General features: G+C 50.0%; 2 protein-coding genes across 5 annotated transcripts; one reads left to right on the forward strand and one right to left on the reverse strand.

Moving 5' to 3' along the window:
- Positions 1 to 7,000: 7,000 nt before the first annotated feature.
- PRDM4 (PR/SET domain 4) lies at positions 7,001 to 34,487 on the reverse strand. 4 transcript variants are annotated; one of them, XM_055118257.1, is made up of 11 exons: positions 34,449 to 34,487; positions 30,463 to 30,596; positions 29,737 to 29,922; positions 26,807 to 27,601; positions 17,755 to 17,904; positions 15,754 to 15,878; positions 13,541 to 13,626; positions 12,428 to 12,555; positions 10,445 to 10,759; positions 8,617 to 8,785; positions 7,001 to 8,084 (listed from the first exon to the last, which is right to left on the reverse strand). In XM_055118257.1, exons 2-11 carry the CDS (start codon positions 30,593 to 30,595, stop codon positions 7,775 to 7,777), a joined length of 2,397 nt encoding a protein of 798 aa, XP_054974232.1. In that variant the 5' UTR covers position 30,596; positions 34,449 to 34,487; the 3' UTR covers positions 7,001 to 7,774. The 4 variants fall into 4 exon arrangements, with proteins under 4 accessions (XP_054974232.1, XP_054974230.1, XP_054974231.1 ...); XM_055118255.1 differs by lacking the exon at positions 34,449 to 34,487 and adding an exon at positions 34,129 to 34,294; XM_055118256.1 differs by lacking the exon at positions 34,449 to 34,487 and adding an exon at positions 34,129 to 34,292 and having other exon boundaries at positions 15,760 to 15,878.
- A 13,644-nt stretch (positions 34,488 to 48,131) lies between these two features.
- ASCL4 (achaete-scute family bHLH transcription factor 4) lies at positions 48,132 to 49,774 on the forward strand. The gene has a single exon (XM_055118523.1). The coding sequence runs from the start codon at positions 48,467 to 48,469 to the stop codon at positions 48,959 to 48,961; it is 495 nt and encodes a 164-aa protein (XP_054974498.1). The 5' UTR covers positions 48,132 to 48,466; the 3' UTR covers positions 48,962 to 49,774.
- The last annotated feature ends 21,031 nt before the right edge of the window (positions 49,775 to 70,805 follow it).

Genomic DNA, 70,805 nt, shown 5'->3' on the forward strand with positions numbered 1-70,805 from the left:
TAGCCACGCTGTCATCCCAAAATGCTGACACTTTCGTAAAGCATGAATGTGGAGAAAGGGAGCCAGGTGCACTGTTGGTGAGAATGTGGATCCGGGCAATCACTGGGCAAACAGTCTGGTGATTCCTCAGGAAATTCTGGGGTCAGAGAGTGCAAGTTGCCTGCATGCCTGGCTCCTCCCTAGCACGGAGTTGGTCCTGAGCACTGCCGGGTGTGGTTCGAGACCAGAACAAAATAAAACAAAAACCACCATAACATTTCTATTTATCAAAAGGAAATAACAACCAGCAAAACTAGAACTAACCATAGGAACTTCTCTTTATCAGAAGGAAATGACAATGCTAAATCCAAACGCACCCCTGTGTTCATTGCAACATTGTTTATCATAGCAAAGATAAGAATAAACAAATGCCCGTCAGATGAATGGATAAAGAAAACGTGAGGTAAGGGGCAGGAATGTGGCTTTTAGTATGTGCAAGGCCCTTGTTTTATTCCAATTCCATTGTTCTGTTTTTTGTTTTTGTTTTTGTTTTGCTTTTTGGGTCACACCCGGCGATGCTCAGGGGTTACTCCTGGCTCTGCACTCAGGAATTATGCCTGGCGGTGCTCGGGGGACCATATGGGATGCTGGGAATTGAACCCGGGTCGGTTGTGTGCAAGGCAAATGCCCTATCCGCTGTGCTATCACTCCAGCCCCTCCATTGTTCTATTTTGTTTTTTTTTTTTAATTTTTATTTTTGGGCTGGAGGGATAGCACAGCAGATAGGGCGTTTGCCTTGCATGCGGCTGATTCCTCCACCTCTCTCAGAGAGTCCGGCAAGCTACCGAGAGTATCTCACCTGCACAGCAGAGCCTGGCAAGCTACCTGTGGCGTATTCAATATGCCAAAAACAGTAACAACAAATCTTACAATGGCGACGTTACTGGTACCTGCTCAATAAATCGATGAGCAATGGGATGACAGTGATACAGTGATACAGTGAATTTTTATTTATTTTTTTTTAAATTTATTAGTGAATCACCGTGGGGGTACCGTTACAGACTTACAAACTTTTGTGCTTGCGTTTCAGTCATATAATGATCGAGTACCCATCCCTCCACCAGTGCCCATTTTCCACCACCAACGGTCCCAGCATCCCTCCCACCACCCCCACCCTGCTACCCCCACCCTCCACCCCGCCTCTGTGGCAGGGCATTCCCTTTTGTTCTCTCTCTCCTTTTGGGTGTTGTGGTTTGCAGTAGATATATATATATATATACATATATACATATATATATATACATATATACATATATACATATATTATAAAAAGTTGAATAAGATTTTCTTCTTAAGTAAATTATAACTCAGACCAGAATCCATAAGGTACATTGAAAAATAGTTCAGCAAAACCCTCCACGATATTGAAGCTAAAGGTTTCTTCAAAGATGAAACACCACTGACCAAGCAAGTGGAGGCGAAGATAAACAAACTACCTTAAATTAAGAAGCTTCTGCACCTCAAAAGAAACAGTGACAAGGATACAAAGACAGTCTATATAATGGGAAAGGACATTCACCCAATACCCTTTTGATAAGGGGTTAATATCAAAGGTATACAAGGCACTGGTTGAAGTCTGCAAGGAAAAAAAAAACAATTCCATGAGAAAATGGCGTGATGAAATGAACACAAACTTTCTCAAAGAAGAAATTTGAATGGCCAAAAGGCACATGAAAAAAATATTCTTCATCACTAATGATCAGGGAGATGCAGATCAAAACAACAATGAGATGCCATCTCACACCACAGAGACTGGCACACATCCAAAAGAAGAAAAGCAACTAGTGTTGGCATGTATATGGGGAGAAAGGAACTCTCCTTCACTGTTGGTGAGAATGCCAACTGGTCCAGCCTTTTTTTTTGAAAACAATATGGACATTTCTCAAAAAACTAGAAATTGAGGGGCTGGAGCGATAGCACAGCGGGTAGGGCATTTGCCTTGCACGTGGCCGACCCAGGTTCAATTCCCAGCATCCCATATGGTCCCTCAGCACTGCCAGGAGTGATTCCTGAGTGCAGAGCCAGGAGTAACCCCTGTGCACTGCTGTGTGTGACCCCCCTGCAAAAAAACAACTAGAAATTGAGCTCCCAGTTGATCCAGCAATACCACCTCTGGGAATATACCCTGGGGGCCCCAAAATACACAGCAGAAACACCATCTGCACTCCTATGTTCATTGCAGCACTGTTCACCATAGCCAGAATCTGGAAACAACCTGAGTGCCCAAGAACAGATGAATGGATAAAGAAACTCTGGTATATATACATGATGGAATACTATGCAGCTTTCAGGAAAAATGAAGTCATGAAATTTGCCTATAAATGGATGGAAATGGAGAGTATTATGCTGAGTGAGATAAGGAAAGGAACAGATATGGAATGACTGCATTCATTTGTGGTATATGAAAAATATATATAGTAGAAGATTAATATCCATGGCCATGGAAAACAGGGGTTAGAAGGACTGGTCAATGGTTGGAACTAACCACATGTGTGTGTGTTTGTGTGTGTGTGTGTGTGTGTGAGAGAGAGAGAGACGAGGGTAGGTAAGATAAAGAAGAGACTAGCATGACAATAATAGCTGGGGATGATCATGCTAAACAAGATCTGGTGTTCAAAGTAGGTAAGGCAAGGCTGGAGCAATAGCACAGCAGGTAGGACGTTTGCCTTGCACTTGGACGACCTGGTTCAATTCCCAGCATCCCATATGGTCCCCTGAGCACCGCCAGGGGTGATTCCTGAGTGCAGAGCCAGGAGTAACCCCTGTGTATCACCAGGTGTGACCCAAAAATTTAAAAAAAGTAGGTAAGGATATTCTTGATAATCTTTCAGTATCAATATTGCAAACCACAATGCCCAGAGAGAGAGAGAAAGAGAGAGAGAGAGAGAGAGAGAGAGAGAGAGAGAGAGAGAGAGAGAGAGAGAGAGAGAGAGAGAGAGAGAGAGAGTGCCTGCCACAGAGGCAGGCAGGGGTGGGGGTGGAGGGTGATGGGAGGGAACCTGGGGACACTGGTGCTGGGAAATGTACACTGGTGGAGGGACGGGTGTTGGAACTCTGTATGAGTGAAGCCCAATCATGGACAGCTTTGTCTATGTCACAGTGATTCAATAAAAAGTCTTAAATAATTTTTAAGTAAATTGTAGCTATGTCTATAGAGACAGGAATGTTAACTAGACTTATCGTGGTCATGTCAAGAAGCACTATGCGTACACCTGAAACTAATGTGACAATTATATCTAAAGCGGAGGAAAAACAAAGCGAATGTGAAACAAAGTAAAGATAATGCTCCTTGGGCAAAAGACAAAGACAGTATATTTTCATTGTCCCTGCCACAGCTAAAATATTTTACTGCACTCAAAGTTCTATATCTCGCAGGAGAAATGAGTAGAGACACTACTTGAAGAAATATTTTAAAATTCCCCAGGGAAGGGCTGGAGCGATAGTACAGGTGGTAGGGCATTTGCCTTGCATGCGGCCAACCCATGTTTGATCCCTGGCACTCCTGAATTCCAGAACTCTTCCACTTTTCTCCACTGAGATACAGGTAGAGAAAATCTGAAGGGAAAAAAAAAAAAAGCATTTCCTTGGGCAGAGGTGATATCACAGTCATTAGGGCATTTGCCTTGCATGCGGCTGACCAGGGTTTGATCCCCGGCAACCCATATGGTTCCCAGAGCACTGCTCAGTGATCCCTGAGCTCTGAGGCAGGAGTAAGCCCTGAGCACCACCAGGTGTGGCCCAAATACAAACAACAAAAAATTCCGGGGGTCAGAACAACAGCACAGCAGGTAGGGCATTTGCCTTGCACACGGCCAACCCAGGTTTGATCCCTGGCATTCCGTATGGTTCTCCAAGCCCGCCAGGAGTAATTCCTGAGTACCCTGGTCATGGGCCAAAAACATTAAAAAAAAGGTTTAAAAAAATTCCTAATTTGGGGCTGGAGCGATAGCACAGCAGGTAGGGTGTTTGCCTTGCATGTGGCTGACCCAGGTTCAATTCCCAGCATCCCATATGGTCCCCTGAGCACCACCAGGAGTAATTACTGAGTGCAAAGCCAGGAGTAACCCCTGTGCATCGCTGGGTGTGACCCACAAAGAAAAACATTTCAAATTTAAGAAATCAAACATCCTAATATGAGAGTCTCAAAGAGCATTCCAAAGTAATCTCAATCACAACCCAAGATATATATTTTTAATTGTTTGGGGGCCACACTCTCTGTGCTCAGTCTTGCTCCTGGCTCTGCACTCAGGGATCACTGCTGGCAGGTTCAGGGGACTATATGGGACACTGGGGGGTCCCACCTGGTAAGCTGCGTGCAAAGCAAGCGCCCTACCTGCTGTCCTGTCTCTCCAGCCCACCTGAAGGCATTTTCACTTGGGGGCTTTGCCTCTTTCAGATGCAGCTTCATAGTCAGATGATGTGAATCCATCCACCTGATGGGCTTCGAGCCACTAGCTCACTTTCATTAGACAGTCCAAGTACTCACCAGAAGTGTGCGTATCAGGCTAACTGGCTGAAAAGGCCGAAGGACAGTCTAGCTCCTGTCACTCCTGTAACCCTGGGTGTCCCGAGGACCTCAGTTAGTATGCATGCCTGGAGGTGACGAGCAGCCTGTTCTTTAAGGAAGAACGCAGCATCCAGACACTACATTGTAACATTACAGATACCAGAGCAACAGGACAGCAGGGAGGGCATTTGCCTTACATGTGGTTTGATCCCTGGCGTCCCATCTGGTCCCCTGGGAACCTCCAGAGTAATTCATGAGTGCTGAGCCAGGAGCAACCCCTGAGCATCGCCAGGTGTGGCCCCCCAAAACAAAACAAAAAGAACATTATGAACATAGTATGGACTTTGATCTCAGAGCAATAGCTCACTTTTTGTTTGTTTTGTTTTGGGGGTCACATCTGGGGGTAGTCGGGGCTTACTCCTGGCTCTGTGCTAAAGAATGACCCTGGAAGTGCTTGGGGAGGCTGTGGTAGGTTCCGGGGATGAAACCCAGACTGGGCGCATGCAAGGTTAAGCCCCTTTCCGCTGTACCGTCACTCTGGTCTCTCGAAAGCCTCTATTAAGGCAGAAATCAAAGCGCATCTGAAACAGAAAGCCACTGATGGCACAGTTTATCACTGAGTTGGCAGGCTTCTGTGTGTGTTGACCAACACCTAAGAAGTTATGAAATGGAACTCTATCCTTCATACAACTCTGCTCAAGTTTCGTATAACTTAGTTTCAGGCCGTGAAGCCCGGTCTACTCAGGACTCCAGAGCACGTGCTTAGTAACTACCAGTATCTCCACCTTTTCTTCTTCTCTGGTTTTTGCCCACATCTGGTGGCATTCAGGGAACTAGCCAGTGCCAGGGCTCGGCCCCAGGCCTCCTGCACGCAGAGCACACACTCAGCTCATCGAGCTCTCTCTCTATGGCCCAGTATCTTTTCGGATTTTGTTTTGGGGCCCCTCCCGGTGGTGCTCAGGGATTACTCCTGGCTCTGCACTCCAGGATCACTCCTGGCGGGGCTCAGGAGACCACCAGGGGTGCCAGGGATTGAACGTGGCATGGCCACACCCAAGGCAAACACCTTAGCTGCTGCACGATCTTTCTGGTACCAAGATCTAACTCTACCGGACAGCAGACTGCCCCCCGTACAGTGAGATGACATCACCCTTGTGACAGCAGGCAGGGCTGGGGCTGGCGCCTGCTCCTGCACACCCAGCCCAGCCCAGCCCTGGGGCCTCCCCCGCAGCCCTACATCCCACCAGCTCTGAGAAAGGAACTGACCCTGCACAAGCAACCGCTGAAACCAAGCCTTGTGTGCGTGAGGCCCCATTAATTCCCAGCACCCCAGGGCCCCCCAGCAGGACTGGGGTGAGAGGAAGAAGCTTGGAGCTTTACCGTCAGCCATTTCTTGTGTACGGGGAGGCTGGATGCTGGCGTCCACCACAGCAGGAGTCCCGCAAGCGCTGCTATGAAGGACGCGTCACGCCCAGGGTCCCCAGCTTCCCCAACCATCCACAGCGTTCTGTTCCCACCTCCCTCCGCTGCAGACCTGCCAGGCCTCACAGAGGCTGCGGGCAGGAAGCTGTGCCAAAGCCCCGTTACCCAGAAACACATCCCAGCAGGACCTGAGCCGCCCTACTCGGGAAATGCTTTCTCCACTTGGAAACTTAGAACTATTCAAGCTCGGCTTATTTTTTTTTTAAAACCTCTAATACATTCATCTTCTTCCTCCACAAATGAGATTACCAGAGCAAGCCTGTATTTTTTTAAAAAAGGTTTCTCATTTTTAATTCATTTTTTAATTCTTCCTAGAGGAATACAGATTTGAATGAAATCCATTCATTCCATAAATACATTAGCAGCAAACCTTCCCACCAGTCGTTCCTACACCAGCCAGAGGTGGTGCTTTAGAACAGGAGCGTGTGTCCCACAAAACCCCAACAGACATGGGCTGGCTTCTTGCTGGAAACCAGGTGTGTGTGTGTGTGTGTGTGTGTGTGTGTGTGTGACAGAGGGAGATGAAGTCCCTGCAAACACATCCACTTCCAAATCCCTTAGCATCCTGAAATCCTTCACCACAGACAACTGAGATGGGGGTGGGGTGGGGAAGGCGGGGATGTCTAACCTAGCAACTACAGCGACACGTTAGAGCCAACAATCAGTGGTGTCTTTGACTTTTCATAAGGTGTGCCACATACAGGGGGTCGCCAGCTCCTTCCTTCCTCTGTCAGCCGAGTCCATGTGTGCTTGTTGTCAAGAGAACCTTACTGGCATTGCGTGGGGGACCCTAACCCCAGAGTCCTTTGTCCAGGGGCTGGAGGCTTACAGAGCAGAAGTGTCTACACCTACACAGACCCCTACGGACCTCCCGGCAACGCAGCTTGGCTTCCACCAAAGCCGGTTGGTCAAAAGTGGGCCAAGTATCTCCCCTCTTTTTTTTCTTTTTGGGTCACACCCGGCGATGCACAGGGGTCACACTCCTGGCTCTTGCACTCAGGAATTACTCCTGGCGGTGCTCGGGGGACCATATGGGATGCTGGGAATTGAACCTGGGTTGGCCGCGTGCAAGACAAACGCCCTACCCACTGTGCTATCGCTCCAGCCCCTCCCCTCTCTTTTATCCATCTTGGTCTACTGCCTACACAGGGCCCAAGCTTGGGGACACTTCTGTGTGGGCCTTTAGACATCTGGAATCTGGGGAAGCAAGACTACCCTGCCCCCCCAGGGGGAGTTAGGACAGACAGTGCTTCACATGTGAGCCGCACAGTGCCGAACTCATACTGCTGGCTCCCAAGTATGTTTCGGGTTGAGTCTAAGTCACACTGGTGGGCAAAAGCAAAACACAAAAACACAGAACAGCGATCGGAATGACAGTGAGGCCTGAGGCCGGGACCCAGCTCAGAGTGCCACCAAGTCAAAGGGGCGTGAGGGAAACAGATGAAGCTGCAATAAAGCTGGTGAGTCTGACCCGGCGGCAGATAACCGTGTAAATAAAGAACAGACATCAAAGGCGGTCACTCTCAGAACAGGACACACGCTCTCTCCGCCCCCCCGCCTGTCCTAAAGTGTCTTCACGAGGACACTCCGCTGTAAGTGCTTTATCCACCCCTGTGCAGTCTGCTCTGGCGGCTGGCTGGAAGGAAATGGGAAACCATTTTATATAAAACATCACTGTAGTGGGTAACTGGTTATGTGTGTTGCTCCTTTCGTCTCCTCCATCCAAAGTCAGTCTGCTTCTTGATTTTATTTCCGTGCAGAGAGAGACTCATCTGTGTACACGGCACTGTTGATCCGACAGTCTTCCGTCCCCACGGAGTCTGTTAGTTCTTCTTCCTCAGAGTCCTCCTCCTCCTCTTCCTCTTGTGCCGAGGAACTGGAGGTGGGTCCTTTGCAGGTTTTCAGATGGCGAGTGAGATGATATTTGGTTAGATAAGCCTTTGTACATTTTTCACAGACATAATCCCGTTTTCCTTCATGTGAATTGAGATGTTTCTTTAAGTGATTTGTTCTCAAGAACAGTTTATCACACTTGGGACACTTGATCTGGCGTTCTCTGAAAGAAACAAAAGAAAAGGCATCTGATTTGGGGCTGCCAAATGACAACTGAGAGGCACACTCTTCATTTGTCAGAGACTTTCTGGACCAGTCTAGAATCAGACTTTCTAAGGCCTATCATAGAGAAGCACCACAAACATCTGCAATAACATAGAGGGGCCCGAGCGACAGCACAGCAGGTAGGGCATTTGCCTTGCATGTGTGTGGGTGAGGTGGGTGGGGGCCTGGCCGGGGTCACTGTGTGTGGGTGAGGTGGGTGGGGGCCTGGCCGGGGTCACTCACTGTGTGTGGGCGAGGTGGGGTGGAGGGTCTGGCCGGGGTCACTGTGTGTGGGTGAGGTGAGTGGGGGCCTGGCCGGGGTCACTGTGTGTGGGTGAGGTGGGTGGGGGCCTGGCCGGGGTCACTCACTGTGTGTGGGTGAGGTGGGGTGGGGGCCTGGCCGGGGTCACTGTGTGTGGGTGAGGTGGGTGGGGCCTGGCCGGGGTCACTGTGTGGGTGAGGTGGGTGGGGGCCTGGCTGGGGTCACTCACTGTGTGTGAGTGAGCACGTGCTGCTTGAGGTCCTGGCGCCGCATGAAGAGCTTGTCGCAGTAGTCACACTTGAGGTTCTTCTCGCCCGTGTGGATGACCATGTGGGACTCCAGGTGGGCCTTCTGGGTGAAGGACTTGTCACACAGCGCGCACCTGTAGTTCTTCTGACCTGCACGGGGAGCGAGGCACCGTGAGAACACGCACCGCCTCCGGACCAGAGGGCGCGTGGCCGGGCGCGTGGCCAGGGCTGGGACAGGCAACTGGTCACTGGACGCTCCTTTTCAGGTCTGCCGCCACTCCAAGCAACCAGGTTTATACTCTACAATGGAGGCTCGCAAAGCTGACATGTCTGACCTTTGAGAACCACTAACTGAAATATGCAGTGTCTACGGCTGACACAAAGTATTTTTTTACATCACCTATGGCTATGATTTTTAAATCACTTGCAGTGGCACCAAACCTACCCTGTCAATTCTAATACAATTCTATGGCAAAGACATTTTACGACCTACTTCTTGCAGTTTCTAGCTTTCTTTTTTTTTTGATGGGAAAGACAATTTATTTATTTATTTTGCTTTTTTTTTTTGGTTTTTTTTTTAAATTTATTTATTTTTAATTAGTGAATCACCGTGAGGGTACAGTTACAGATTTATACATTTTCTTGCTTTCTTTTTAAAATGTATCAGCCTCATGGGGCTGGAGCAATAGCATAGCGGGGAGCGAGTTTGCCTTGCACGCGGCCGACCCGGGTTCAATTCCCAGCATCCCATATGGTCCCCTGAGCACCACCAGGAGTAATTCCTAAGTACACAAGCCAGGAGTAACCCCTGTGCATCGCTGGGTGTGACCCAAAAAAATAAATAAAAAGGTAAGGTGGTTGCTTGCTTTGCATGCGGGTAACCTGACACCCCATGGGGTCCTCTGAGCCCCACTAGGAGTGATCCCCAAGTACCTCCAGGTACAGCCCAAAAACCAAACACAAGAAAAATGAAACAGCTACTTCTTAATACGTCTGGAGTGCGGGTAAAGGGTCTGGTCATGAGGCTGGGGAGAGAGCTCAGCAGCTTGATGCCATGTCTTCCATGCCAGGGGCCCGAGTTCAATCCCCCTCACCACGTGTATGGTCCCAGCAGCCCCCAGCACCACCGGAAACACCACCAGGCGTGACCCTCAAATCCCCAGCACTGGCGGGGAGACTCCGACTCCGCAGAGGGTGGGCTTGCACGGAGCTTAGGACACAGAAGCCTGAGACACAGGCGCCAGCGGTGTCCACCGGCTGGGGGAGGGAAGTGGGCCCGTCCTGCAGCAGGCCCCTGGTCAGACCAAACACAGATTCTGTTCTGTCTCGGTTCGGGGGCCACACCTGGCATTGTTCAGCACTTCCTCCCGGCAACGTGCTCAGGAGTCACTCCTGGCGGGCTGGGGGGACCAGATGGGGTGCTGGGGATCAAACTCGGTCCGACTGTGCCAGACAAGTGCCCTTACCTACCCTACTTTCTATCTGGCTCCGTTTCTTTTTCTTTTCCTTTTTTTTTGGGTGTCTTATTTTCTTTTTTGGTATCAATCAAAACCTTAAACTGTAACTGCAGTTTTGCACTTCCCACCTCCCCTTCACACCGTGATGTGAGCACCCGCAGAGCTGAGGGTCTCCGTGCCGGGCAGTGACCACCTGCTACCGCCCAGGGAGGTCCTGCTGACAGCCAGCTCGGCTCACTCGGGGATACGTTTTCCAAGCCTGTCCTTAGGACCGACTGTCTCGCTACCAAGCCTTTCCGACTGTGATGTCTCGCTGTCGAATGTCGCACATTGATGGCTCAGTATAACTCACCCGTGTGGATCTTGAGGTGGGTCCGCAGGTTGCTGGGGTCGCTGAAGGCCTTGCTGCAGAAATCGCACTTATGGGGCTTCATGCCCATGTGGCCCATGAAGTGGACGTGCAGTTTGGATGGGGAGATGAACGCCTGGGGGCACATAGAGCACTTCCACTTCCTCTCCTTGCCATGGCTGGGCCCGTGGCTGCTGCCGTGGCCCTGGCTGGGAAGGTGGCTGTGGATGTGGCTCGTCAGGTGGGCTTTGAACTCCGCGTAGGAATTGCACTCCTTGCCACAGTTGCAGAGGTGCACGTCCGGGTGCTCAGGGACACCTTTGAAGGAAGTGATCAGATCACTCCGTGAGGGACCGGGGAGACAGTACAGGAGTCACCTGCCTTGGACACAGCTGCTTCAGCAACCCTGGCCAGACCCGGCCCAGCATCTACTCTCAAGCACCCCCAGGGACCAGCCCTTAACACAGAGCCAGGAAGCACCCCCAGCCCCCCAAATCACTCACTGTATCCTGATACTTAAGCTTGAAACTTTGTTCTTAATGCTGAATGGTGCTTTTTGTTGATGTTGTTTTTTTGCTTTTTGGGGGATCACACCCGGCAATGCACAGGGGCTACTCCTGGCTTTGCTCAGGAATTACGCCTGGCAGTGCTCGGAGGACCATATGGGATGCCGGTAGTCGAACCCGGGTTGGCCACATGCAAGGCAAATACCTACCTGCTGTGCTATCGCTCCAGCCCTGAATGTTGCTAAGAATTCTCCCTTCCTCCCAAATTTCCAGTTAGCCCACTACTTGTAAAATTTAAATGTCTATCTTTATTCCACCTAAAATCGTATTCCAGGGATACAGAAAGCCCTTGGTAATACTGGAACAGAAGGCACCAATCTTATATTAAAATACTTATCATTTAGCAGAACATACAAACTCGAACGTGTGGACAGGAGGTCTGGCATCTGCCTTGCACACAGTCGACCCAGTTCAATCCCCAGCACTGCGTAAGGTCCCTGAGACACCACCGGAGGTCCCTTAGAAGCAGAGCCAGGAGGAGCCCCTGAGCACCACCAGGTGTGTCCTAAACCTCTCTCCAAGGACATAATCCCCCCCAAATCTCAAATATTACTTGTCAAACTTTGACAGTGCAAAGAAAGTCTATGGAAATTAAACCTGGCCAATGAGATTTTCTTCTACGAACTCAAGTTGCACTCCAGATTCCCTAAATCAATGTTCTAATTCAGAGATTCATATTCATTATCTCTCTTGGGCCAGAGAGTTAAGGTAAGGTGCTTATCGTCAATGTGGCTGACCTGGGTTCAATTCCTCACACCATATACAGTCTCCTAAGCACAGAGCCGGGAGTAAGTCCTGAATACCACCAGCTGTGGGCACCAGAACCAAAATTAAAAAAAAAAAAAAAGAAGACACTCATATTCAGTTTTTAGTTTCTGGGCCAAGCCCAACTGTGCTCACAGTGTACTCAAGGCGAGGCTCAGGGGACAAAAATGCGGCACCAGGGATCAAACTGCACGACTGGACAAGCCCTTCAGCTCCTGTACTAGCTCTCCAGCCTGTTTCTTTTGTCTCCATATTTTTGTCACTTAAAAAACATGATGTCCTTAGGCGCTAGGAGGACTGGTCAGTGGTTGGAATCTACCACAAGTGTATGCAGACAGAGGGTGGGTAAGATAAAAGAAGGGACCAGTGTAACAATAGTAGTTGGAAATGATCATTGAAGCCTGGGTTCAATACCCAACATGGCATGATCCTCTGAGCACCACTGGGAGTGATCCCTGAACACCACCAGGTATGGCTCCCAAACCCAACACACACACACACACACACACACACACACACACACAACTACCCCAGCCTTATATACACATGGGAATGTGGTTTGCTTCAGCTGCCACGTACACGGTCACCCAAGCATTCCCGTGGTCCTTGCTGTCCCCACGCTGGGCACTAACCCCCAAGTCTGACGTGGACTTACCGATCTGCTGCGCGTAATCCCGGCTGTAATAGAAGAGCAGTTCGTTTTCAGGAGGGATGTCTTGTGAAGTGCAGAAATAGATTTTTCCATCATGGGGATAAGCCACCAAGTTCTGCTCCTCCCGGTTCCTAAATTGTTACATTTAATAGATCAAGCGTATGAATTTGACATATGACCTAGACACATAATCCCCCCTAATAGAAAATGCTACATGCAAAGGCACAGACCACTATACTCTGTGGCCATTTGCTTTTTTTTTTTTTTGGGGGGGGGGCTGTTTTTTGTTCTGTTTTGATGTCACACCCAGCAATGCTCAGGGGTCACTCCTGGTTCTGCATTCAGGAATTATTCCTGGCGGTGCTTTGGGGACCATGTGGGATGCTGGGGATCAGACCTGGGTCAGCCACATGCAAAGCAAACGCCCTCCCACCCCGAGAAGCCCCGCCCAGCCCCCAGTGGGGCATTTCCATATTAAAAAACATCCAGGGTCAAAGAGAGAGTAGAGCAGGTAGGGTACCTGCCTTGCACGCAGCTGATACAGGTTCAATCCCGGCAATGCTTACGGCCCCCTGAGCTCTGCCAGAAGTGATCCCTGCACACAGAGCCAAGAGTAAACCCTGGGCACCGCTGAGTGTGGCTCAAAAAAACAAAAACAGCCACCTAAATCAAAACTACCTTCTGCCTAGGGAGTTAGCTCAAAGGGCTGGACACAGGCTCGGCACGAAGGGCCCCATTTTGATTCTCGGCATGCGTAGCCCTCTGGGCACCACTGGGGTCGGCTGGCCCCTAGCACCGTTGGGCCCTAAAACTGCCAGGCTAACTGCTGCCAGGAGTGGCCCCGAGCCCTCGAGCACTGCCTGGGAAACCAGCCCCTGAGGCCCACTAAACTATAATAAACAAAAGACTCCAACTACTTCCTGAGGCAGGAAAAGGTCCAAGGGTCGGCTGGCAGTCTGTGTGCACAGCTGGCATGCAGGAGGAGTGGCCTGACCCTGGCCCAGCAGAGCTCTCTGAGCAGCGTCCCAGGGACAGCCTCAGCATCACAGGGGTGTCCAAAGACACACACATTTCTGATTACTGAGAAGCAAACGAGTCTCCTAAGACTCCTCTCACCTGGCTTTGCGCACAAACATCATCCAGTTACACTCATTTTCGTCAGTCGTGACGATGCAGAATTCTAGAACTCCATTGTGGTAGATCTGCCAACAGAAGGGAAGTGAATGTCCAGGGGCCCAGCTGGGGAGGTCCGAGGTCAGCTCACTGGCTCCGGAGCAGGGACCCCTCCCTCAGTCGGCATGAACACGGACCGCTGCCTTCCCACAGCGGGCGTCCACTCACCCCCCCGGCCCCCTTGCCCAGTGCACAGAGCGGCAGCCTCCTGCATCACTCCCACTAGACGGCTGGAGAAGACAAAGCAGCAGCCCCCGCCCGCTCCCACACCCGCTGCTGCTGGGTGCTGACGGATACTGGGCAGGCTCAGGGGCCAGGAGCCAACAACAGCTTTTTCCTTTCCTGGCGGTGCTGGAGATGGGCCCTGGGCCTCACACACACAGCACAACTGCTCTGTCACTGAGCTGGCCCGGAAACCATCTCTTCTAGTTATTTTTCCAGTGGTCCTGGCACTGCTCACTCACTGTTCTCTTCTGAATACCAAAATCGGATCCCTGGGGACAGATTCCAATCACCGCAAGACTCACTTTCCCCCTTATTTCTTTATTTTTGCTTTTTGGGTTATACCCAACGATACTCAAGGGTTACTCCTGGCTCTACACTCAGGAATTACTCCTGGTGGTGCTCGGGGGGCCATATGGGATGCTGGGAATAGAATCCAGGTCGACCGCATGCAAGGCAAATGTCCTACCTACTGTGCTATTGCTCCAACACCCCTCCCCCCTACTCATTTCAAATGTGCCAGCCTCACTCCGGATCTCTTAACTATGATCCCACGTAAACATTTAGTAGGGGAATAGCTGTCTCTTGCTGGTGTTTATTTTCCTGTGGTGCTAGGGAAACAACAGGAATACCTCCAGATGTGAATCTGCCTTCCTAGCCCCACTACTAGAAAACTACAGAAATAACCTTAGCTTTTAATTCTGTATCATTTCCCATGCTAAACACTTTAGGAATATTCTAACTCTTACAAAATAAGACATTCATTATACATTTTTAGGTTTGGCTTGTTGTTTGTTTTTTTTTTCCTTTCAATTTTTCAGTTTTCTGTGCTGCCAGGGATTGAAGCCAGGGCCTGCACACACGGACTGGCCCAGGAACCACAGCTCTGGCCCAGGGCTTTCAACAAACATCAACCAAACTGGGTGACACTGTCCATGAGGTGACGGCGGTGGGCTGGAGCAACCTGGGGGTGGGGCACTGTGAGTGGCCCCTGGGGTGCTCTGGGGGACACACTTTCTGTTCACTTAGGGAAGAGTTCCCAATGAGTTTGTTTTGTTTTGTTTTGACCTGAAAAGGGGGCAACAGGTCAAATCTGGGAACCTCTGATACACGATCTGTGCCCCCCGCTGACCAAGAAAATAAATTCAGAATCATTGAATTATCTGGCAAAATGGCTATTAAAATCCTGTTATCACCTAGATCCAACAGTTGGTAAGTTTTGTGTATGTTAGTCAACAGAACAGAAAAACTTAAGTGACTGAAAGTTAAATGGCACTAAGTGAATCTCTACTAGCTTTTATTTTTATATCATACGTAATACCTCAACATAATGACATCCAAAGACAGGGGGGAGCTAGAGAGATAGTTTAGCCAGTAGGGTGCTTGCCCTGAACATGGTGAACTTGGTTCCTGGCATCCCATATGGTCCCTTGAGCACCGCCAGGAGTGATAAGAACAGAGCCAAGAGTAACAGTAACCCTTGAGCTTTGCCAGGTATAGCCCCAAAACAAAGACTTCTGTCACCGTCATTGTGACACTGATCAATGATTTGGTCGAGCGGGCCCAGTAACGTCTCCATTCGTCCTAGCCCTGAGATTTTAGCAGCCTCTTTTTACTCATCCTTCCTAACAATGCCACATTAGAGGCTCTTCAGGGTCGGGGGAATGAGACCCATGATTATTACTGTATTTAGCATATGAATACACCACAAGGAGCTTGCCAGGCTGTCCCGGGCACAGAAAAGAAATCAGAAAGACAGTATGGACAGTAGGGTGCTTGCCTTGTACTCGGTTAACCCAAATTGGATCCCCGGCATCCCATGTGGTCCCTTGAGCCCACAGCCAGGAGTAAGCCCTGAGCACCACCAGGTATGGCCCCGAAACAACCCCCAACAAACAAATCCTATTCCAAAGTCACAGAGACGTTTCATTTACACTGACTTTCCAGATATGATTGACTGCCTTATCCGTCCACTCGGCTACTTCCATGGAGTGACTCTGCTGGCCGATGAGAGGCCCAAAGCACGTTCGCACTGGAATGGTCTCTCCCGTCCACACGCCTGTCGATGGAAGGACACCAATGACACAATCAATGACGGAAAAACTTGGTAGGACAGAGAAGAGAAAGGAGCTTTAACCCAGGCAAAGAATTTTACTGTCAGTGAACCTAGTGATGTTCTAGCATCCCTGACATGTAGCTCCATCTTACGGATTATACTGTCAACATGGAAAATGGAACAGGACTCAGAAGAGGCAGTATCAGAAATTCCTGAACCCAGCAGGGTTGAGGGATACAAAAAACCAGACCACTGGTTTCCCTCCAAATGTTGTTCTTAGAGTTAATACACAAAGTAAACAGAGAACATTATTCCAGTATAAAAAGATAAAGCAAGGTCAGGGGCCAGAATGATATCACGGTAAGTCGGGCATTTTCCTTACGTAGGGCCGACCTGGGTTCAATCCCTGACACCCCATAGGGTCTGCAGAGTGCCACCAAGAGTGATCCCTAAGCACAGAGCCAGCAGACAGCCTGGAGCACCGGTGAGTGTGGTCCCCGAACAAACTAAACAAACAAAAAAAAGTAAAGCAAGGGGCCTGGAAGATAGTCCAGTGGTCAGGGATAAATGGTTTGCATGTGCCAGGACCTGAGTTCAAATCCTGGCGCTGCGTGGCCCTCAAGCACTGTCTGGCGAGACCCTGGAGGCCCCTAGCACTGCGGGAAAGGGCCCAATAATTCTTGGCGCTACTGGCCCCAAGCAGCTGCGCTCTGAGGCTCTAGCATGAAGCTGCCCGTCCTGAGAGGCCATGTACCACGGGGAGAGGCCCCCGGAGCACTGCTGGGGAATCTCCCCCAACCTCCTGCTTAACAACAATAAAAAAAAAGCGGGGAGGGGGCGAGGGATAGCTCCAAGGACAAGAAGTGTGGATCAAAAACAGGAAGAAAGAGAAAATAAGTTAAGCAGGGCTGGGGAGACAGCTCAAAGAGCGAGACCGTATGCTATGCATGCAAGAGCCCCAGGTTTGATCTTTGGGCATTCATGGTCTCCAGAAAACCAACGGGGGGTGGAGTCATAGCACAGTAGGGAGGGGGTTTGCCTTGCACGAGGCCGAACTGGGTTCGATTGCCAGTGTCCCATATGGTCCCCGAGCACTGCCAGGAGTCAATTCCTGAATGCAGAGCCAGGAGTAACCCCTGAGCATCACTGGGTGTGACCCAAAAAGCAAAAAACAAACAAACAAACAAACAAACAAACACCACCAGGGATGGCCCAAGAACAAAAAAAAGGAAAGCAACTATCACAAATGAAGACTTTCGCAACTGTCTGTAAACAAAGAACTGTTCCACTGAATCTGTTTAATGCTTGCAGAAGACTTGCGACTAGATTATTGCTGAAATAATGAACCTGGTTTGCTATTTTTCAAAGTAATGGAGGAATTCAGAAACTACAGTCAATTCAATCACCGCTAAATATACTCTCAAAGTATTCTTATCCCTTTTTCCTTAAGGAGTATTAATAACATTACAAGCATTCCCTCTTTTGTGATGAGGTTTCTAATAGTGAGATTTTCACACTTCTATAAAAGAAACTAAATTCCAAGAAGTATTTTGTCATGGTACTTATTCGTGAATAATATAGCTAAGAATAGAAATCTTATTTTGTTGCTGGTTCTGGTTTGGGGGACACACCAGGCACTGCTCAGGAACCACTCCTAGTGGTGCTCGGGGGACCACATGGGATGCTGGGAATCAAACCCAGGTCGGCCACGTGCCAGGCAAACGCCCCACCTGCTATCCTATCGCTCCAGCCCCTGAGGGTCAGGTCTGCAAAGACTCCAACCAGGATTCTCTCCTCGACTCTGTCTTTAAGAAGGGGGATACCCCCCACGAAGTCTTCGACTTGATGCAGATGGAACTTTATGACTCCGGGTTCTTACCAACATCCGCTCCTACGATGGACTGGCGGAGAACGAGCTGCTTCGGGAGAGACAGCCTGGCTCTGCTCTCGATCGGAGTGTCGGGGATGAAGGTCACAGGCCCGTGCTCAGGACAGTCTGACGGGTAGGCTCGGTCACACAGCGTGCACCCTGTGGGCAGGAAATACGAGATGTGAGTGGGCTTAATTGCAAGAGAGACTACACCGCCTCCTGCTTTTAACGTCAATACCAATTCCTGAAATGGGACGGGTCAGAGCAGAACTTAGGTTTGCTCCTCAAGCCCATGCTCTCACTTGAACACGCATCTCCCTTGCTTGTCGTTTCTTTGCTGGCTTTCCCCCTGCCCCACTCCCCCCCATCTGGAGAAGCCTGTGTTCTCTATTGAACACATATTTCCTCTCTTTCTCTCCTCTCACATCTTTCTAAGCAAGATTTGTTCAATAAAAATGATCTTACTTCACTAAGAAAAAAAAAAATAGTACAAATACTCTGATCAAAAGTCCAAGCTTATGTCTCTCTTCAGCAAGACTTGACTTTTCTCTCTGCATCCAAAGGACAAGTTTCTCATAAAAGCTAATCAAAAATATTACATTACTGTCACCATTATTTATTCTGGGGCCATGCCCAGTTGTATGCAGAGGTTACTCCAGAAGGTACTCGGGGGGCCATATATGGTGCCAGCGACTGAACCCGGGGCAGCCGTATGCAAGGCAGGTGTCTCAACTCCCGTATGATCTTTCTGGCCCTGACACTGCATTATTTTAAGAACTACACTTCATACACCTGTCCTAAGAAGATAACACCTTTTGGGGGGCCAGAGCGATAGTCCAGAGGGTATAGCTTTTCCAAAGCAGGCCAATCCAGGTTCAATCCCTAGAATTTCATATGCACCACCAGGAGTAATTCCTGGGTGCAGAGCCAGAAATAACCCCTGAGCACGGCTGAGTGTGCCCCACCTCTGCCTGCTTTCAAAAAGAAAAAAAAAAAAAGAGATTAGTACTTGGGCTAGACATCGGGTAGGGTACTTGCCTTGCATGCAACCCACCTAGGTTTGATCCCTAGCACCCCCTATGGTCCCCTGAGCATTGCCAAAAGTGACCCGAGCATACAGCCAAGAGTAAGACTTAAGCACCGCTGAGTATGGCCCCAAAACAAAAACAAAAAAGGAAGATAACACCTTTACATATGTCATAAAGTCCTGAAGATTCCTTTCTACCAAAGTACACCAGAAAATTAAGTAGAAATGCTACCAGTCATGAAAAGCCAAGACAGAGATGACATTCCAGGGCAGTGGGGTCTGAGGTCAGTGCATCACCACTATTTTTTCTTGCTTCACTATAAACAAACTGAGGAACCAAGTTTTAGGGTGGACTATTATTAAGACTACATAGTCTGCCCTTCAGGAAGACAAGTAGAACCTTGTTATTCTTGCAGACATATCTTTAATCCTTTTTTAAACCGTTCATATGGTCTGTTTACGTGGTCAAAGAGGGCATTAATGTCACAGACTATTGCTGATGCTTACAATCACTTTACTTTTACAAGTCCGAGGACCCTTCTTCATCAGTGTTTGTGCTCTTACTTCCCTTTCACTATTAAGCAGTACTGTTTGCGGGCTGGAGAGAGAATGCAGTGGTAAGATGTTTCCCTTGCAGGCAGCCACCCTGAGTTTGAGTCCTGGCACCTCATATGGTCCCCTGAGCACCACCAGGATTAAAGCCGTGAGCAGTGAGCACTCCTGGGTGTGGCCCAAAAGGAGTCATGTTTACAAAAAAAAAAAAAAGCAAAACCAGAAAGAGTAATGTTTATGACCTTACTAGTCAACCATTAAATTCAAACTTTCCAAATTCTTTCACAAAATAGTTGAAATACACAAACTAGAAAATAACATCTTTCCCATTTGTTTTAAAAAAAAAAAGTCTACTTAAGTGGCGTAAGAGGCAGCAAGTGAGAGCCAAGAGTAAGTCTCCAGCACAGTGAGGTGTGATTCAAAATGATGCAAGAAAGAAAAAAGGTTTTTTGTTTTTGGGATTTACCGGTGACTCGGGGATTACACCTGACTCTGCACTCATATATCATTCCTGGTGGGCTTAGGGAACCATCTGGAATACCAGGGACCAAACCCGGGTGAGCCGCATGCAAGGCAAGGGCCCTACCTGCTGTACGATCTCTTTGCTCCCTTGAATGAGGCACTTTTCAAGTCCTCAGTCAACCACTTGGGCTGGTGGCTGCCATCCTGAATGCACAATTCTGCTCACCGCCCTCCTTGCCGTTCCACAAACGTGCCCAGCATTCTCCTGCCTCCGTGCCTTTGCACTTGCCATTCCACACTTCCACAGGGATCACTCCCTCGCTTCCTTATGTTCAAAGGTCACCTTCCAGGGATGCTTTCTCTGTTCGTTTAAAACTGCAGTCCTGGAGCCGGAGAGATAGTCCAGCAGAAAGGGCACTTGCCTTGTACACAGCCTACCCGGGTTCAAACTTTGGCTTCCCATATGGTCCCCCAAGGCAGCCAAGAATGATTCCTGGGGGGCTGGAGCGATAGCACAGCGGGTAGAGTGTTTGCCTTGCACGCGGTTGACACGGGTTTGATTCCCAGCATCCCATACGGTCCCCTGAGCACCGCCAGGAGTAATTCCTGAGTGCATGAGCCCGGAGTAACCCCTGTGCACCGCCAGGTGTGACCCAAAAAGCAAAGAAAAAAAAAAAAAAAAAAAAAAAGAATGATTCCTGGGTGCAGAGCCAGGAGTAAGACCTGAGCACCAGTGGGTGTGGCCCCCTCCAAAAACCCCCAACAAACCTGCAGTCCTGGCCCAGAGAGATACGACAGTGGGTAGGGCACTTGCCTTGCATGAGACCAAGCTGGAGTCAATCCCCGGCACTCCATATGGTACCCTTAGCCCCTTCAGGAGTGATCCCTGAGCACAGCGCCAGGAGTAAGCCCTGGGAACTGCCGGTGTGGCTCTCCCCACAAAACATGCAAGTAAATAATGAAAGAAGTAAAACTGCAGTCCCGTCCTGAGGACTCTCTTCCCCGCCACATTCTTCTTATCGTGGGTCTTTCTCTCTGGAATATCAGACGCACGATCTGACTCTCCTCCCTGCCCTCCCCCAGTGTGGGCTCTGGAGGACCTGGTGTCCTGGGGCTTCCTGGCCTCTCCCGGTGTCCACAGCCCTGCCTGGGACGGCGCAGACACTCACGCATCTCAGCCCAGCCAACACCCACCTCCCGGCCTCTCTGCTCCTAAGAAACAGTTAGAATTCGGGACGGTGAGTGACCGCCGGGTCAGGGTTCTGGAGGAGAACCCCAAGAATACCCAAGAACAGGCTTCCCCACACAGAGAATCAGCTGCCCAGACCTCCCTGAGGTGAGGGCAGGACGTGAGGGCAGACCCGGAAGCCGCAGCATCAATGAACTGACGGGCGGCCTAACCGTGACCTGAATTCACTCACTACCCGCCTCATCTGTACTGCCAGGAGAGAACGTTTAAAGGTCATTTGCTCCCTGGCTCTGCCTTCGCCACCCAGAGAAACTGTTAATGACTGTCATCTGGTGTGTCTTATGGACAGTTATCTCTCAGCTCCACCCCTGATCACCACCTTCCATCCTATCTCTCTTTCTAATAACGGGTTCTAAAAGAGCAGTTACTCTCTCTTCTTCTGCTTGCTTGATGGACCAGTAATCCTCCTATGTTTTCCCTGTCTTCGTGGCACCCTCGTGTGTTCTTTTTTGGGGAAGTGCATACACAGTGATGCTCAGGGGTTACTCCTGGCTCTGCACTCAGGAATCTCTCCTAGTGGCGCTTGGGCGGCCATCTGAGATGTCAGGGATCAAATCCAGTCAGCCGTGTGCCAGGGAATCCCCTACCTGCTGTACTATCTCTCTGCCCGCCTCAGGTGTTCTTAAAGTGAAAGGTCACCCGAAACCAGCTCCTTTGGTAACCTTTGAGCACTTATTTTCCTGCATGTCTCGAGGTAGATAATTTTGCAATAGCTGACGAAATCATGCAATTTGCTTCAATGTGGATGGATATGGAGAGTACTCACTGAGTGAAGCTAGTCAAGAAAGGGACAGATACAAAACGGTCTCTCTCATATTTGGGATATAAAATGACATAGTAAGGGAATAACAAATGCCCAAAGGTTATAGAAACTGAGAACTCGTCTTCACTAGGAAGCTTAACATGGGGGTGGGGGCAGCAGGTGTGGGGAGAGACCCAGGGTCAATGTTAGTGGGAAGTGGAAACTGACAGAACGTTTTGTGCATGAAACCCTACCAGTAAGAGTTTTTAAAACCATAGTGCCTAAAAAAAAAAAAATGGTACCTAAAATAAATTTTTTAAAAAGGTCGATAGCATAAGGTATGGTTATTGAGAACTAACTGGGTAATCAGGCATTAACCAATCCAAAAGAAACTATACAATCCAAATGAAGCATATTTCTTGTTCTTTCTTTCACTTTTTTTTTATTTTGGGGGCCACCCCCGGCAATATTCAGGGGATACTCTTGGCTCTGTGCTCAGGAATTACTCCTGGCGGGTTTGGGAGGGTATATGGAAGGTCAGGAATCAAATCTAGGTCAGCCATGCGCAGGGGAAATGCCCTCCTCACTGTACTATTGTTATGGCCCTCAGAAAAAAAAAAATTAAATCCCTTTTATTCTGCAAGAATTCGGGAGAGTGGGGGGTCGGGCCATACTCAGCTCGCTGAGGGCTCACCCCTGGCTCTGTGCTCAGGGGTCTCACCTCAGAGCACAGTATGAGGTGCCGGTGACCACGCCTTAGTCAGCCACGTGCAAGGCCCGCGCCTGAACGCCTATGCCATCTTACCATCTCCCTCTGGTGTTCGGGTTCTCGGTTTGGGGCTCTGTGCTCAGGGATTCCTTCCGGCAGGCACATGGGGACCATAACCGGGTGCCAAGGACCAAACCCTGCTCGGCCACGTGCAAGACAAGCACCTGACCCGCTGCGCTCTCTCTGCCCCACAATCAGAACTCACTTTCTAATGCTCTGAAGAAGAGGAATCACACCTCCTAAGGCGATTCAGATCTCACACCACAAAACTACCTAGAGGTTTCTTTAAAGTGCACTAGGGCCGGAAGGTTAAGGCGCGAGGAACTTTGTCAAGCAGCTTAGCAAGTACTCCAAACGCTAAGCACCCAGCAATTCTACTTTATGTATATATAAAGGTAGGGAACTCAGAGGTAGTACCAGTGCTTGCCTTGCATGCAGCTAATCTGGGCCAAACCCCCAGCACTCCACAAGGCTCTTCCCAGAGCACTGCTGGGAGTGAGACCTAAAGATCAGAGAGACAGGAGTAAGCCCTGAGCACATCAATGGGGTCCAAAATGCAAAAAATCAACAAAAACTGAATAGAGATAAAGGTGTGGGAGAAGGCAGACAGTACGGAGGGGAAGAGGCTTGCTTGGCGCACAGCCAACCCAAGTTTGATCCCTGGCATCTCTAACGATCCCTAAAGACCTGAAGTAATTCTTGAGTGCAGCGCCCGAACTCCTGAGCATCACTGGGTGTCCCCGTCCCCAACAAAACAGTTGCAGGCTACTACAGAGATAACTCAGAGGGCTGGAGTTTATGCTTGGGCTAGGGGAGAGGGGGGAGGGGAGAGGGATAGGCACACTCAGCAGTGCTCAGGGCTTACTCCTGGCAGTTTTCCAGCCCCAAATCAGAGCCAAGAGTAACCCCTAGCACTGCCAGTTGTGGTACAACAACAACAAAATTAACAAAAACACCTGTACATAAATGTCCACCGCAGAATCACTCAAGGTAACCAAACTCGAGAAACAAATGCTCATCAACAAGATACACGCAATATCCCGATACAACGGGGCTGTATCCGGCCAAATTTGAAGGAGTCGTGTATCAATGACAGGGATACAATTTCCCCCCCAGGTGAAGGGAAATACCTAGATGGTACAGCACACTACACACCCAGACTATGAACTGTAGCTGAAGGGGCCACTTCATCCACGAGTGCCATCACACTCCTAAGTAATAATGCCTGATCCGCGATATGATACTCCAGGCACGGTCCGGAAGGCAAACTGCATGAATCCACTTACACAAAACGTCCAGAATAGGTATACACATAAAACAGATTTGTAGTTGCCTAAAAATAGGGAATAAAGGAGATGATGGTGAAGAACTAACTGCTAATGCAGTTTATTTATGAAGTGATAATGTCTTGGAATTAGAGGAATTAGATATCTGGAATTAGATGATTCTCTCCAGCAAAACTTCGTCAATATACTAATACCCACTAATACAAAAGTGAATTGTAGGGGCCGGAGCAATAGCACAGCGGGTAGGGCGTTTGCCTTGCACTCGGCCGACCCGGGTTCGATCCCCGGCATCCCATATGGTCCCCCAAGCATCGCCAGGAGTAATTCCTGAGTGCAAAGCCAGGAGTAACCCCTGAGCATCGCTGGGTGTGTGACCCAAAAAAAAGCAAAAAAAAAAAAAAAAGTGAATTGTACACTTTAGAACGTAAATGTGTGGGCCGGAGAGATAGTGCAGTAGGTTAAGGCGCTTGCCTTGCATGTGGCAACCCAGGCTGGATTTCCTGAATCTCATATTGTCACCTGAGCACTGCCAGGAGTAACTCCTGAGGAACCCTTGAGCATCACATTTACAAACCAGTAAAATGTAAATATAGGGCCAAAAAGATAATACTGGGGTTAAGGAGTCAGCTGACTCCAGTCAGAATCCCTAACACCACATTAGCCCTGCGAGCATCACCATTCCTGTGCAGAGAACCAGGAATACCACTAAGATGCGACCCCCAACCCTCCCACCACACACACACACACACACACACACACACACACACACACACACACACACACACACACACACACACACACACACACACACACACACACACACACACACACACACACACACACACACGTAAGCCCTGAGCACTCCTGGGTGAAGCCCCCATACCAAACTAATAAAAAAAGACCCCACATGTCAAAGGTAGCACTTGCTCACTTGAAGAAACAAAGCGATTGGCTTTGTTGAGGCTACCTCTTACCAACAGCCAGATCACTGGGCCCACATTAATTATATTCCTAAGTTAAAAAATTTATAAATTACAAATTTCATTTCATACTCCAAAAGTTCTCCCACTGGTTGGCTTCTACAGTGCCAGGAGCCATCTCTGCTTTGCAGAGTCTCCTGCTGCGACATCTCTTCCTGGGCTTGTGTATCATTAATATTCCGAGCCACTTGTCATTCCACACTCCACCCCAATTCCACGATCCTGATTAAAAAATCACCCATAATGCTGAGAATTCCTACGCATTTCCAGTAAAACATCTCTGAGTTTCAGATTCAACTTCTCATTAGCTATCTAAAACTGGTCACTCCACCAGTCCTCAAGAAAATAGTAAACACCCAAATCAACCCAATCCACAAGGCCAGGCATGAACTCAGCGGTAGAGCAGCAGCCTTGCACGTGCGAGACCTTGGATTCACAGCACTGAAAAAAAAAAAAAGATGAAAGCATGTACTCCTTTTCTGCTATTCATTACCAGAATAAATATTTCACAACTATGTAGTTTACCAGTGTGAGAAATCAAAGTTTTCTTCTTCTTTTTTTTGGGGGGAGGGGGGTTGAAGTCACACGTGACGGTGCTCAGGGCTTATTCCTGGTGGTGCTCAGGGGACCAGGTAGTGCCACACTCTCTCTCCAATCTATAAGCTCTACGGTGTTCTCAATAGATACCCTCCACCCTCTACCTTTCTTCTTCATTACCTTTCTCGCAGGCTGCAAAGACACAGATTATGGTATCATGTAATCCGCTTGTCGCCAACAAACTAGTCAGCCTCGAACTGCAACAGATCTTCTGACCTGAAGACCCCTGGACTGGACTTAGAAAACCCTTCAGGCTCTGCTCCCGCCTTCTCTCGGCACCTGTCCTTCACCCCGATGGAATGCTCCAGAAATTTTTAACCACTCGGGATGCTTAACCACTAGGCCACGTGTGGGCCCAGTCCTGTCGGGGATGCTGCAGTTCCCGAATGAACAGCCCACGGCTGTCCGTCACTCAGCACCCCTGGAGAGTCTTCACTGGAGTTCCATCCCTGCCTAGGCACCCCCTCACCCCCTTCAGCACCTCCACACCCAACCCCTGCAACAGCACCTCATCAGTTATGTGCTTTATTGGCAGGGGGGAGGGGAGGGGAGGGGGAGGAATGGGGAGGCTATTTTGCTTTGGTTGGGGGGCCATACTTGGCAATGCTCAGGGGTGACTCCTGGCTCTGTACCCAGGAACCACCCTGGAGGGCTTAGGGGAACGCACAGAGTGCTGAGGTCAAACCCAGGGGAGCCGCACGCAAGGCGAGCGCCCTCCCCACTGTCCCGGGGTCTGGCCCCGTCGTGTTCTGTCTCTTACGTTTTCCCTCTAGCATCTAGCACAGGGGCTGCCCTATAATAAACATCAGCACATTCCCTGCAAGAACGAACCATGTCGTGACACCAACAAATCCTAATAAATCAACATTTCAATACTGCTTTGTTATTGCTACCCCGTAAATAAAATCCTTACTTGACCCCAGTCTGTGGTCATTTAGATCCGTTTTGAGTGGAAAATTTTGCACTAGTATTCATTGTCAATTCTCCATGGGAATAAAACAAAGTACCCATCTGATACATTTTATCTTATTTTGTAAAAGCGGAAGGCGTATGTATCTCACAGACTACCTTACCCCTAAATCAAGTTTACCCCAAAATTAACTCTACTTATGAAACATCAAAAAAAAAAAAAAACTTAGCTACTACTGCGCTATCTGTAAAATATATAAAAATGACCATTTTCCCTTACTTTGGAAAGCCACTGTAAGAGCCAATGAAATGTTATTTAGCCTACTGGGGGTGGGGAATCACTCACACAATAGCACAGTTCTAAGGGCACAGAAAAGTCCCACAAAGCCTAATCACTTTCTACCGTCTCTGAATCACCCTGGGGGGGGGAGGGGGCGATGGCCCTCTTGTGTCAATGTTTCCAAGAGAAAGAGGCTGAGCACACTCACAAATCGTAAACAAGGTTGCCATGTTTTCCTTGTTCGAATTGGAGTCTTCCATTTGCAGAGAAGGTGGTACAAAAGAAAGACTGTCGGTAGCCACATCTACATGGCCTGTCCCCATGGCAACCTCCGGGGTGATGGAGGAGACGGCCACGGGCTCGAGGCTGAGGCCAACTTCGTGAAGGGAAACGGACTCTAGGGAGGCGAGGTTGTGTGAGGTAGAGAGTGCCACGCTTACGGAGTTGCTGCTCATGGCCACGGTGTGCATGGAGTCCCCCAGGGCACCGTCCGGCATCCCGCCGACGCGGCTGGCAATGTGGTCCGTCTCCATGACCACGGGCAGCTCCAGGCCGTTGCCGTGGAGGGGGAGCACGGCGCCGTGGCCCACGGGGTCCGCGGCCAGGCTGCTGCCCACGGACTCCACGGCCAGCGCCTCGTGGCTGCGGGCGCCGCTGGGCATCGGGGGGTGCTCTCCGGCCACACCGTCCATCGCCAGCTCCTCCGCCATGCCGTCGGTGGAGATGGGGCTGGTCACCCGAGAGACGTTCTCCATGGTGATCGTGCTCTCCAAGGCCACCTCGTGGCCATCGCCAGCGTGGAGACTCTGGGCCCCGTGCGTGCTGACGGAGCGCGAGTCCATGGACACGATGCCCGGTTCTAATCCGACGGTCCCACCGGACTGGTAGGGATCGAGCGCCGAAGGGTTGTTGGCGATGGACAAGGCTGCGTTACCGTCGACATTTATGGAGTTGGGGTGGATATACTGCGGGGGCGGTCGGTCTGCTAAATACGACAAGATGCCTGAGGAGAGAAAAGAGCCATCAGGAACTTTGTGGCGCCCTGTTAAACAGAGGAAATTCCAGGGGCCGGAGCGATAGCACAGCGGGTAGGGCGTTTGCCTTGCATGCGGCCGACCCGGGTTCGATCCCCGGCATCCCATATGGTCCCCCAGGCATTGCCAGGAGTAATTCCTGAGTGTAGAGCCAGGAGTAACCCCTAAGCATTGCTGGGTGTGACCCAAAAAAAAAAAAAAAAAAAAAGCAAAAAAATAAACAGAGGAAATTCCAGACACTGGACATCATCTTAGAACTAAGTAATCTGTCAACTTCCTTTTTTTTGGGGGGGGGGGAGTGAGGGTCACACCTGGCGATGCACAGGGGTCACACCTGGCTCCTGTACTCAGGAATCACTCCTGGTGGTGCTCGGGAAACCATACAGGATGCTGGGAATCGAACCTGGGTTGGCCGCGTGCAAGGCAAATGCCCTACCCGCTGTGCTATCACACCAGCCCTTTCTGTCTACTTCTTATGTTTAATAGATAAGATTTAGAACAGCAATACAGACCATAATTAAATTTTTCCTATAAAACTCAAAATGAAAAAATGAAAGTATTTCTTTGAAGTTTGCTGAAAGTCAGTCATTCAAAGGCTACACTTATTTAAGTTCTGTTTTCTGGCCACACCCAGCAATGCTGAGGGGCTCCCCCAGCTCGGAGCTGGGGCCAAGCCAGGGTCTCCTCTGGGGACACCATGTGCTCTAGACACTGAGCTACCTCTCCAGCCCTATGGAGACAGCTGGAATCCCTCACAAATCCTAGGATAGTAAAAAAATCCTGGCACCCCATATGGTGCCCGGAGCACCTCCAGGAGAAACTCCTGAGCACATAGTCAGGAATAAGCCCTGAGCACTGCCAGGTTTAGCTAAAAAAAGAAAAAAATACACACACACACTAACTGTTCAATGATAAAAGACTAATATATATACTTTTTAAAAAAGAACATTTGTTCAGTATACTGTAAGAATCATTAAAAGGGCTAATAATGAAAACCAGATAGAAAAAGAAAAAAATTACTATTAAAAATTGGGTGCAGATAAGGACTAGGAGGATTCCTCCACGGCTTAGAAGCCGGCCTCACATGCTGGGGGAAAAGGCAGCTCAGACAGAGAAGGGACCACCAAGTAAAGGATGCTTGGAGGGCTTGCTTGGGATGGGAGATACGTGCTGAAAGTAGACTATAGACCGAAAATGATGGCCACGTAGTAACCGTATTGCAAACCATAACACCCCAAAGGAGAGAGAGAATAAAAGGGAATGTGCCTGCCACAGGGGGGTTGGGGGGAGAGGAGGGAATGGGGGGTGTAGCGGAATGGATACTGGGAACACGGGTAGTGGAGAATGGGCACTGGTGAAGGAATGGGTACTTAACCATTGTATAACTAAAACGTAATCACAAAAATGTAAGTCTGCAATTGTATCTCACCATGTTTCATTAAAAAATTTTCAAAAATAAATAAAAATAAAAGTTGGGTGTAGGGTGGAGGAATAGTATAGCAGGCGGGGTGCTTGCATTGCATGCAGCCAACCAGGGTTCGATGTCCAGAATCCTATATCCACGCCCCACCAGGAGAAAAACCTGAGCGCACTGGGTAGAAAGACAGTAAAGACAGTCCCCAGCCCGATCCACCGAGTCTCAGGGCTGGAGAGAGTTCAGGAGGGAAGGCCTTGCAGTCATCCATACAACAGCACAGGCCCCCTGAGCTCTGCCAGGCATGGCTCAAAACGGCAACAACAGAAACCTTGACCTTAACTTTGTCAACTGTTTTCACCATTGATGTTCTGTAGTCTGCAACACTGTTACTCACGGTTTCCATGCACGGAGCTCCAATGCCACACCCTTCACCGTGAACCCCCCCCCCACTGACCCAAGGACCCCAGTGCCCTGCCTTCAACCCCTCTCACCACCCACCCAACTGTGTGGATCAGTTCTCCCCTTGTGATCCCTTTGGCCCTCGGAACAAACAAAAATGTCTTCTAAACGACCAGTGTCTTGCCGTGGTGACGCGAGAGGCAAGCGCTGTGACCCAAGCCTTGGAGCAGCGCGGGGAAGAGCGCGTGCCCTGCCCTCGCCCCAGTCTGCAGTGAGGGCGCCGCTTACCGGGCAGGATGGTTCTGAAGTAACTGCTCTCCAGGTGGGAGTACGGTGGCGGGGGGAGGGTGTAGTTCCTCTCGGGCAGCCCACACATCACCCCTCGGTCCCCGATGCCCATGGGGAGCATCAGGGACAAGGCGGAAGGCAGCGAGCCCAGGGAGGGGCCCAGGTTCGGGATTGCCACCGGCAGGCCTGTTGAACGGAGAAAGGTGCTTTCTCGATGACAGCATCCAAGGTACTCACACAGCCACGCTTCTCTGTCGGGAGGCGGGCGAGGGCGTGGAGAGGGGAGCTGGGGATGACGGCGGAGGGAAGGGGACACTGATGGCCCCAGACTGGTCTCGGAACACCACACGCCTGGAAACTCAATCAACTAGGAGAAATTGTTAAGTCACGGTGCTCTAATAAAAAAATTTTTTAAAAAAAGTTACAAAATAATTTTAAAATACCCTCTCGACTCATTGGCTAAACCCTTCCAACGCCTGCACTGTCTCTCTGACCTGTCACTGGCGAAACTCTTCGGGAGACTTTGCCTGTGGAGTACAATCTCCACAGAGCTGCTACTGCCGGTCAGAGGCAGGACTCGGAAGAACGCACTCCGCAGGGCACTGGAGGGGAGTCACCATCTAGACCTGCTTTCTGCCATCCGCCTTTTAAAGGGTCTCTGCCCCCCGTTCAGAGACAGGGCAATGAGGGGCCGAGACCCCTCCCAGCCCCGCCGCCGCCACGCACCTGGAGCAGGGATGGCATTGTGAGTGGGGGACGCGGCCAAGCCCAGGTGACTCCCGGAGACTGGCAAGGCATTGCTCACGGAGGATGAAGTCAGCTGCTCCATCCCCACTGGGCTCAGGTTCATTTCATTCATCCTAGGAAAGAGCAAAGAGGAAACGATTATGCAAAAAAAAAACGGGGGGGGGGGGGATTTTGTCAGTGATTGCAGAAGGCACCAGGAGAATGTGAGACAATGGAGCAGGGAAACAAACTGGGATCTGAGCTTGGAACGGGATTCCCGGCAGGAGCACCTTACTCCACATCCCAAGCCAACTGAACAGTCTGCAGCTCATACGAGCACAACGGCAACTGTAAACCACAACACCAAAGATGCGTTTAAGAAAAGGAAGTGCCTGTCACAAAGGAAGGCTGCGGCGTGGTGGTGGGGGAACTGGGGACCCCGGTTCAAGATAGTACAAGAGGAGCAAAGCGATGGAGCAAAAGGGAACGGTGCTGGAACATTGGACGTCTGAAAACAAATGATGAATAACTCTAATTCATAATGACTAAACTAAAACATATAAAAAAGAAAGGTAAAAAGAAATCCAAGTTCTTAACTGCCATTAGAAAAAGCCAACCACACCAGGCTCAGGATGACAGCACAACGGGTAAGGCACTTGCCTTGCATGCCGCTGACTTGGGTTCGATCCCTGACATCTTGCATGGATATAAGCCATGAGCACCAGTAGGTGCCCGGAAACAAAACAAAAATCATTTGTGTTTATATTGCAGGGTATATATAAAGCCTGGAGCGAGCAGATACCATTGGGCTATACTAACACGAGACAGGGACGAATGGAGACGTTACTGGAGCCCACTCGAGCAAATCAAAGATCAATGGGATGGCACGTGATACAAGTGATATAAAGCCGAAAGAGATAGTACAAGAGGGTCAAGGACTTTGTCTTATGTTTGGCTACCCAGGTTCAATCCTCGGTACCAAACACGGTCTCCATAGCACACAGCCAGAGCAGCCCTGGAGCACTGCACCAGGTGTGGCCCTGCCCATACTGCCCCTCCCCAAAACCCACACTGGTCTGATGATGAGTACGCAATTATTCTATAGTCACAGGCATATGCCCTGGCCAGATGTCGCAAAACGATACTCCCGGGCATGAACAAAGTGTCCAAGGCTGACGAGAACCTGGTGAGAGCAGACATCCTGAAGCAGTTGATTTAGATGGAGCAACGCAAACCCAGTCTTAAACACAGCTAGAAGCAGGCGGTGAATGAGCCAAACCTCATTCATAGAAACCACACACTAAAAAAGCATCCATTAGCTGCAAGAATGGAAGCGTGGGGAATGAGGGTCAGTGGGAGGGCACTGTGTGCCCCATGTGTGGGGCTTGTGTCTGATCCCTGGCGCTGCACAGTTCCCCAAATCCAAGGGAAGCACCTTGTTCCCTCCAACATTGCTAGGTATGCCCTCACCTCGCCCCTGCACCCCACCATAAACAACAACCAAAACACAAAAACAAACACTCCCTATCACCTAAAGAAGCCACAGTGACATTCATTCTCAAAGTTTTTGGGCTTGGGGCCAGAGCAATAGTACAGAGGTTAGGGCGTTTGCCTTGCATGCAGCCTACCTGGGTTCAATCCCCAGCATCCCATACGATCCCCCAGAACCGCCAGGAGGGATTTCTGAGTGCAGAGCCTCTTAAGAGTAACCCCTGAGCATTGCTGGGTGTCACTCAAAAAACAATAAATAAATTAAAAATTTAAACGTTTCTGGGCTTGGGTTAGACAAGGTTGAAAGCAGATCTTTTTCCTGACACTTTTTACTTTTTAAGCTAGAAAATATAACTAAAACTCCATGATCATTGGGGCTGGAACGATAGCACAGCGGGTAGGGCATTTGCCTTGCACGCGGCTGACCCGGGTTCGATTCCCAGCATCTCATATGGTCCCCCAAGCACTGCCAGGAGTAATTCCTGAGTGCATGAGCCAAGAGTAACCCCTATGTATTGCCGGGTGTGACCCAAAAAGCCAAAAAAAAAAAAAAACAACAACAACAACAACAAAACAACTCCATGATCATTATTATGATGACTACTAGAGTAGTAATGATCGACAACAAATTGGTCTCGATACCTTCAAATACAATGAGTCAGTGGTGATTTCACGCCCTATTCTGAAAATGCCTGACTGCTCATCTGTGCCTCCAGCCTTCAGACGTAAAACCAAAATGGTGTTTTCGAGGTTAACTCCAGGCCTCCTGAAACCAGTTCAAACAGAGTTTAATGTGACGGCTCAGCAGACTTCTGCTTTGTGGCGTGCCTCTGAAGTGTGATGACTTAAGCATCCATAGGCCAAAGAGAGGTGACCAGCAGCCCACAGAAGCCAGGTGAAGGGGATGCACAATCATCTCTGGAGTCCCTCACTCAGAGAGGCGGTTCCAGTGCAACAAGCTTGCCCCCTCGGGGTCCTGCCCTGCTGAGGCTGTGCTGTGCATGGTAGAAAGGCCAGAACCCAGATACTAAGTTCTTCGCTCCCTACTTTCCATACGATCATGCCCTGCGTACTTCCCCAGGGTACGTTTTCCTGGCCTACAGCAGGCTGGGTTCAGAAATATCTGCAAGTGCCCAATGTTAGAACTTTTTCTTAGCGTGACATAAAAGAGGTTATCTGAGGGCTAGAGCGAGCTCAAAGGGCTCACTACATGTTCTGCAGGCAGGAGGCCGGTTTCCCCCCACCCCACAGGGTCGGAGACCGTAAGGGCCAAGGCAGCCCCTGAGTGTGGCTCCAAAACCAGCTCACTGAAATGCGTCCATTCACTAGATGCAACGAATGGCTTCAGCAACGTCAACCTTCCGTAGTCTAAACATACAGCTCCTGAAAGGGCTTCAAGGAACACCAAATGTTACTTCATCCGGCGAATTCCTGTGCTGTTATTAGCACGGTACCACACACACAACTGCAGGTTTGTTTTTCCTACAAAAGACGATAAACTATAAATGAGGGATACGTTGGGCGCGGGGAAACAGAACCCACAGGCTCCCGCGTGCAAGGCAAACGCTATATCCCTGGGGATAGATCTGGGGCCCTCCACAAAGTCTTTGAAACACTAGTTCACAGAACTGAGTTTGGTGGGGTGGGGAGAAGGAGAGGCCTCTGGGAAGCAGACACGTGGGTGGCCAGTGGTATCAGAAGGATGTATGCATGGAACTATTAGGAACGGTACTGCAAATCCAGGTACCTCAAGCAAGCTTTAAAAAAATAAAAATAAAAATAAATCACTAGCATGAAAGCTGCAGAAGGAAGCCCCGTTTCCCTCCCTCGCCACTCCAGCCAGAAGGGCACGGGCACGACTCCCGGGCCGAGCACCGACAGGCACGAGCTCTGAGCCTCCTCGGGACCCCACGTACGACTCCTCCCGCCCCACTCTCCCCGGGGCTCGGGCAAAGGCGTGCTGCACGCCGGCGACCCCCACCAGAGAACCTGCAACGCCCAGTGGCCCCCGGAGGACCTCAGGCTGGACGGTCGCACCGCCAGAGCCACGCCAGCTCCCACCCATCTCCCGCGCCCTTTCTGGGCACCCAGGTCCTTTTCTTACGGACACCAACCACCCCCCACCCCGCCCCCGCCACGGGCACCCCAAAGACCCCAAAGGCGGGCTGCATTCACCTGGGAGGCATCCGCGCGGGGCCGGGCTCGGGAGAACTGGGCTCTGGGCGGCCGGGGAGCCCGCGTCAGCGCCGGCGCGCCGGGGGCCCGGGGGGCCGCCGCATCCCGCTCGCGCCCGCCGCAGCGACGCCGCCGGGCCGGCCCGGGCCGTGCCGCTGCTCCCGCGGGCCGGCGGCGCGGGGCATGCCGGAGCGCGCTCGACGACCCTCCCGCGGGGCGCTGGGACCTGCAGAGGGCGGCGCGGGGGTGAACGGACGCCCGGGCCGGGCCGCGCGCCCCTCCCCGCCTCGCCCCGCGCCCCGCGCGCGCGCGCAGCCCACCTGCCGCTCGGCGCGCCGCCGCGCCCACCAGCCTCATCCGGGCGCCGCCGCCGCCCGCACCGCCCGCCCGCCCGCCCCGGGCCGCACCCTCCGCGCGCGCTTCCGGCCCCCGCCGCCGCCGCCGCTGCCGCCGCCGCCTCCGCCCCGGCTAGCGGCGCCCGCGCGCGCGCGCCCACCCGCCCGCCGCCGCCCCTCCGCGCGTGCGCACCGCGGGCCGCCGCGCCCCGGCCGCGCCGCCGCCGTCGAGCGCCGAGCGATCGCTCCCCGGTTGCTAGGCGACCCGGGCTCCTGGGGATTCCGCTTCCCAGAAGGCCCGGGCCCGTCCACGCAGGCCCAGAAGGCTGCAGAGAAAGTGCGTGGCGCTGTGGCCCAACCGGGAGCGCACCCCGTGGATGCATACGCGATACATATATATTTATGCACAAATATATTTGTTTATATGTTTATGATGGCAGAGAGTCTCTTGCCCGCACGCAAGATATGTCATATTATGTGCATGACAGACCATTGTAAATATTAATATGTAGAATCTCAATTGAAAAAATTTTAAAAATATGTTGCAGGCATATTTATGATATGTCTAAATATTTATACACATACACCCCACAGATACATGATACATATATGTTTATGTTTATAGATATACGTAAATATACACTCCATAAATCTATGATACATATATGTAGATATCATTTATGTACATATAAATATAGGTAAATATGAAGTGCACTCCCATGTATTTAAGTAGATATCATTTATGTGTAATAATATAAATATATACATAAATATATGTGTGTAATTAATATTTTGTATTATATGACATTATTAAATGATCAATAGCAAAATTGTTGTCGGTGTCAGAGTTCCCACACCAGGCAGTACTCAGGAATTACTCCTGACGGGCTCCGGGGACCACATGGGATGCCTCGGATCAAATTCTAGCCGGCTGCATGCAAGGCAAACGCCTTACCCACTGTGCTATCCCTCCAGCCCCAGCGCTAGTATTTTCCATCTTAAAGATTGCTGACATCTGAAAACTGCTAGCCTGTTTTCCATAACTTGATTCTTCCATAGCTTCCGTAAATTGAATTCTGCACAAATTTTCTTCCCCTTTGTTCCCTCCATGCACACTGCCGAGCTGCAGGTTTGGTTTGGTTTTGGTGCCACACCCCTTGATGTTCAGGGGCTACTCCTGGCTCTGAGTTCAGGAGTGACTCCTGGTGGTACCCTGAGGACCGTATGGGAGGGATGCCGGGGATGAACTCAAGGCAAGCACCCCATTCACTGTACTTTCTCTCCAGCCCCTACCAAGCTGTAGGTTTTAAAGGAAAACGATCTCCGTCACATGAATGCTGCCCATGGGAAACTTTCTTACTCCAGAAAAATGGCAGAGACCCAAGAATCCCTCCTGTCCTTCAGAAAAGATTTGTCAAGTTACATCTCAAGCATAAGATATACAAAAGTAGATCACTTGTATCACTCGTTGATCTTTGATTTGCTCTAGTGGGCACCAGTAACGTCTCCATTTGTCCCTGTCAGGAGCTAGTGTAACAAAAGTAGATATGCTGTAAAAAATAAATGTAGGGGGTGGAGAAATAATATAATGGGTAGGGCAACCCAGGTTCAATCCTCAGCTTATCATCCCGAAGCCCCGGCCAAGAATGATCTCTCAACATCACCAGGTGTGTGGTGTGTGTATGCAGGTGTGTGTGTATGGGGGGGGGAGAGGCATTATGGTATTATTTATTTATTTGTTTTGAGTTTTGTTTGGGGGGGCCACACCTGGTGGTATTCCTGGTTCTGGGCTCAGGATTTCAATTGGAGGGGTTCTGGGAACCGTGTGGGGTGCCAGGAATCAAACCCCAGCCCCCTGCATGCAAGGCAAGCTCCCTATATACTGTACTAAGGGAGGGGGGGGAAGGAAAAGAAAAAGAGACTTTCAAAAGCTTGTTGAAGTCCTGAACTCGATGGAAATGAGGAATCTTGGGCCAGACATGGAGGGACAACAGTAGTTGTTAGAGCAGAGCTGGGTGTGGTGTAGATCAGCTGTTGAGAGAGAGAGAGAGAGAGAGACAGAGAGAGACAGAGACAGAGAGACAGAGAGACAGAGAGAGGAGAGAGAGGTGAGAGGAGAGAGGAGAGAGAGACAGAGACAGAGAGACAGAGAGACAGAGAGAGGAGAGAGAGGTGAGAGGAGAGAGGAGAGAGAGGAGAGAGAGAGAGAGAGAGAGAGAGAGAGAGAGAGAGAGAGAGAGAGAGAGGAGAGAGAGAAGAGACCCGTGGGCAGCTCACAGTGGTACATTGGTTTTGCTCTCTTGTTCAGGACAAAGAAATCTGTGTCAAGAGCATCATCCTGTCACAAGTGAAGTGACAGCCAGTTAAATGCCCCTTACACACTGGGCCCTGAAGCTAGTGAGGACTCCGATGTGCACATACTTTGCACTCTGGAAGTCTAGATTTCATCCCCAGGGGCTGGAGTGATAGCATAGCAGGTAGGGCGTTTGCCTTGCACGCGGCCGACCCGGGTTCAAATCCCAGCATCCCATATGGTCCCCTGAGCACCGCCAGGGGTGATTCCTGAGTGCAGAGCCAGGAGTGACCCCTGTGCATTGCCAGGTGTGACCCCAAAACCAAAAAAATAAAAATAAAAATAAAAATAAATAGATTTCATCCCCAGCACCATCTAGAGCCATCCCAGAGAAAAACACCAAGAAGTAGCCCCTGATCACTGCAGGTTTTTGGCCCCTCACACAAAAGATACCCCCACCCCTTAAAAAAATCTATTTTAAAATGCCAGAGTCCCACAAAATCGAAGCATCTTAATCCCATTTCCTGTGTGTTCTTGCAGCATCGTTGTTTTGTTTTGTTTAGGGCAACACCCAGCAGTGCTCAGGGGCCACTCTTTGATGAGCTCAGGAGACCATATTGGGTGCTTGGTCAGCCCTGTGTAAGGTCAGTGCCCACCCACGGTACTACCACTCAGGCCCAACAGCATTCTTAGTTTGGGAGTCGGGGGTGGCCAATTCTTATTCAAGTTTAGTCTATCTCATTTAAGTTTAACACAATACCTGGTGCAATTAGGGACTCGAAAATTGGTTGGTGAACGAATGTAAGTCAAATGGGCATAAGTGAGTTACGGCTTGAATATTATTTGTTTGCTTTTGGGGGCCACATACCCAGCAGTGGATGGGTGACTCCTGGCTTGGGGTCAGTCCTGGTAATTCTCAGGGCACCGCACTCAGACCTCCCACATAGAAAACATGTGCTCCAGCCCAATGAGCTATCACTCCAGCCTGCAACATATTTAAAAAAATTTTTTTTTTGCTTTTTTTGGGTCACACCTGGCTCTGCACAGGGGTTACTCCTGGCTCTGCACTCAGGAATTATCCCTGGCGGTGCTCAGGGGACCATATGGGATGCTGGGAATCGAACCCGGGTCGGCCGCGTGCAAGGCAAACGCCCTACCCGCTGTCCTATCACTCCAGCCCCTTTAAAAAAATTTTAATAGAGGGGCTGGAGTGATAGCACAGCAGGTAGGGCATTTGCCTTGCATGTGGCCGACCCGGGTTCAATTCCCAGCATCCCATATGGTCCCCTGAGCACTGCCAGGAGTAACCCCTGTGCATTGCCGGGTGTGACCCAAAAAGCAAAAAAAAATTTTTTTTAATAGAGATTCTACAATGCTATTAATATTTATAATGGTCTGTTGTGCACATGATTCAAGCTCCATACCCATCAGCTGAGTGCCTCTCCCTCTCCCAAGGAATCCAAGACTCCTTCCTTCTGAGACACACCCCCAGAAAATTTTAGAAAAATTTATTTTAGACACCATAGTTTATAAAAACTGTTATTTGTAGGGTTTGATTCATAAAACATTCCAGAAGTACATCCTCTATCATCGTCCACTTCTTGCTACCATTGTCCGGGTATCTCACCCCTCCTCCCCTCCCCTACTCCCCACCCTGATTAGCTTCTTGTTGAGGACCAGCTCTCAGTTTCTGTTACCTTTGGGCATTTGTTACTCCTCTACTATGTCACTTTATATCATAAATATGAGAGAGACCATTCTGTATCTGTCTCTCTCCTGACTAACCTCACTCAGCATGATACTCTCCAGATCCATTCATGTTGCAGAAAATCGCATTTATTATTTTCATCAGTCGTTTCAAAATTATCTACTTGAAGACATATAGCAAAATGAGTGTTCAAGGTCACCAAAGGACCTTGTTTAGGGTGACCTTTCACTTTAAGAACACTTGAGGTGGGCAGAGAAATGGTACAGAAGGTAGGGGGTTACCTTGTACATGCTGTCTGGGTTTGATCCCAGGCATCTCATATGCCCCCACCCCCCAAGTACCTCCAGGAGAGATTCCTGAGTGCAGAGCCAGGAGTAACCCCTGAGCATCACTGTGTATGCACTGCCCAAAAAGGAACACACCTGGATGCCACTAAGACAAGGAAAACATGGGAGGATTACCGGTCCATCAAGCAAGCAGAAGAAAAGAGAGTAACTGCTCTTTTAGAACCCGTTATTAGAAAGATAGATAGGATGGAAGGTGGTGATCAGGGGTGGAGCTGAGAGATAACTGTCCATAAGACACACCAGATGACAGTCATTAACAGTTTCTCTGGGTGGCGAAGGCAGAGCCAGGGAGCAAATGACCTTTAAACGTTATCTCCTGGCAGTACAGATGAGGCGGGTAGTGAGTGAATTAAGGTCACGGTTAGGCCGCCCGTCAGTTCACTGATGCTGCGGCTTCCGGGTCTGCCCTCATGTCCTGCCCTCACCTCAGGAAGGTCTGGGCAGCTGATTCTCTGTGTGGGGAAGCCTGTTCTTGGGCATTCTTGGGGTTCTCCTCCAGAACCCTGACCCGGCGGTAACTCACCGTCCCGAATTCTGTTTCTTAGGAGCAGAGAGGCGGGGAGGTGGGTGTTGGCTGGGCTGAGATGTGTGAGTGTCTGCGCCGTCCCAGGCAGGGCTCTGGACACCGGGAGAGGCCAGGAAGCCCCAGGACACCAGGTCCTCCAGAGCCCACACTGGGGGAGGGCAGGGAGGAGAGTTAGATCGTGTGTCTGATATTCCAGAGAGAAAGACCCACGATAAGAAGAATGTGGCGGGGAAGAGAGTCCTCAGGACAGGACTGCAGTTTTACTTCTTTCATTATTTACTTGGATGTTTTGTGGGGAGAGCCACACCGGCAGTTCCCAGGGCTTACTCCTGGCGCTGTGCTCAGGGATCACTCCTGAAGGGGCTAAGGGTACCGTATGGAGTGCCGGGGATTGACTCCAGCTTGGTCTCATGCAAGGCAAGTGTCCTACCCACTGTCGTGTCTCTCTGGGCCAGGACTGCAGGTTTGTTGGGGGTGTTTTGGAGGGGGCCACACCCACTGGTGCTCAGGTCTTACTCCTGCCTCTGCACCCAGGAATCATTCTTGGCTGCCTTGGGGGACCATATGGGAAGCCAAAGTTTGAACCCAGGTAGGCTGTGTGCAAGGCAAGTGCCCTCACTGCTGGACTATCTCTCCTGCTCCAGGACTGCAGTTTTAAATAAACAGAGAAGGCATCACTGGAAGGTGACCTTTGAGCATAAGGAAGAGAGGGAGTGATCCCTGTGGAAGTGTTTCAGTCCAAAGGTAAGGCAAGTGCAAAGGCAGGAGAATGCTGGGCATGTTTGTGGAACGGCAAGGAGGGCGGTGAGCAGAATTGTGCATTCAGGATGGCAGCCACCAGCCCAGGTGGTTGCTTGAGGACTTGAAAAGTGCCTCATCAGTGGGAGCAGAGAGATAGTACAGCAGGTAGGGCCTTTGCCTTGCATGCGGCTGACCCGGATTTGACCCCTGGTATCCCCCAGCCCACCTAGAGTAATTTCTGAGTACAGAGCCAGGAGTAACATCTGAGAATTTTCATTTGTGGCCCCTAAATCAAAAGGAAGGAAGGAGAGAAGGAAAGAAGGAAGGAAGGAAGCAAGAAAGGAAGGAAGGAAGGAAGGAAGGAAGGAAGGAAGGAAGGAAGGAAGGAAGGAAGGAAGGAAGGAAGGAAGGAAGGAAGGAAAGAAGGAAAGGAGTAAGGAAAGAAAAGGAAGGAAGGAAGGAAGGAAGAAAGAAAGAAAGAAAGAAAGAAAGAAAGAAAGAAAGAAAGAAAGAAAGAAAGAAAGAAAGAAATCATCGCTTCCAGGCTCAAGAATATAATTAATGAATACATAAAACACAGTATTATCTACTTAGTGGATTGCTCCTCCTTAATAAAGAAAGGGGTCAAAGCGATATATAGCAGGTAAGACATTTGCCTTGCACCCGGCCAACCCAGATTCTCTCCCCAGTACTCCTTATGCTTCCGGGAGCACCTCCAGGAGTAAAACCGTGAAAGCAGAGTCAGGAGTAACCCCTGAGCATTGCTGGGTGTGATTCCTCCCCCCAAAAATAATAAGAAAGTAAGAAAGAAAAAGGGAAAAAAGAAAGGAAAGACACTGCTGATACAAGGACTAAGCTCAGAGAAAGAAATTGTTCACTAGGACCCCCATGCCGCAGGAGCCTCTATGAAATTCTGCTCATTGTTTTATGGTTCTGCGGTGCTAGGAATTTAACCCCGAGCCTCGCCCATGAAAGGCAAAAATGTTCAATCCTGGCCCTTAAATAGATGATTAATATTTAAACTTTTGAGTCTTGGGGGTCTCAATAGTTTACTTATTGGTGGTAAGGCGCCTGCCTTGCATATGACAATGCTGGCTCAGTGGTTCAATCCCTGGCCTCATAGCATCCCCCCGAGTACTGCCAGGCTCGCCCACTGAGCATCACTAGGTGTGGTCCAGAAAATAAATAAATAATTGGTTTACTTGACTGCAGATCTGAGCAGGCCACTTCTCTGTCTCCTGAGTACCAGGCATGCCCTGCTCTGATCTTGGAAAACTACTACATTGATTTCCAACAAGCTATCACAACAGAAAGGTGCTAGTAGTTAAAACATTATTTCTCTTGGGCTAATGTTCTGAATGCTTTGTTTAATGTGCCTCATGGCTTTTCAATTATTTCTTTTTCAGACAGACTGGATGTTGGGGCAATAGCTTCAATAATAGTGTGTTCTTGTTGTCTCTTTGGACTTTCAAACAGGAGTGTTGGTGCTGGAGAGAGAGCATAGCAGCTAGGGCACTTGCCTTGCACAAGGACAACCCAGGTTCAATTTGTGTCATCCCTATGGTCCCTTGAGCACCACCAGGAGTGATCCTTGTGAACAGAGTCAGCAGTAAGCCCTGAGAATCATCAGGCATGGCCCCCAAACAGACAAAAAATAAAATAAGGGGCCAGAGCGATAGTACAGCGGGTAGGGCATTTGCTTGTACACGGTTGACCTTAGTTCAATCCCCAGCATCCCATATGGTCCCCCAAGCACCGCCAGGAGTAATTCCTGAGTGCAGAGCCAGGAGTAACCTGTGAGCATCGCTGAGTGTGATCCAAAAATAAAAAATAATAATAAAATAAAATAAAACCATGATGTTGAACTAAGTTGAAGGAACTAATCTAATATCCATGGCTGATTGCCCGGGCTGCAGTGCTGAGGGACCCTGACTTGAATCAAGTTCTGGGATAAAACCCTTCTAGGTTTGACTAAGCAGAGAGGGCCAAAGAGATAGTGCAGTGGGTTGGCACTTGCCTTGCATGTGGCCAACTCAGGTTCAATGGCTGGCATCCCATAGGGTCCTCTAGGAGTGATCCTGGAGAGTAGATGCAGGAGTAAGCCCTGAGCATCAACAGGTGTGTTACACCCTACCCTCAACATAAAAAGATTGAGCAGAGTGAGTTGGACAAACAGCATAATAGTTAAGGCACTTACCTTGCGGGCAGCTGTGTCTGTGACAAAGATTCAAATTCATATGCCTCCCCCCCCCGCAGGAGGCAGGCATGATCCCTAACTACAGAGCTAGGAGTGATACCTCAGCACCGTCACATGTGCCCCTCCAAAAAATAAAAATTAAAAGACTGAAAGAAGCAATAAATTGGAGGAGACTAGTTTGTAGAGTTTAGCCAAAGAAAATTTTGGTGTGCTACCTTTGAATGTCAACCTGTAAGGGCTGGGTGGCTTAAGGGTAGCAGAACACAGTTCAAAGAGCTCCGAAGGCAGGAGTCCCGGGTTTGACCCATCTCTGGCCCCACATCAACCCTGAGCACTGCGGAGAACAACAACCAAGCCCCAAGCTGGGAATAGCCTCTGAGCCATGCCAGTTATTCTAAGGCACAGAATAACAAATGTGGCTTTCATTCATGCCCAGCAAATAACGGAGCTATAGTATTAAACCCAATGATATCTGCTCGCTCCAGGAACAGGAAGAGCCTCAAACCGTTCGTTCAGGGTTTTGATGAAGAAGCCTGACCATCTCGTTGGTCAGACAGACTAGCACGCGACAGGGACAAATGGAGGTGTTACTGGCGCCCGCTCGAGCAAATTGAAGATCAACGGGATGACAAGTGATACAAGTGATAGTATTAAACTGGGAGTTTCATTCTATTGACAATTTATTTGCATGGATGACCTCTGACCTCCTACATGTGAGTGGCTTTAGAATGAATTTCCGACCTAGTTAATTTCGACATAGTTAATTAAACATATATTGTTCTGATCTATTTTGGAGATTTGCAGGGGACAGCAGGCCATGTCTGGCTATGCTCAGAGCTTCCTCCTGGCTCTGTGCTCAGGGCTCACTCCTGGCAGTGCTCAGGGGACCCAGCTGGAGTCAGCCGTGTGCAAAGCAGGAACTTTAACCTCTGTACTATTTCTCCAGCCCTAACTGAGACATTTATTTATTTGCTCTTGGGGCCACACACCTGCTGGTGCTTGGGGGCCACATCTCTGACTCTGTGCTCAGGAGGGACCCCTGCCAGTCCTCAGGGAGCACATGCAGTGCCGAGGGCTTGAATGGGAGCTGGCCAAATGCAAGGGAAGGGCCTAAATCTTCGTACTAGCTCTCTGACCCCATTTCAGATATTTTAAGAGGTAAAAATTCAGTGGGTTGGAGCTGGAGCGATAGCACAGCGGGTAGGGCGTTTGCCTTGCACGCAGCCGACCCGGGTTCGATTCCCAGCATCCCATATGGTCCCCCGAGCACCGCCAGGAGTGATTCTTCAGTGCATGAGCCAGGAGAAACCCCTGTGCATCCTTGGGTGTGACCCAAAAAGAAAAAAATAAGCAAAAAAAAATTCAGTGGGTCTAGGATAACACCCCAAGGACTGATCTTTGCTATTGAAGGAGAATGGAAATTTAAGAAGAAAAGATAAGAACAAGGGCTGCACAATAGTACAATGGGTAGGGCTTGCCTTGCATGCCTGGGTTCGATCCCCGCACCCCATATGGTCCCCTGAGTCTTCGAGGAGTGATTCCTGAACAAAGCCAAGAGTGGCCCCAAAATCAAAAGAAAAAAAGTAAAGATAAGAACATGACTAATGGTCTTCTGTAATGCCATCCGTGATGGCAAACAAAATATTTTTAATGAGTTTTTGGGCCACACCCAGTGATGCTCAGGACTTTACTCCTGGCTCTCCTGTACTCAGGAATTACGCCTGGTGATGCTTGGGTGTCCGAGAGGGGTGGGTGAGAGCCCTCCCCTCCCCGAGGGACCCAGCCCCAGCAGCTGACCTCCACAATTCAATCATCGCCATGCTCCAGGCCGCTTTCCACATGCTTGGGTCCGAGCCTCACACATGAGTAAAGTCCCACAGGACCCAGGTAATGCGGAACTTTGTGACCTTAGACTCTGGGCTCAATTGGACCCAGGAGCAGAGATCCTCTGCCTACTTCCCCCAGTCTCCGGTGACCCAGGGGTCATGCTCCTAAGCCACCTCCTGCCAGCGCCAGATAATCTCCTCATTGGCCACTGTCCAGAACTCACGGCTTCTTCTCCTGGAAGGGAGCATAAAATGAGGCCCCCATAACCATGCCACCGGACTCTGCGCCAGGCTATTTTCACTCGGGGCACCCCAGAGCGGGATGGGTAAGGGGTAAGAGCCCTCCCCGCCCCAAGGGACCCAGCCCTGGCAGCTGACCTCCACAACCCAACCACCACCATGCTCTAGGCTGCTTTCCAAATGCTCGGGCCGAGCCTCACGGATGAGTGAACATATTCCTGGACACATCATAAGACACCCCCTACTCATTTTCCATAATTACCACACCATATTTGATGGGGTTCAGACAGTAGGCAATGAATCACAGAGGGAAAATACATACATACATATATATACATATATATATATATATATATATATATATATATGCCTGACTTGGAACACCTGTAAAAGCGATTAAAGGCCGCCCCAAAAGCCTCCATCCCTCTTGAAGAGCCTGGCAAGCTACTGAGAATATCAGCCTGCACTGCAGAGCCTGGCAAGCTTCCATGTTGTACTCAATATGCCAAAGACAGTAACAATGATGGTCCTCATTCCCTTAACCCTGAAAGAGCCCCCAGTATGCCTTTGGGCTACACCAGCATGCGACAGGGATGAATGGAGACGTTACTGGCGCCCGCTAGAGCAAACTGATGAACAATGGAATGACAGTGATATAGTGATACAGTGATGCTTGGGTGACCGTAAGGGAGGTCAGGGATCGAGCCTGGGTTGGCCAGGTGCCAGGCAAGTGTACTATCTCCCCAGCCCCCACTGCTACCCAATTACCTTTTGTTTCAGCATTTATGTGCCCTGCAGACTGTGCTACTCCTCCAGCCCACACTAGTCCTTCTCTCTGCGGCTCCAGCGCCCCCTCCTGGCCTTAGCATGTGGGCCACTGCCTGGGCACCCTGAGGCGTTAGGAAACCCTGACATTCAGAGGTGGTTGAAGGCCCCGTTTTGGGTCTCTATGCCTCTAGACCTGCTGTGAAGTTCACGTGGAAGGGTTTCCCTCGGGAATGCCAGCCCAGCCCGGGCCGGAGGGCCACAGGCCGTCTCCCCCAGCCGTCCTTCTGGCTCTGCCCGCTGGCCACACAGCGGCTCTTGTCTCAGGATCCGAGGGGACAAGGCAGGCCACCTTGAACGCTCTTTCTCTCAGGGGTCCCTGCATGGACACCACAGGCCAGAGACCCGGGTGATCCCCGCTCATGCCTTCTCCCTGCTCACAGGGGCCCGCAGCTATTCTCCCCACCCCCTGCCACCCCTTGAAAGTTTTGCCATCCAGAAGCAACTTGCCCGTCAGTGCCTTCCCACTCAGGAACCACATCATCCACATTCTGTCCTCATCAGATTTCAGATGAGCAGATAACGAAGGTCACAGAAGGTCGTTTGTCATGGAGGCCTTCTTAGCCCATTTACCTACATCATAGAGTTCAAGTTTCATTAATTAATTGATTGGTTTATATATATATACATATATATATATATATTTTTTTTCACCCAGAAATGCTCAGGGGTTATTCCTGGCTCTGCACTCAGGAATCACTCTTGGCAGGACTGGGAAGGTAGGAGTGGGGAAGGTGGGAGGGGGGAATCATATGGGATGCCGGGGATCGAACCCCAGTCAGCAACATGCAAGGCAAGTGCCCTAACCACTCTATCGTCACCTGGCCCTGAGTTCGATTTCAAAGCGGAGGCATGGAGATTTATAGAGTCACAACTGGGATTTGTTGAGGGGGGGGGGGGTCAGACCCAGCTGTGTTCAGGGCTTCGACCCCAGCTGCGATCAAGGCTTCCTCTTGCCTTAGGCATTGAGCTCCCCACTGCAGAGCGAGTGCTCACCCTCTGAGTGCTCACCCTCTGAGTGATCTCTCCAGACCTGTAACTGTTTCTTTCTTTCTTTATTGGTGTGGGGACCACACGTGACATGTTCAGGGGTTACTCCTGGCTCTGCACTCACTCCTGACAGTCCTCAGGGGGCCGTATGGGGTGTAGAGATCAAACCTGAGTCAACCATGTGCAAGGCAAGATCCTTGCTCGCTGTACTATAACTATTTTATTTTATTTTTTTTTTTGCTTTGCTTTTTGGGTCACACCCGGGGATGCACAGGGGTTACTTCTGGCTCTGCACTCAGGAATTACCCCTGGCAGTATTCAGGGAACCATATAGGATGCTGGGGATCAAACCCAGGTCAGCTGCGTGCAAGGTAAACGCCCTACCTGCTGTGCTATTGCGCCAGCCTTATAACTATTTGTCTGGATGACTTTCTACGGTTTCTAAAATTACAGTCATATATTTTGATCTTTGGGCCACATCCAACCGTGCTCAGGACTTACTCCTGGCTCTGTGCTCAGGGGTCACTCCTGGTGGGGCTCAGAGGCCTGTGTGGAAAGCCGGGGATTGAACCCAGGTAAATCTCATGCAAGGTAAACGCCCGCTGCACCCCCATGAGGAATAATTATTTCTATTTCATTTGCCTGGATGGAAGAGTTTTTTCAGTTGCTTCAGGCTGAACATCAGAGTAAACAGGGAGAGAGAAACCGCATGTCAAGACCACTCCTGGCCGCCAAGGAGTCCGAGGCAGAAAGTCTCATCATGAATGTAGGGGCTTTTTCTTCCTCTTGTTTTTAAGTTGGATGTTTCAAGTAGAAGCTGCCTTTAATGTGCTGGTTTGCTGAACAGGAATCTGATTTTCGGGGTGATAACACATTCTCTGACATTAACCAGTGCAGTTGGGATTTTTAATGGCACTTTCATCTTCAAAGCCCTTCAACAACATGGATGGATTAATTATTCATTTTTGGGTTGTGGGTTAAGAAGACAAGTCTTCAAAGCCGGCATCCTTTCCCCTTAGAATCGGGGCTCTCCACCTTTCAAATGTTGCTTTCCTGCCCCCAAGGGAGAAAAATAAATTGCATATCTCTCTAGCCCTCTCTCTCTCTCTCTCTCTCTCTCTCTCTCTCTCTCTCTCTCTCTCTCTCTCTGTCACACACACACACACACATACACACACACACACACGATGGAACTACACTCTGCACTCTGGAAAGATGATGTCCTTACATCCTGAGTGGGATTAGCAAAAGTCGGGAAGCTGTGTTTACAGTAAGCACCGGGAGAAAGAACTCTGGCCAAAGTGTTTGTTCCTGCTCTGTCTTTTGATGTGTACTCTTTTTTTTTTTTTCAAAAAAAAAAAAGGTGGAACACACAAAGCACTGACCGATTCAGCAGAATCGGAGCAGAGTAAGTGGACGCTGCCCTAGCCCGCGAAAGTCCATTTTCCTTCCCAAAGAAGGAAAAAATGTAAAGTTCGCTGTTTCTACTTTTCTTTTATTTTTTCCTTTTCCTTATTTCTTCCTTTCTTTTTCTTTTTCTAGGTTTGCTTTGGGAGAAGAAACACCCCCCCACACACCCCCGCCCCGCAAGCCTCCCCTGGGGTCGTCCTTGACTTGACACATCTTGTAACCGCAGGGAGCAGCTTCCCTTTGATGCGCGCTTGTCTCCACCTCCTCCGAAATGAAAGAGCAAGTGTTCGTTTGCAAACAATCTCCGAGCTCTTTCCATTAGCCCCGGACGGCGGAAACCGCAGAGAGCAGGCAAGTGGAGGTTTCTCCGGGAGAAAGCCTGGGGTCCACTTTCCCTGAGCCGCTGCCGAGGGGGGGGCTGCTTCCCGGGAGGGGCTCGGCGGGGACCGGGACGGGGACGCGTTTGCGCCCGGAGCCCGGGAGCGCAGGAGCCCGTGCCTGCACTTCCCCCGGCGACTGGCGTGTGCGCCCGTCTCTGCAGGCGAGGCGGCCGAGAGGAGCCCTAGGGTCACTGCTGCTGCTGCTACTGTTACCACTATTTTGAAATAAGCGCCAAGGATTCCAAGCGCTTTGGATTTGGAGAGTCCCACTGGTGGGCGATCAGCTCCGTCTGCTCCGGATTGAAAACAGAGAGAAGGCAAGCCAAGATTGGAGCGTGTGCCATGCAGCAAGGGATGTTTGCCGAGTTTCCTTGACGCCTGCCGGGGGGCGGGTGGGAGAGCGGGACCCCCGTCCCGAGGTCAGCCCCGCCGCGCCCGCGCGCAGCCCGCATGGGCCCGCCTCTCCGCCCGCGAGCTTAGACCTCCGCCGCGCGTCGCTCGCAACACCCGCCGGCCGAGGATGGAGAGACGCAAAGCCGGCGCGCTGCTGAGCTGGCCCTACCACCTCCGCCCCGCGGCGCTGGGGATGCCCGGGGGGACGCTGCCGCGCCTGCCGCGGCGGGACCCCTGCAGGGTCTCCTCCTGGCGCCTGGACTCGGCGGCCGGGGAGCGGACGCCGGCCGGAGCCGCCCCGCGGCGGCCTTACCTGCCGCTGCCGCTGGAGGGCGCCTTCGAGCCCGCCTTCCTCCGCAAGCGCAACGAGCGCGAGCGGCAGCGGGTGCGCTGCGTCAACGAGGGCTACGCGCGCCTGCGGGAGCACCTGCCCCGGGAGCTGGCCGAGCGGCGGCTCAGCAAGGTGGAGACGCTGCGCGCCGCCATCGGCTACATCAAGCACCTGCAGGAGCTGCTGGACGGCGCCGGGCCGCCGTGCCGGGCCGAGTGCAACAGCGACGGCGAGTCCAAGACCTCCTCGGCGCCTTCGCCCTGCAGCGAGGCCGAGGAGGGGGGCGTCTAGCGGGCGCCCCGGGGCCCCGCGCGCCCGGGACTTCTGGGCTGGGGGGGGGTGCGCAGAAAGTGGTTTGCATTTTTATTATTTTCTTTTCAACTTTCCGTTTTAGAGCGGGGGTCGGGGGGTGGAAAACCCTCTCCGTACTTTAGGGAAGAAAAGAAAAACGTACTTTTTCTGTGTTCTGGGGGTCCTGCCTGCCACCCTTATTTGGGTCAGGTCCCTGAACCTTAGGGGTGCTTATTGAGGAAATGTTCGAAAATGCAAACTGCAAGGTCCTGGAGCCCCTCGTTTATAACAACAACAACAACATTGTTCGGCAAGCGCAAAGGGCCGTGAACAACTGGAAATTCCCAGAGTTGGTGGAGTGGGTAAATTGTGGGCACAAATATTGGGCCCACGGAAGAAGAATTCCCGGCCCCGTCCCCCCACCTCAGCCCCCCAGCTCCCAATAAATACGCCACAGCTCTCCAGATGACGGGAGGGCTTTTCTGCATTTACTTCTTTGGGGGATTAGTCAGCAACGCTCTTTTCTATTTTGGGCCAAGGTGTCTGTATAGCAACTGGGAACGCGGCCGCTCAGGGCTGCGATGCGCCCAGGCTGAGTCCGTGCACGGTGTTGCTACAGGGGCTTTCTGTCTTCCATGCACCCCATAATTCCCCAGAAGCTACTATTTGGAAACTGTGTGGCCGCCTACGATGTGTCCTCTCTCAAGCTTTGTTCTCTTTGCAAGAGAATTCAAATTTGTATAAAAACTTACATGCCATCTCATGTTTTTATCCCTTTTAAAACTGTTGCTTTTCTCCGCACACACTCCTCTGTGGTTCCCATTCCAACGTGGGTTGAAGTGATGCTGTGACTTTGAAAAAAAAAAAAGGAAAAGGAAAGAAAATTGTTTGATGTTTCTACTTGGGGGGATTGAAGTTGGAAGATTTCTCAAAGTTTTGAGTTTTATCACCAGAAGGGTTTCCTGGTGTCCTGGTGTACTGTAATTAAGCAGTGACTCTGGCTCTCTCTCTCTCTCTCTCTCTCTGTGTGTGTGCATATTAGCACACTCATGCACTCATGTGTGCCAGTGATAGTAGAAGCCAGGGTGGGTTCACGCGTGCCAAGAACCCTTCCACCACTGCACTTTCATCTCCACTTGTTCTCAGCCTTTGGAGGGGGGTGGTGGTGTGAGGGTTGGGGACCACACCCCTTGATGCTCAGGCTATTGCATGGGGGGTAGGCAGCATGCATGCCAAGTGCCTTACACCCGGCACTATCTCTCTGGTCCAGTTCTCAGTCTTTTCAAAGCATTTCATTCTGGGTCATTTTTCCTCCCTTTGGGAATACATGAGTGAATTCAGTGGGTGAGTCAAATGCTTGTTCACATATCAAGATAAACATTCTCCAGAGTCGTTTCCTATTAAGCCCTGAGCACTGCTGAGTGTGACCCCCAAACCGGAAAAATCATACAACCTAATCAGCAGAATTGGCTCCTCACAAGTCGGCTAAGGGGATGGGCAAAGAAAATGAACAGTGGGAATAGGGTGCTCAGGCTAGTTTTCCTGGGGTTTATTGATCTGTGATTCACACCTGGCTCAACTTGTCCCCCAAACCTCAGGCTTGCCTGCTCCCCACCCAGGCTCTCCTTGCTTTGAGTGACTGAGCAAACTCTCCTTAACCTTTACAGCTTAATCCTCCCTATTTCACAGAGGTGGGTAAAGGCCTTGGCATTCTGTTTTCGTTTGTTTTGGTTTGGGCTTATTTGTAGTTCTGTGCTCAGGGAACGCTCCTGGTGGGGCTCAGGGGACCATATGTGGTTCTGGGTATGGAACCCAGGTTGGCTGCTTGCAAGGAAAGCCCCTTGTGCTTAACTCTCTGGTCTCCAGACTTCCAATGAGACATCCCATGTGGTCCCCTGAGCACTGCCAGGAGTAATTCCTGAGTGCAAAGCCAGGAGTAACCCCTGTGTATCGCCCGGTGTGACCCAAAAAGAAAAAAAAACAAGAAAAAAGAAGGGTCTGGAGTGATAGAACAGTGGGTGAGGCATTTGCCTTGCACACAGTCGACCCGGGTTTGATTCCCAGCATCCCATATGGTCCCCTGAGCACCGCCAGGAGTAATTCCTGAGTGCAAAGCCAGGAGTAACCCCTGTGCATCGCTGAGTGTGACCCAAAAAGAAAAAAAAACCAACCAACCAAGCAGACTTCCAATGAGAAATTAGCTGTGCTGTCCTTAATAGAGAAAAGTCCTAATTCTGGGCTGCATAGAGTCTGGTTGAAAGCGATCACTAGTCCTGGGTTCAGCTCCTGGTACCACAGTACCTTTATCAGGAATAATCCCTGAGTGCAGAGCCAGGAGTAAACTTTAAACAACGCTGGGTGTGGCCCCAAAAACAAAATAAAAAGTGATCACCAGGGAGTGTGTGTGGGGGCGCTTACTGGGCTGGAACTCATGCCTTGTAAGCTGTGAACCCCTGGTTCCACCCCTGCACTATGTGGTCCCCTGAATACTACCTACCAGGTGTGGCAGGAAAAGATTAAAAAAAAAGTTGCTATGTGAACTCAGCTTGATTTCATCAGTGTTTCCAAAGGGGACTGGATAACCATGTCCTATTAGGATTTTGCCTTCCAATTTAAGTCTATTTTTGTTGTTGTTGTTGTTCTGTTTGGGGGCCGTGCCTGGCAATGCTCAGGGATTACTGCTGACTCTGTACTCAAGAATAACTGCTGACGGTGCTCAGGGAACCATATGGGATGCCAGGGGTGAAACCCAGGTCTACTGCATGCAAGGCAAAGTGCCCACCTCTAGTTTAAGTCTAGAAGACCCCTAGATGTGACTTGACCTCGTGACGCCAAATTTAAGTGCAAATGTGGAATGACTAATGCTGCTCCTGGGGTTCTTCTCTGTGCTCAGGTGTGAGTTTCCAAGAGAAAGGCGCGGGCATGCTTGGGACTTGAGCATTTGGTGGCCGACAACCATTCTCCTGGCCGGCCCACGGCAACGGACGGATGCAGGACCAGGGAACAAAGAAACAGGGCCCCAGGCTTGTGGGTAGTCAGTTTATTTCTCTCTCCTCCCCTGCTTAGTCTGATATCTTCCCTTACAGTACAATCATAGTTTTGTAGTCATAGTTTTGGTCATAGTCCAAGTCATCATAGTTTCATCACCCTAGCTCCATCCTCCTAGTCCTTGACACTCTCTAGTTCTTATCTTCTTCATCATCACGAATCACGAAGTCCCGTTAATCGTCAATTTCTCGAGTGAGCTCAGTAACCTCTCCATTCGTCCTTTCCCTGAGATCTTAGAAGTTTCTCTCGACTTGGCCCTCCCAACGATGTTGATGTCGATGTTGATGTCGCACTGGAGGCTCTTTCAGGGTCAGGGGAATGAGATCCAGCTTGTTTTTAGCATATGAATACACCATGGGAAGCTTGCAAGGCTGTCCCATGTGGGCAGGAAACTACCAGGAGATTGCTAGTTTCTCCCAGAGGGAGAAGTAGGCTACAAGATAACGTGCGGCCGCTTGCTTTTAAGTCTCTGGATGTTGGCTGTTGATGGAATTACACACACCTGGGTTCCTCTGCCGGTACTTTCATGTGTGAGGCCTGTCCGAATGTGTGGAGAGGGGTCTCGAGCATGGCTGTAGCTAGGTTCTGGTGGTCTTCGGCCCCCAGGAGCTCTGCTCGGGGTGGGGAGGGAAGCTGGAGCCCATCCCCTCCGAGGGGCCCCAGGGAAGACAGCCAAGCGTGCGGGCAAGAGACTCTCTGCCTTCTTCATCATAAAACATAGTTATATAGAAATTGTGAAGGGTGGGGGTACACATAGGTGGGGTTGACCATTGTCATAACAACTAACAGATGTAAAGGCACTGTTCAGGGGAAGTTCTAGGAGATTAACTCAAGGACAAAATCTCATCGGAGAGCTCAGGACTCCAGATCACTGTGAGACCCGCTCAAGGCGGGATTCCACTTAGGGTGTATTGCTTTCTCCTTTCCTCAGCTAGTTATCTGTTTAACCAATCATATTAAATTTAATTCTTATAATATTTCTAGTCATTTTGTATGAACACAATAAGAGATGGGCTGGAGCAATAGCACAGTGGGTGGGCAAGGCGTTTGCCTTGCACGCGGCCGACCCCAGTTCAATTCCTCTGTCCCTTTCAGAGAGCCCAGCAAGCTACTGCGAGTATCTCGCCCGCCTGGCAGAGCCTGGCAAGCTACCCGTGGCGTATTAAATATGCCAAAAACAGTAACAACAAGTCTTACAATAGAGATATTACTGGTGCCCGCTTGAACAAATTGATGAGCAACGGGATGACAGTAATGACAGTGATACAGTAAGAGATGTATTAAGCTTAAAGGTTGCCTCTTCCTGGGGACATCTCACTATGTATCCCAGACTACAGTCCTCAGGCCAGGTTAATCTTTCCTAACTCCAGCAGGGTCTTTATTCAGTTACTTCTTTTTGGGTCATGACAGAGTTTGTACCATGACAATGCTCTTAACTTATCATACTTATGGTTCTTAGCTTGTTCCCTTCTGATGCCAGGGTAGCGTACAGCTTACCCTGGGTCCATCTAGTCTCTTTATTGGGACCCTCCCTTTGGAGGTGTTAGGAAGTAAGGGCAACTGAGGTTTAAGTCAGTAAAGATGACGGATGCCCAGGTGTAAATATTGTTTGGAGTCAATTAACTCCCATGTTACAAAAGCATAGCATCAACTGTTTTCCCGTATCTATACAAAAAGGACATTGCTAAACCATGCAAATGACATAAAGGAAAGAGAAAAGCAATATAGGATTGTGCTTGATGGGCTGGAGCTATAGCACAGCGGGTAGGGCATTTACCTTGCATGCAGCTGACCCGGGTTCGATTCCTCCATCCCTCTCAGAGAGCCCGGCAAGCTAACGAGAGTATCCCACCCGCACAGCAGAGCCTGACAATCTACCCGTAGCGTAGTCCATATGCCAAAAACAGTAACAACAAGTCTCACAATGGAGACGTTACTGGTACTCGCTTGAGCAAATTGATGAACAATGGGACGACAGTGCTACGGTGCTACAGTGCTTGATGGAATTGGGTGTGCCTCAGGGCACTGTTGTGGGAGTAACTCAATAAACCTAAGCTTCCTGCGGGAGGAACAAGGACAACACAATGTTATCCAACGCTCAGAGGTCACTCCTGGTAGGCTCAGGAGGCCATGTAGGGTATCAGGCATCAAACCTAGGCAGGCTTCATGCAAGGCAAACACTCTACCCTCTGCGCTATCTCCAGACCCACCCAGGGTTCTACTGGTCCACCTGCCTAGATGGGCCTGGTGCCACGGTTCCCTCAAACTTTCTTCAGAACTGGCGCTGCTGGTTCAAAACTTCCCCTTCTGTTTACATGTACCAGTAGCAGGAACCAGCTTTTCTTTCCCTTGAAGTGGGTTACAGCTGCCCAAATATCTAAGTCTTCACTTGGAGTCTCTATTATCTCCAAGTCTACTGAGACATTTTTACCAGTCAGGGAAGACAACAATTTTTTTTTAGGCATTTTTTTAAAAAAAATTTTATTCTTTTATTGAATCACCATGTGGAAAGTTACAAAGGTTTCAGGTTTAAGTCTCAGTTATACAATGCTCGAACACCCATCCCTCCTCCACCAGTGCACATATTCTACCACCAAGAATCATAGTATACCTCCCCCCACCCCCCCAAGACAACAATTTTTTTTTCGCTTTTTTGGGTCACACCCAGCAATGCACAGGGGTTACTCCTGGCTCTGTATTCAGGAATTACCCCTGGCAGTGCTCAGGGGACCATATGGGATGCTGGGAATCGAACCCGGGTCGGCCGCATGCAAGGCAAATGCCCTACCCGCTGTGCTATTGCTCCAGCCCCAAGGCAACAATTTTTAAAGGAAAGTAACCAATGTTACCTTCTTGGAGACTTCCAAGTTGGAAGAGAGACTAACAACTTGCAGAGAACCTTAGATTGGGGATGAGGAGGGGGTGCAGGGCCAGGGAGAGAGCTCAGCTGGTGAGCATGTGAGCAAGCGAGAACACACACTTTCTCTCTCTCTCTCTCTCTCTCTCTCTCTCTCTCACACACACACACACACACACACACACACACACACTCTCACACACACACAGAGTGAGACCGTGAATTTAATCCCAGCCCTTGGGGTGCAGTATCGGTGGCCCCAGAACCATGAATCCCGGGGCCTGACCACTGAAGTGCAGAGCATCTTCTGGAGCGGTTTCAGGGCCCTGAACACTGGCGGAACATAGGGGAGATAAAAACATGGTATAAGGCCTGAGAGCTAGTACAGCAGATAGGGCACTTGGCTTGCACACAGCTGACCCGGGTTCAATCTCCGGTCAATCTCCGGTCAATCCACTTATGGTCCCCTGAACCCACCAGGATTGAGCCCTGAGCAGAGCCGAGAATAAGTTCGGAGTACCTCTGGTGTAGCCCCCACAGAAAAACAAACAGACAAAAAAAGGAGCTTGATTCAGTGGTCGTACAGTAATGCAGAGTATTCCCACTGCATCTCTCGTGGGCAACACGGACACCTTGGCATTCTTTTCCTTTATTGTTTTGTTTGTAGGCCACACCCACCTGTGCTCAGGGCTTCCTCCCGGCTCTGTGCTCAGGGCTCACTCCTGGTGGGGCTTGGGGGACCCTATGGGGTGCTGGGGATTGAGCCCGGGCAGACCGAGTGTAAGGCAAGTGCCCTCCCCGCTGTACTATCTCTCTGAGTTCTCGGTGTTCTTTTGTTCTGTACAATATCTCCAACCCCTCATTTAAAGAAAATAAATCAGATCATTTTTCCTAGAAACTTCTTGGTGGCTAACAGAAGGAGCAACAAAGAAGCATCTAGGATGTTCAAATTTTCCCTTTCCCTTAAACTCTCCAAAAGATCAAAACGAATTACTGACAAGTGTGTAGGGCCAGTGGAGTGAAACGAGCTTTAGGGAAAGGGAGCATTTATGAAAGAACAACTTGTATGTGGATGGCCTTCAAGATCATCTGGTTTTTCTTTCTTTCTTTTTTTTTTTTTGAGAAGGGACTTTGGGGCACACCCAGCAGTGCGCAGGGGACCCAGTGGTGCTGGAGATGGACCCCGAGCCTCTCTCATACAGGGCCCATTCCCAGCCCTCTGAGCTCTCTCTCCAGCCCCCTGTTTTAATTCTGTTGATTTGGTTTGGGTCTTAGACATTCAGCTCCAGCATTGACTATCCTTTGTGCTTTTAGAAGATGATTTGTGATTCACACCTTGATTCACTGTGGCAGCGCCCATCCCCCGCCCTGAATGAGCAAAGGTGGGGGTGGGCAGAAGGAAATATGGGGCAGGGTGGTCTCACTCAGGGTCCAGCTCCATCCCCACTGACTGGAGAATGGGGTGAGGTGAGAACCTCTGAAGTCTCCTTGGCCTGGGGTAGGACCCACAGAAATGAGGCATGTGGTCCAGAGGCCCCTCCGGTTTGGTCATTTGTCAAGGTGCCAAGCCTTGGCCAGAGCAAGTGACCTTCAGTAGGGTTCACCTAGGGCCAGTGACCCTCCGCAGTGAGGCTCGCCCAGGGCAGGTGGCTGTAAGGCGTGGCCACCTCTTGCCTCACTGCCCAGCACTTGCTTCTCTCTCCTCTTCCCCCACAGAAAAGACCCAACCCAGAGCTGCAGATTTCCCACTTTTTTGAGCCCTGGTGACGGTGCCCTATGGTTGGTTTTTGTTTGAATGCAGACTTCAGAGCCCTGTGTTAAGTGGAATTTGAAGACTTTTAATCACCTGGAAGGAAAAATGAGCCAATTTCAGTTTCATATGAAGGGGCAGGGCCTGGGGAATGTATCCCTGAGACAGTTGAGGTCCCAAGTGAAAAATGTCTCAGGAAATGGGGGATCTGATCTAACTTCATGTGAGTGGGGGGCTGGAGAAATAGTGCAGCAGGTAGGGCCAATCTGGGTTCAATCCCCACCTGAGTTAAATAACCCGACATTCCATTTGGTCCCCAGAGCACTGCCAGGAGTAATTCCTGAGGCAGAACCAGGAGTAAGCCCTGAGTAATTCTGGGTGTCGACCCCAAAACAAAAACAAACAAACAAAACAAAAAAAAAGATAAGTGAGTGGAGAAGAAGGAGAGGCTGGATGAGGCCTTTGGCAGGTGGAAATGGAGAATTCTAGGCAGAGGGAGGAAAGTTCAGATTCGGGAAAGACTGAGTAAGAAGCGTCATGTAAGCCACGGCTATACCCAGATTCTAGAAGGTATTGGAAGAAGGCTAAAAAAGCCTTGAACTCAGGCTGGAGTGATAGTCCAGTGGGTAGGGTGTTTGCCTTGCACGCGACCAGCCCGTGTTCAATTCCCAGCATCCCATATGGTCCCCCAGCACCACCAGGAGTAATTCCTGAGTGCAGAGCCAGAAGAAACCCCTGAGCATCGCCGGGTGTGGCCCAAAAAGCAAAAAAAAAAAAAAAAAACCCACCAAAAAACAACCCACAAACCACCTTGAACTTTATTTGTCAGACAATGTGCAACTCTTGGGGGGAATTGAAGGGGGGAGGTGATATTGGGAGATGTTTGGGTGGGTGGGTGGGGGGGTGCAGAATCTAAGGCCGGGCAGTGGCCTGGGCAGGAAAGAGAGTGCGGGAGAGGAAGGCGGCATTACCAGGTAGATATCCTCAATAGGTCTTGGCAACGGGATGGGAAAGTGGGTGAAATTAGAGACAATTCAAGGGGGCTGGAGTGATAATACAGCAGGGATAATACATTTACTTTGTACCTAGATGACCCAGGTTTGATCCTCGGCATCCCATATAGTCCTCTGAGTACCACCAGGAGTGATTGATTCCTGAGTGCAGAGCCAGGAGTAACCCCTAAGTACAGCCAGGAGTGGCCCCCCCAAACAAACAAACAAACAAAACAATAAAAAAAAGAAAATTCAAGAGAGCTCCCATCAGCTGAAGTTGGAAGCAGAGAACAAGAGGTTGAAGTGGTCAGTGTCTTGTTTTAGAGGCCGAGAGATTGTACAGGGCTAAGGCACTTGCCTCGCACGCCTGATCCCAGTTCAATCCACAGTCCCACATCTGAGCCCCCACAAGCAGCAACAGAGGGGATCCCCTGAGCACAGAGCCAGGAGTAAGCCCTGAGCACAGCCACCTATAGCTCAATCCCCAGCCCCCACCAAACAAAAAGTCTTGTTTTAGAGATACTGGGTTTACAATGTGGCTAGGTCCAGGGAGATAATACAAGGGAAGGCCCTTGCTGGGCAAGTGACTGATGTTAGTTCAAGCATCTGGACCACGTGGTCTCCGAGCACTGTGAGGAGTTGGGAAATAACCTCTGAGCACTACTGGGGAAGACCCAAACCACACACATACACACACGGGAATGGAAGCCAGCGTGTCTCCGCGAGGGAGCCTTGATGAGAAGCGGCCCCAGAGCCCTCACGGAAGGCGCCTTTGCAGAAGAAACTGTCTTTGAAGAGGACTGAGCCGTAGCATGGAGAACCAGGTTCGATGAGATCAGGGCAATTAAACGCAGATGTCATTCGAGAAGCAGGGAGGAGTGGTTGGCAGCATCGCGTGAATCAGAGGTGTGAGGCGTGTAAGGGCGAGGGGACCCACTGGATTTGGCCATTAAAAGATCACTGAGACGTTTGTTGGTGCATAAAAGGGACGGGTGAGAAAGCAGAGGTCGAAGGCTGCCCTTTAAAACACTTCCCAGGTCCTGGTGAGGGCTGCGGTGGGAAGGGAAGGGTATGGAGTGAAAGATGGGAGAGCCAAGAGATTTGGGGGCCAGAGAATACTGGGGCTGAGGGGCTCGGCCCGACCGTGGCTGATCCCAGCTCACTCTTCTGAGTGCCTCCAGGGGCACTTCTGAGCACAGAACCAGGAGGAACTCTTTTTTTTTTTTTGCTTTTAGGGTCACACCCAGTGATGCACAGGGGTTACTCCTGGCACTGCACTCAGGAATTACTCCCGGCGGTGCTCAGGGGACCATATGGGATGCTGGAAATCGAACCCAGGTTGGCGTGTGCAAGGCAAACGCCCTACCCGCTGTGCTATCGCTCCAGCCCCCGCAAGCAGGACTCTTGGACTGGCCTCTCCTCCCAAGCCCAGGTGCTGCCTTCAAGTGAACTCAGAGCAAAGTCCTACCGGTCTGGGGAAAGCAAGGCAGAGGCTTATCAGCATGACCCAGTTAGACTCAAGCTACGTCATGTACTTGAGTGTTTTCGGAGCTGTATCTGTCTAGACAAGTCAGAACTCCCGAAGTTATTGGGTCTGAGAGATAGTACAGGGGTTAAGGTGCTTGCCTTGCATGTAGATGACCCTGGTTCGAATCCCAGCACAGTCTGGTCCCATGAGCACAGAGCCAGGAGTATGGTCCTCTGAGTGTGGATGGTGTGGCCCAAATGCCTCCTCTCCACCAGAAAATTCCCCAATTTATGACATCATCAACATTTGGTGGCTCTCTGGGCTCAGACCTTGCTGCAGGGTGAGTCTGTCAGGGTGCTTGGGAACCCAGCACCTTTTCATCCGCCCCTGTGACCCTTGCATCTCTGTGGCCAGGACAGGACTGAGGGCTGGACTTGCTTTCTAGTTTCCGTCTTGGCCCGTGAAACCAGAGAACGACTTCCGGCTCTTTGATTCTTTTTTTATTTATTATTTATTTTTTTTAAGTTTTATTTATTTATTTATTTTTGCTTTTTTGGGTCACACCCGGCGATGCTCAGGGGTTACTCCTGGCTTTGCACTCAGGAATCACCCCTGGCGATGCTCGGGGGACCATATGGGATGTTGGGAATCGAACCTAGGTCGGCCGTGTGCAAGGCAAATGCCCTACCCGCTCTGCTATCACTCCAGCCCCTTGATTCTTTTTTTAAAAAAAGTTATTTATTTTTATTTTTAAATTTTTTATTAGTGGATCACCGTGAGGTACAGTTACAAACTTATGAATTTTCATGTCTGCATTTCAGTCATACAGTGATCGTTTACATCCCTCCACCAGTGCCCATTCTCCTCCACAGCTCTTTGATTCTTATCTCGGAGCCGTGGGTGCCTTTGACTTTGGGCGTGCTGGGTGGCTGGGTGGGGTCCTTGCGTGGCTATTCAGTGGATCCTTTGGCGGAAGCTTTCGCCATCGGTTTCATGTTGGGTTACTCCCAGTCGTCTGGCCAAAATCAAACCACAGGGCCAGTGGCCAGAAGCCGGGCACCCAGACGGGAGAGAACTCTCCAAACTGGTTTCTGCCCGCGGAGCCAGCCGGAGGGGACCACACCTGAAGACACTTCTCTTTGCCTTGACCTTGGAGACGTCTGGAAGGAATCCTGCCTGTTCTGGGCCTAGAAAGGGCCTTGGGAATTGACCTGCTTTCTCTGGAGGCATGGAGAATGGGGCTGGGGTGAGTGAAAGGAACCATCACACTGTAAGGGCAGGCACATATTTGTTTCTACCTAAAAAATTCCACCTCAGCTTGGGCTGGAGGGGAGAACAGCGAGGAAGGCACTTGTCTGGACTGTGCTTTGATGTAGTCTTCATTACGTGTGGTTCCCTGAGCATTGCCAAGGGTGATTCTTGAGCACTGAGCCAGGAGTAATCTCTGAGCATCCAGGTGTGGCTCCAAAACCAAAAGGATAAATGTATATTTTGATTTTGAGGGAGTTTATATTGTGGCTCTTTTGCATAAAGCTATTTAAGTTCAGAGGCTGGGGAGATTGTACAGGGGCTAAGGTGCTTCGCCCAGGTTTGAACCCTAGCCCCACATGGTTTTCCAAGCATAGCTGCGAGAGACTCATGAGCACAGTGCCTGGAGCAGCTCCCAGCACTGCTGGGCGTGGGCCAACTCTCTCTCTTCTCCATGTCCCACTCCCCCAAATGAAACAGACAGGGGCCAGAGAGGTACTACAGTGGGTACCACACTGGCCTTGCATGCACTCGACCAGATTCAACTCACGATTCGGGTTATGGTCCCAGAGTCCTGCCAGGAGTGAGCCCTGAGCACTGCTGGGTGTGACCCAAAACCATAAACAACAACAACAACAACAACAATCCAAAGACCCTGCACTCCCCCAGGTTGATTGTAACCCAAAGCAAGTTGCCGAAATTCCTGTACTATCTCTCCAGCCCCTAGAGTGTGGTGTGTGTGTGTGTGTGTGTGTGTGTGTGTGTGTGTGTGTGTGTTTGTGTGCCACACCTGGCGGTGCTAAGAGATTACTCCTGGCTCTGCACCCAGGAATCACTCCTGGCGAGGTTCAGGGAACCATATGGAATAGCGGGGTTGGAATGCGGGTTGGTCATGTGCAAGACCAACCCCATCCCACTCGGCTCTGGCTCTGGCCCCTGACCTTTGAACCTTTCAACGTGACATGACGGATCCCATCCCCTGAGCATCCCAGTACGTGGAACCTTCCAATTAAGGCTGTGATTTATTTCCCAATAGCACCGAGCACTTTTCTGTGCTCCGAGGGCCACGACTGGGTGTCCTACCCATGGGATCCATTCAGACAGTCTCCCTGGAGACGGTATTTGATCCCATAGGGAAGGGTGCCCCCAGGAGGCTGCCCCATTCAAGTGCCAGTCCCTGGCTCCAGGTTGTCATTGTCAGCGGTGCTTTCCACCCGCTGGCAAGAGGTGAGAGACACCCACTCGGATTTCAGGATTTGCTTATAGAACTCAGGATGCCAGTTGGCCTTTCTAGATGCGCAGCTTCTCGCCTCTCTTTCTCTCTCTCCTCTCTCTCTCTCCCTCTGCCAGACCGGCAGTGCTCAGGGCTTACTCCTGGCTCTGCACTCAGGGATCACCCCTGGGGGGGGCCCGGGGGACCCTGTATAGTGCCGGGGCTCAAACCCGGGTCGGCCGCGCACAAAGCAAGCACCCTACCTGCTCTACCACTGCTCTGGCCCCGAGATGTCCAGCCTCTTTTAAAGGACAGGCATGAAAAGCCTGGGTCCGAGCCTGGGCAGTGCCTTTTCCTCTTCCTGCCTCTTCCTCTGCTCCCTGGCAGGGAAGCTCTCTGCACTCCCTTCATTGGGGTCCTGGAAGCTTAGACGGAGGAAATCATTGATCAGTGGGGACGGGAAGCCCTGGCCCCTTGTAGGAGGTCGTGGGTGGGACTGAAAGTGCCAGATCTAATCACTTGATCAATCTCCTGGCAGGCCGCCCTCTGGGGCTTTCCAGAAGTCGCCTCATTAACACACTGGTTGAAAGGAGCTAGTTAAGGATAATAAGACACCTTTATCATTTTATCACTCAGGAAATTCCAAGGGTTTTTAGGAGCGCTGTGCCAGAAATAGGGACAAAGACCCAGGATAGATTTTGAAAGTTATAAATCAGGGTATCGCACAGGGGCACTGCTCTGCACCACCCCAAATCCGCAAATCCAACTTGGTTCAGTGCAACCGGCAGAGTCCCTTGACATTTCACCAACTGTGGGGCCGGGAATGTGGCTCAAGGTGGCGTGTTTGTCTTGCAAGTGTGAGACCCTGAGTTCCATTCCTCCATGCGTGGTAACCAGAGCACTAAGCTGGGAGTAAGTCCCGAGCACCACCCAGATCCAATAAACTAAAATTAAAACATAACTTTCACCAATTGTCCCAACAAGTTTGCTCATTCCTCTTAGATTTAGGATACTGTCCAGGAACGTGTGTTGACTTGAGTTTCTCTCTCTCTCTCTCTCTCTCTCTCTCTCTCTCTCTCTCTCTCTCTCTCTCTCTCTCTCTCTGTCTCTGTCTCTGTCTCCTCACCATGAGATAGAGCATTATAAAGCTGTTCATGATTGGGTCATACAATGTTCCAATACCCATTCCTCCACCAGTGTAACTTCCCAGCATCAATGTTCCCTGTTTTCCTCTCCTCCCCAACTGCCCCAACCCCAGCCTGCCTCTATGGCAGGCACTTCTCTTCACCTCTGTCTGTCTGTCTGTCTGTCTGTCTTGTCAGGCCCCCTCTGGACCCTGCGTGAACTCCTTGCCTTTGGGGGTGGGCCACGTATTGGCGAGGAGGTGGGCCAGATAGTCACAGGCGGGAGCACTAGCTCCACCCTCCTGAAGGACGTCTGCCCCTGCATGCGCTCTGGACAAAACATCACAGGAGCGAACTGTGCCCTAGGCCAGATATAGTCACCTCCATCACCTACCCACACTGTCTTCTGCCGGGTCTCTCCTTTTTTTTTTTTTTTTTTTTTTTTTTTTTGCTTTTTGAGTCACATCCAGCGATGCTCAGGGGTTACTCCCAGTTTTACACTCAGGAATTACTCCTGGCTGTGCTTAAGGGACTATATGGGATGCCGGGGATCAAACCCGGGTCAGGCGCACGCAAGGCAAACGCCCTACCCGCTGTGCTATCGCTCCAGCCCCTGGGTCTCTCCTTTTAAACCACCACTGTCTTTGCGATCAGTTGATATTTGGTTGGGGCCGGCATCCTGATACCCTGTTCCTCACCCATTTGCCACCCTCTCTCCTCAGCCTTAATGACATTGCCCATCTGCACCAGGTACTGCCTTCGGAGAGGCCAAACGTTGACCCTCTATTCTCATTAGTTCTCTCTGTCTTCCCGTTGTTCATGGATTTGCTCGAGCAGGCACCAGTAACATCTCCATTGTGACACTTGTTACTGTTTTTGGCATATCGAATTATTCAATCTTTGATTAGTTCTCTGACACTTTTAAAAAAATAAAAAAAAATTTTTGTTTTGGGGTCACACTAGGCGATGCTCAGGGCTTACTCCTGGTTCCTCACTCAGGCATTACTCCTGGTGGTGCGTAGGGGGATCATATGGGATACCGGGGATCGAACCTGGGTCAGTTGCATGAAAGACAGACGCCCTACTTGCTGTATTATCTCTCCGGCCCTAGCCCTCCCACACTTACTAGCGGCATTCTCATGTCCTCTCCTAGTTCATCAAAATCCATTCACTTTTTTTTTTTGGTGTGTGTGCTTGGGAGTTCATCCGGCAGTGCTCAGGGATCACTCCTGGCTCTGGGAACCATGTGTGGTGCTGGGGATGGAATCTGTGTCAGCTACATGCAATTCGAGTGCTTTAGTTTTTGTACTACATCTCTGGTCCCTCCTTTACTTATTTATTAAAATTTTTTTGTTTGGTTTTGGTTTTGGGGCCACACCCAGCGATGCTCAGAAGTGACTCCAGCAGCGGGTAGGGCGTTTGCCTTGCACGCGGCCGACCCGGGTTCGAATCCCAGCATCCCATATGGTCCCCTGAGCACGGCCAGGGGTGATTCCTGAGTGCAGAGCCAGGAGTAACCCCTGTGCATCGCCGGGTGTGACCCAAAAAAGAAAAAAAAAAAAACAAAAAAACCCAGAAACTTAAATTCTTTCACACCAGTGTTGAGCTTTCTTTCAACTAGCACATGGACTTTCATAGAGACCCCTAATTTTCTTTATTTTTAAATTTTTTATTAGGGAATCACTGTGATGTGCCGTTACAAACTAATGAACTTTTGTGTTTGCATTTCACTCATACAATGATCGTTTACCCATCCCTCCACCAGTGCCCATTCACCTCCACCAATGATCCCAGTATCCCTCTCACTACCCCCACCCCATCCCCCACCACCCCACCCTGCCTCTGCGGCAGGGCATTCCCTTTTGTTCTCTCTCCTTTTGGGTGTTGTAGTTTGCAACAGAGGTACTGAGTAGCCTTCATGTTCAGTCTATAGTCTACTTTCAGTTCACATCTTCCAACCCGAATGGGTCCTCCCACCATCCTCTACTTGGTGTTCCCTTCTCTATCTGAGCTGCCTTTTCCCCCAGCATGTGAGGCCAGTTTTCAAGCTGTGGGGAAGACCTCCTAGGCTTTATCTCTGCCACTCTTGGGTGTTGGTCTCCCACTCTGTTATTTTATATTCCACAGATGAGTGCAATCTTTCTATGTCTGTCTCTCTCTTTCTGACTCATTTCACTTAACATGATACTTTCCATGTTGATCCACTTATATGAAAATTTCATGACTTTATCTTTTCTAACAGCTGCATAGTATTCCATTGTGTAGATGTACCAAAGTTTCTTTAACAAGTCATCTGTTTTTGGGCACTCTTTTTTTTTTCCAGATTTTGGCTATTTTAAACAGTGCTACAATGAACACACAAATGCAGATGTCATTTCTACTATACTTTTTTGCCTCTCTGGGATATATTCCCAGGAGTGGTATTGCTGGGTCAAATGGGAGCTCAATTTCTAATCTTTTGAGAATCGTCCATATTGTTTTCCAAAAGGACCGAACCAGTTGGCATTCCCACCAATAGTGAAAGAGAGTCCCTTTCTCCCCCACATCCACGCCAACACCGGTTGCTTTTGTTATTTTGGATGTGGGCCAGTCTCTGTGGTGTGAAATGATATCTCATTGTTGTTTTAATCTGCATCTCCCTGATGGTTAGTGACGTAGAGCATTTTCCCAAGTGTCTTTTAGCCATTCGGATTTCTTCTTTGAGAAAATTTCTGTTCATTTCCATCCCCCATTTTTTAATGGGATCAGGAGTTTTCTTCTTGAGTTCAACCAGTGCCTTGTATATTCTTGATATCAACCCCTTTTCAGATGTGTATTGGGTGAATATCCTTTCCCATTCTGTAGACTGTCTTTGTATTTTGGTCACTGTTTCTTTTGAGGTGCAGAAGCTTCTCAGTTTAAGGTAGTCCCATTTGTTTATCTCTGTTTTCGCTTGCTTGGCCAGTAGCGTGTCATCTTTGAAAATACCTTTAGCTTCAATGTCTTGGAGGGTTTTGCCAACCTTGTTTTCCATGAACCTTATGGATTCTGTTCTGATGTTGAGATCTTTAATCCACTTTAACCTGAATTTTATACATGGTGTTAGGTAGAGATCAGAGCCCATTTTTTTTTTTTGCATGTAGCTGTCCAGTTTTTGCCAGCACCATTTGTTGAAGAGGCTTCCCTCACTTACTTTTATCAGTTTTAATTCATTCATTCAGTGAACTCTGTTTCATTGTCTTGATTTTTGTGGGGGTCCATCTGGCCATGCTCTCTGCTATGTCGGGGCTCCTTTCAGTAGTTCCCGGGGAATCTAGGCCTCCTCCAGGCACATGTGTGGGTCAGCCATGTGTAGGCACTTTAGCCCCAGTACTATCTCTGACACATAGATATACTGCCTCTGAACCCACACACATACTTCCTAAGAATCAGTTGAGTAAATCCCACATCCCACTCATTATATGTGAGCTTTTATGTGATTGTGCATTTTTCTGGGGAGAGTGTTCTAGCTGAGCTCTTACCAGATTTTTTTTTTCTTTCTGGTTTTTGGGACACACCTGACAATGCTCAGGGCTTACTCTTTGTTTTGCACTCAGGGATCACTCCTGGCAGTGCTCGAGGGACCATATGGAATGCCAGGGATCGAACTCGGATCAGCCACGTACAAAACAAATGCCCTATGCACTGTACTACCTCTGTCCCCTCTTATCAGATTTTATTTATTTATTTATTTATTTTGCTTTTTGGGTCACACCTGGTGATGCACAGGGGTTACTCCTGGCTTTGTACTCAGAAGTTACCCCTGGAAGTGAGCAGGGGACCATATGGGATGCTGGGAATTGAACCCAGGTTGGCTGCATGCAAGTCAAACGCCCTACCCGCTGTGCTATCACTCCAGCCCCTCTTATCAGATTTAAAAGGAAGGTTCTGGACGTTGGAAGTTTGATCCACTATTAGACTCATTCTTTTTTTTTTTTTTGCTTTTTGGGTCACACCTGGCGATGCACAGGGGTTACTCCTGGCTCTGCACTCAGGAATTACCCCTGGCTGTGCTCAGGGGACCATATGGGATGCTGGGATTCGAACCTGGGTCGGTTGTGTGCAAGGCAAACGCCCTACCCGCTGTGCTATCACTCCAGCCTCCTAGACTCATTCTTGAGTAGCCCACAGGGAGTTATTTTTACCTTCTTGCTATCTCAATTACTTCAATCCTAAAGCACTGTAGCACTGTAGCACTGTAGTCCTGTTGTTCATCGATTTGCTCGAGCGGGCACCAGTAACGTCTCCATTGTGAGACTTGTTGTTACTGTTTTTGGCATATCCAATACGCCACGCTTAGCTTGCCAGGTTCTGCCGTGCGGGCGGGATACTCTCGGTAGCTTGCCGGGCTCTCCGAGAGGGACGGAGGAATCGAGCCCGGGTCAGCGCGTGCAAGGCAAACGCTCTACCTGCTGTGCTATCGCTCCAGTCCAATCCTAAAGCAACCCTGTAGATTATAGAAAATAACCAATAAACATTAGCTCTTTCATTTTGATTTTTTTTTTTGTTTTAGGGCCACACAGAGCATTGCTGGGGTGGGGGGAGTCTCCTAGCCCTGTGCGAGGGGGTTGCTTCTGGCTGTGCTGGGGATTGAGCCCTTCACTCCCAGAAGACAGCATGCATTTAGATCTGTTGAGCTGTCTATCTCTCCAGCCCGACAAGCACCAGCTCTTCAGAGTATCAGAGAGGAATCTTACGTTCAGCAGCTAGAAACTCCAGTAACTCCTGAACATCCCGGCGATATTTCTAGTTTCCCTCCCTGCAGAACTTATTTAATAGCTTTTGAGAAGAAAAGGCTCTGGTGAGGTCGCTCAGGGAGCTGAAGTGTACGTTTGGCGGGCAGGAGGGCTGGCTTTGATCCCTGGCACGGCACAGTTCTCTGAGCACTTCTGGGAACAAACCCGAAACAAAGAAATGAATAAACAGTAAGTTGGGGCAAGGAGATAGGTCAGAAAGATAAAATGCATGCCTGGCTTGCACGGCATCCTGGGTTTGCTCCTGAGCTCTGCATCACTCTCAAGCTCTGCCATCTGTGGCCTGCTGGTCCCCAGCACGTAGGGACTGAGCACTGGATAGTCACTGGGAGTGGCTGCTGGGCCTGAGCACTGATGAGGAGACATACACAGGCTTTATAGGAATAGATACTGCTTTTTGATTACTGCTGACTCAGTGCTCAGAGCTGCTTCCTGAATTGTGTGGTCAACCCCCATTCCATCCCAGATCTGGCATCTAATTACGAGAACCGAGGAGACTCACTCCTCTGTAGGGCCAGGAATAGCCCCTGGACGATATTCGGCATAACCCCCTTTGTCCAAAAGGTTATGATTTACTGGGCCCAACACATCAGTTTTGGGGTGTGAATGGATCTGTAGGGGGCAAAGGCCAGAAGGTGGAGAGGCTCAGGTGAGGTCATCACGCGGGAGCAGGGGTGAAGCAGCAGTGATGAATGAGCAGGGTGGGGAGGCCACAAGTTGACCCCATGAAAGGGTTTAGTTCTTTTAGGGTTTTGTTCAAGGGTGAGGGCACAGCCACTGTTGATCAAAGGCTATTCCTGGTTCTGTGCTCCCGGGTCCCAGTGGTGCCTCTGGGTGGCCCCAAATGTGATGCCAGGGTTCGAAGCAGATTGGTTGCATCCAAGGCCTTAAACCCTGTGTGATGGCTCCGACCCCAAAAAGAGGAAAGTTAAGGGAATGGCCCTGGAGTGACTAAATAGTCTCAGATGTTGCAGAAGGCAGATGCTATGAAAGTAGTGAGAAGAGGCCTGTTTCACACACTCGTCTAGCTGGGTAAAACCTTTCCTGTTTATCCCGACACACTTGGGAGCACCCAGGATCTCTGATCTACCTTGACGAGGTGCAGCAAGGGCAATTCCATTTAGGAGAAATTTGGGAGAATGCTCCATGTTTTTTAAAAAAAAAAAATCCAAGATTCAGGGGTCTGAGAGATAGTATTGTGGTTAGGTGGGTAGGTTTTTTTTTTTCTTTTTGGGTCACACCCAGCAATGCACAGGGGTTACTCCTGGCTCATGCACTCAGGAATTACTCCTGGCGGTGCTTGGAGGACCATATGGGATGCTGGGAATTGAACCCAGGTCGGCCGCACACAAGGAAAATGCCCTACCCGTTGTGCTATCGCTCCAGACCTAGGTGGGTAGGTTTCTTGCACTGCACGTGCCTGACCTGGGTTTTGATCCTCAGTACCCCGTAAGGCCCCCAACCCTCACCAGGAGTGATTTCTGAGTGCAGAGCCAGGAGCGAGCCCTGAGCACTGCCAGGTGTAGTCCCAACCCGCCCCTCCCCCCCAAATAGCACTGTAGCACTGTAGTCCCATTGTTCATCGATTTGCTCAAGTGGGCACCAGTAACGTCTCCATTGTGAGACTTGTTACTGTTTTTGGCATATTCAATACACCACGGGTAGCTTGCCAATCTCTGCTGTGCGGGCGGGATACTCTCGGTAGCTTGCCAGGCTCTCTGAGAGGGACGGAGGAATTGAGCTCAGGTAGGCTGCATGCAAGGCAAAACGGCTACCTGCTATGCTATCACTCCAGCCCCCTCCCTCTCCAAATATACCTCTTAAATATCTTGTGGTAATTTTATGATTTTTGTGCCACACCTGGCAGTGTTCAGGATTTACTCCTGGCTCTGCATTCAGGAATTACTCCTCGTGGACCTCGGGGGACCATATGGGGTACCAGGAATTGAATCCAAGTTGACCACGTGCAAGGCAAGTGCCCTGCCTGCTGTACTAAAGTTTCAGTCCCATGACTTCTTGGGGGTTTTGGGGGTCCACATCTGGTGGTGCTCTGGGCACTTTATGTGGTGCAGGGGATCAAACCCGGGTCAGCTATATGGAAGGCAAGTACCCTACCCACTGTGCTATCTCTCTGGTCCATTTACAAAGGTTAAAGAAAGATCTACATAGCAGCAGCTTAATATCTACAAGACTGTAATCAATATTTTTTTCCTTTTTCACACCCAGCGATGCACAGGGGTTACTCCTGGCTCTGCACTCAGAAAATCACTCCTGGCAGTGCTCAGGGGACCATATGGGATGTTGGCAATCGAACCCGGGTCTGCTACATGCAAGGCAAACGCCCTACCCACTGTACTACCGCTTCAGCCCCTGTAATCAATAAATTTTTAAATTTCATTTCTTTGCTGATTCAAGAAATACCACAGAATTAGAAAATCACTGTGTTGATATTCCGTCTCAAAAACTTTCCCTGTTGTTCTGGTACAGGGACAATACAGCCCACCATCAGTATGTGGTATCAGTGCTTTTGAGAATATTAATTATAAACCAAATGGCCTTCAAAAGGGGCCAAGATGTGCAAAGTAGTAAGACATCTTCATGCCTGAAAGAACAGTCAGTGCTGGGTGTTCTGGCTGTATATCGATGGCAAGGTTCTTTTCTTTTTGCTTTGAATGGGAAATAACAGGAAAACAATCTCCCTTTCTTTTTGAACTCTAAATATTAATCATTAATTTCTCTGGTCTTGAATGAAGGCCATTTTCATTGGAAATGCTACACAGAAACACAGTCTGTAAAACAGAAACACCATTATAGAAACCATTCTTTTCCCTTCTGAATGCCCTCCCCTCCCCAGAGTAACTTTTTTTTTTTAATAATTTATTTTTAATTTGTGAATCAACATGAGGGTACAGTTACAGATTTATACATTTTTGTGCTCATGTTTCCCCCACACAAAGTTCAAGAACCCATCCCTTCACCAGTGCCCATTCTCTACCACCAGTAAACCCAGCATCTCTCCCACCCTCCCCAGTCCCGTCTCTCCCCACCCCACACTGCCACTATGGCAGGGTATTCCCTTTTGATCTCTCTCTGATTAGGTGTTGTGGTTTGCAATAAAGGTGTTGAGTGGCCATTGTGTTCAGTCTCTAGTCTATATTCGGCCCGCATCATCCTTCCCCCACATGACCTCCAACCACATTTTACTTGGTGTTCCCTTCTCTGAGTTGCCCAGAATGAGACCAGCCTCCAAGCCATGGAGACAACCTTCTGATACTTATTTCTACTAATCTTGGGTGTTAGTCTTATAGTCTATTATTCTATATTCCACAGATGAGTGCAATCTTTCTATGTCTGTCTCTCTCTTTCTGACTC

The sequence above is a fragment of the Sorex araneus genome, chromosome 10 (assembly GCF_027595985.1).
Source record: "Sorex araneus isolate mSorAra2 chromosome 10, mSorAra2.pri, whole genome shotgun sequence".
NCBI classification, from domain to species: domain Eukaryota; kingdom Metazoa; phylum Chordata; class Mammalia; order Eulipotyphla; family Soricidae; genus Sorex; species Sorex araneus.

What these genes read in the sequence shown, in the direction of transcription:
- PRDM4 (XM_055118255.1), bottom strand. An exon ending in CAATGCCATCCCTGCTCCAG is followed by an intron (nt 29,923 to 30,462) that starts GTGCGTGGCGGC and finishes TCCGTTCAACAG; the next exon opens with GCCTGCCGGTGGCAATCCCG. An exon ending in CCACCTCAAGATCCACACGG is followed by an intron (nt 8,786 to 10,444) that starts GTGAGTTATACT and finishes CTCCCCGTGCAG; the next exon opens with GTCAGAAGAACTACAGGTGC.
- ASCL4 (XM_055118523.1), top strand. Translation starts at nt 48,467, where the DNA reads ATGGAGAGACGCAAAGCCGGCGCGCTGCTGAGCTGGCCCTACCACCTC.